General features: G+C 40.8%; 3 protein-coding genes across 5 annotated transcripts; 2 read left to right on the plus strand and 1 right to left on the minus strand.

Moving 5' to 3' along the window:
• The first annotated feature begins 1585 nt into the window (after positions 1–1585).
• rab11fip5a (RAB11 family interacting protein 5a (class I)) lies at positions 1586–31932 on the plus strand. 2 transcript variants are annotated; one of them, XM_069661930.1, is made up of 6 exons: positions 1586–2219; positions 18107–18618; positions 20229–20829; positions 22973–25690; positions 27362–27518; positions 28483–31932. In XM_069661930.1, exons 1-6 carry the CDS (start codon positions 1843–1845, stop codon positions 28741–28743), a joined length of 4626 nt encoding a protein of 1541 aa, XP_069518031.1. In that variant the 5' UTR covers positions 1586–1842; the 3' UTR covers positions 28744–31932. The 2 variants fall into 2 exon arrangements, with proteins under 2 accessions (XP_069518031.1, XP_069518032.1); XM_069661931.1 differs by lacking the exon at positions 22973–25690.
• A 1213-nt stretch (positions 31933–33145) lies between these two features.
• sfxn5a (sideroflexin 5a) lies at positions 33146–51719 on the plus strand. Of its 2 annotated transcripts, XM_069661905.1 has the most exons (15): positions 33146–33193; positions 35222–35290; positions 37934–38011; positions 38452–38478; positions 39294–39348; positions 39861–39886; positions 40082–40135; positions 40889–40945; positions 41082–41147; positions 42836–42926; positions 46190–46305; positions 46521–46606; positions 47353–47355; positions 49399–49516; positions 51567–51719. In XM_069661905.1, exons 1-15 carry the CDS (start codon positions 33146–33148, stop codon positions 51642–51644), a joined length of 972 nt encoding a protein of 323 aa, XP_069518006.1. In that variant the 3' UTR covers positions 51645–51719. The 2 variants fall into 2 exon arrangements, with proteins under 2 accessions (XP_069518006.1, XP_069518005.1); XM_069661904.1 differs by lacking the exon at positions 47353–47355.
• Positions 51720–56579: 4860 nt separating this feature from the next.
• On the minus strand, positions 56580–62455 carry emx1 (empty spiracles homeobox 1). The gene is made up of 3 exons (XM_069662315.1): positions 62107–62455; positions 59832–60016; positions 56580–56860 (listed from the first exon to the last, which is right to left on the minus strand). The coding sequence occupies exons 1-3, from the start codon at positions 62453–62455 to the stop codon at positions 56693–56695; spliced, it is 702 nt and encodes a 233-aa protein (XP_069518416.1). The 3' UTR covers positions 56580–56692.
• Between the last annotated feature and the right edge of the window lie 9406 nt (positions 62456–71861).

A 71861-nucleotide genomic window follows, 5' to 3' on the forward strand; every position in this document is an offset into this window, starting at 1 on the left:
ATATAAGACACAGTCTGTTTTGGGTATCCAAGAGGGAAAAAAGTTTTCTCAAGTTATTTCAACACTATTTCAATTTGTTTTCATTTAAAACACATTCAAAACACACACAAATTACAGCCTACCATCTGTTTTTGCCATGTCGGTGCTGTAGCTAGCAGTAGCTGGCAACCTACGGTAACGTTTATTGTTGTAAGGGTGGCGGCTGCACTGGCGATCATGGCGGTGCATGTCCTAAAAATGTTACATAAAAATATTAATATAAAGCAGCAATATCAACCAATGGAATGAGGTGTGTCTTATGTGTGACACTGGGTCACATGACATTAAAGCTAAACTTAAAGCTTAAAACACATTTTACATAAATATTAATATAAAATATTATCATCAATTAAATCCGATCCATTTGATGACACTGGGTCACATGACATGGAAGCTATTGAAAAAAACAATTTTTCTAGAAAGAGATTAAAAAATGTTAAAAGTGCGTCTTATACACCGAATTTTACGGTATTTGTTTTGTGTTAGTGCATCTTAAAAGGTTTAAGGTAATCGGTTTCGTCAATTAAAATATAGCAGACACAGGAGAGTGTATGGTAAAATCCAAGCCAAGGTAGATCAATGAGACACCATTAGGGAAAAGTTTCAGAGGTCAAATTAATTTTCCACCCAACACAAGGTGGATGAAGTTAAAAAACATAATGGTGAGATGAGAGAGAGGGGAAGAGATAAATCTGTTCAATCTGAGCAAAGGATTTAATATATCTATTATGTAGACAAGACTGATTTCAGGGAAGGAATCTGAATTTTTCTAATGTATTGTGAAATGTTTTCGTTGCCAGAGAACCTTTGAGCAAAGCACTGATGTGTACTTGTTATCTGATAATCATATGTGGATTCTCAAAACTCCAAAATGGCTGCCAAATGCGCTTTGGGACATGTGGCCCAGTGGAGTAGCTTCATGAACCTCTACATTAAAAAGTTGAGTTCAAGTCGATCATTTGCTGCTTTCAGTGCTTTAACATGATAAGAAATTGAATATCCTTTGGCTTTAGGCTGTTTGTTGGATAAAACAAGGCACTTTATATCACCTTGGTCTGTTTCCTTTTGTTTTAATGCTTTGTTTTTTTGATAAATCAAATATATAACTTGGTTGATAATGAAAACCTTCATTTCTGTCAGCCTAATGTCAGATATTATTACTTGGGGAGATATAAATGTTACTTTTAGTACATGGGGAGAACCTCATAGTTCTTTCATGTTGCTTTTAAAAGACTGTTTTTGTAGCTTGTAGTGGTACAGAGGCCTTCACCAGGGTATCTGCAGTGTGGACGGTCATCACAGCCAAAACAGACGAGTTTCACATTCCTTTAGAGGAGTGGAGATATTTGGTTGAATAATACAGCAGGCAGAAATATCACACCCTACATTCCTGCACATACTTGTGTTGTAGTGTTTGTACAGACAGCCCATGTGTTGTGTCGGTTCTGAACTTCCTCGTCCTGCAGAAGAAGGAGGATAGAGGCGTGACGTCGCTGCCCGCAGAGAGGCCCGTACCACGGCGGGAGGAGAGAGGCAGGGACGGACGCTGCTGCAGCCGCAGAGCAGACCGCTGCGAAACACGGGAGCAGCCAGGGCGACAAACAACCGGCAAACACGGAAACTTTGCAGAGACGGTACACACAGCCATAATGCGGCACCGCCCGCCGACCCCGGAGCTGATGTGACTGTGCACACCCAGAGCAGGGAGGAAGCGGCGGACAACAGCACCACCTCTCCCCGGTTGCCTCGCCTCGCCGCGGCAGGTCGGACGGTTGGTCGGTCTGTCTGTCTGGAGGGGGGGACATGTCCTCGCTAACCGTGGAGGAGGACCAGAAATGGGTACCGACACACGTCCAGGTGACGGTGCTGAGAGGCAGGGGCTTACGGGGCAAGGGCAAACACGGCACCAGCGACGTGTATACTATTATCCAGCTGGGGAAGGAGAAATACTCGACCTGCGTTGTGGAGAAGACCACCGAACCGGAGTGGAGGGAAGAGTGCTCGTTCGAGCTGCAGCCCGGCGTACTGGAGAGCGGCGGGCGGAGCGGCTACTCGGCCGGGAGCAACGAGCTGGTCCTCATCGTCATGCACCGGGCGCTCATCGGGCTGGACGTGTTCCTCGGACAGGCGGTGATCCAGCTGGACAGGGTGTTTCATGAGACCAGATACGTGAAAAACGAGTAAGTTCAGCTGTGTATACATGTAATAGTTGTGTGTGTGTGTGTGTGTGTTTGTGTGAGTGTGGCGTCAGCATGCAGAAGAGGTGTCCAAAATCTGCCTGCAAATGCCTCATCTGCAATCACTTTATCAGTTTTCCCATGTTCATTGAACTCATCAGGGTGTTTCTCCTCTTTGCAGCCTGTTTTTGTCTTGTTTTAGCTTGTTGTCAGATATAAACAGAGCTGTCAAATCTGTGGTGCTGCATCAGGGCCCTGCAGACACACCCTCCCTCCTCCCACAGACACCAAACTAACTCTGAGCCCATCTGACCACTATACACCTCATGGAGGCTGAAGGCTTCCCCCAAACACAGACCTTCTAGAAACTTCTTCATTCACCTCCTACAGGGTGTCCACATTAGGTGCTTGTTGTGTTTGTTTTGCTGTAGGTGTTTGAAATGTTGTTTCCCACTATCTGAGGCATGACGTATGGGCGAGGGGGGATTAATGCCTGTCCCAATTCCAGGGATTATCTAACGGATTCATGATCCCAGAGCTCTAAGGTATTTTTAGCATAACATGTTGTTTTACAAGAGCCCACCCTCAGGAGCACAGGCTCAGATGTATAGAAGTGATAGGAGGTTTGATGTCTATATTAAACAACACAAACATTAGCCAGATTTTAAAGGGAATTCTCACTCTCCAGTAGCACTTATTTATAATCAATATGCCATTTTGCTGGTGTCATGAGAGGATATTTTGATGCACCAACTTTCCCTAATGGTTTATAGTTCTGCTCATGATGTCCTACATTCCCTGTAATAACTTTTAACACCTCTCAAAGAACAAGTCTGAACTTCTTGCATTGTTAGCTTAATAAATGAGCAAGGAAAATAACGAGATTGGCACCCTTTACTCAAAAATTTCTCTTGACAGCAATGCATTATGGTCCTGCCAGTGGAGATACTAGACTTAATGTCTATATGCCTGCTTCTGCAATTTATTTCCCCTTCTTTTATTGTAGGTTGCTGCAAATGTACGGCATAAAATAGTTTTGGATTTGTGTCCACACAAACAGAAAGTTAAAACATCTTCTATCAAACCATGATGATTGTAATGCCGCTTTGTTTACCTCCTCTCAGACAGAGTCTTGCCTCGACAGTTGGTAATTGCATCAACATCACAAGTGTCATCATATTTGTCTTAAACCTGATAAAAGGAACCGTAAGACCTTAGTGTGTGGTCATTCTCTGCCATTTATGTGCAAGTAGCTAGCTAGGATTAGCTTGTTTAGGGCTCATGATCAATGAGTGCACAGGCAGAGTGCATACAGGCAGGTAGGCCACTAATCAATGTGCTTATTACAGGCATGCAGCAGCCACAGCTACAGGATTTTCTTCTATTTTGTCAGAGAGTTTGATTTATTGATTGCTGTTGGCTGTTAGGGCATCACTCTTCAGTCTGTCACCCTGTTGACTGAGCAAAGACTGAATATTTTTGGCTTGATGATGAACACAAATGTCTCTCACACCCTTTTTTAGTTTCCTTTTTTGGCAGTTTGATTGAAAAGACTAGCTGACCTGACTGTATCTCTACATCAGGCAGACCTGTGAATGTGAGATGAAAGAGGAACCAGTCTCCTCCAGTTGGAGCTGGTCACTTGAAGGTTAGAGTCAGCCTGTGATGTTGACGTGTCAGCAGTTTGGCGTCTTGGTACATTCAGCATCTCCATGTGGTATTTGGTGAATCCGGGCTGGTCAAAAGCAACATATCCCACAGTCAACACGGCTCATCTATGTATACATACATGTTGAGTTTGACACAAAACATTCACCAAAATAGCAGCCACATTTAAAGACAAACTATGTTTTCTGTGCTGCTTGATGTCAATGCAGCAATATAAAATGTCGAAGTTGTTTTTCAACCTCAGTCCTATCATGCTATTATGGGGAGCTAATGCCGTTATGGTGGAGAAAAAAATGCAATTTGGCTCCGTGCCTTTGGAGGACTCTATCTGCTTCTCCAATGGGCCCTGGAAAACCTCCACTAGACTACGTGAAACGCGTCATCTTGCGGAGGTGAGGGAGTTTGCTAAACTACACTTCCTCAATCTAGGACTCCCGCCTCCGATGTCATGTCTTGTTCAAAATTGTCAGCTTTGAAATGTAGACTGCAGACGTGAAGATTGTTGAATGTTGAATGTTGGATTCTGAACCGCTCTGAGCCGTTGCCTGCAGGGAAAACTGTCGTATTTCACTCCTGCGTCTCTCGCTGGGCCGCTCCTTTCAGAGTGATTGACGCAATGCACGCTGGGTGTTGAAGGAATGTAGAATGGACGAAACCACAAGCTGTTTGTACAACTTTCTCCACAGCTATGGCGCCAATTTCAAATATTATTGCGTCTATCGATTACAGAGAACACCAGCTTTGACTGACAGCGGCTTTTTCCAGGGGCAAACTGCTCCTTTAAAGACTTGCAGCAGAACCTGATTTGTTATGCTAGTAGTGGCTAATGTAGCAGGAAGAGAACAACTGCTTGCAGGATCGCTAATGATAACAGTTTTTGCACTGATATGAGAAATACACAAATTAAGATAAGAAAGAGTAGAAAGCAGTATACAGGCAAAGAAAAATGAGTAAGAAGCAGCTACAGATTTGTGCCTAATCCTGCCCTACTGTACTGTTATTAGCGCCCACTCATTGCTTCAAAGTTTGCCTACAGGGCTTTTTGCCAGGAAGCTATTAAACCCAGGAGTACAGGAGATTACTATAAATGTCCCGTCCCATGTGACCTTTAACAGTTCAACCATGTACTTGGTGAGGTTAAGGCACCAAAACATGATTAGGTTTAGCTGCTAAAAGTACTTAAAAGGAAAGAAATCCTGGTTTGGGTTTTAAATATGACATCAATATTGACATTGTTTTGTACTTGGGAGCTTGCAGGGTGAAGTAAGTTCGTCATCTGGTCCAAGTATTTGCGTTCTCACTTCTAGTTCCTCAGAATAATGTCTTGACAAGTTCAGGGTTCAATGCATTTGTGAAAGGGACTTTTTGTTTCACCTCAGTACGGCTTGTGGTTTTGGGCTTTTCCTGGCAACACCCTTTAGTGTGAAGCTGTTCTTCCAAGGTTGTGGTTTTGTTTAAGTTGAGCTTTATTTACATCAAGTTTAAAACCTAGAAGAAGAGTTGTACGGTGGCAATTACATTTGACTGTAAGGGACCTCAGGGAGGAAAGAAAATCAGGTGCTTTTAAAAACAACACAACTAAATGAGATGACCACAATATTTAAAATCAATTCACCAAAAATTCCCTCAGAGGGTTTTTGTTTAGTGATTGTAGTCTTACATTTACTATTTAAGAGGTTGAGGACGAGGCCTGTGCTGAGACTGCTTCACTTTACAATGTCCAATATTTATGAAGCCCTGAAGAGGAGGCGATACAGTGATAAAGTGCACTGGGTCGTATACTACAGCAAAAAGAGATACGGCAGGTAGAAATGGTTCTTTTCTTCTGGACCTCTGACTTATTTTGTTCTCTCTTGGAGTCATCAGTCCCCATACAGTGTACGCCTGAATCAGCGTGTTCCAGTCACAGTCTGTGGAAATAAAGGATGAGGTTTAAATTTGGATGTGGTTATGTTGGAGAAGATGAGTTTATTCTGCACGTGAGATGAAGAGGTAAAGTGATGATTACACAAAAAACGTAGTGTCAGAGGTGTGGACTCGAGTCACAACACTTTGACGCACGTTCTCAGTGATGTTAGACGTGACAAAATCAAAAAAGACTTGCACTCGACTCAACACTCACGACTTCACTTACTTTACAAATACTTCTTTAGCCATCTGAATCCAAAAACATGACCCCAAAAGGGTTAGGGAAGATTAAACAGTGTGTTTATCTGCTCTAAAAAAAGCTGCAAACTATTGCATGTATGGCGAACTAGCTTACTACCTACATGAGTAACTGGAGTGTTACTTTAAAGTTGTAATCTTGTAGGTTTCAGTTTCGTTCTCTTTGGCGGCACCTATGGCGATAAACAGTAATTGCAGGAGCACACTTCCCAGATATCCAGACAGTGCTGCATGTGTGACGTCCACGGTTGGCTCCGGTTGTAACTCTTGATTTTCCTGGCTGACGGTCGCTTTCCTTTTTAGACTGTTTGCTTCATCTGAGCGTCGAGTTTGTTTCTTTTTCTTTGGATTTTCACTTATTGTTGAAGTTGTATCTGTAGTCATCCATCTTTTCTTTCTTTGTTCAGCCATAGTAGATTACTGTTTACTCGCAATACTTGCAGAGACCGGAAAAGCAGCCGCTTAGCTCCGCCTATCCTCTCTGGCAGACCAAACACTGCTGGCTGATGGAAAACGCGTCACTAACTGGGCGCCGCTTTTTCTGCGAAATTCGCACCAGACAGCCAGTCTGTAATTCGGGAAATGCAAAGGCTTTCATCAGAGTGCCATAGGCTCAATCACCATTGTGTCACCTCATTTGGTGATAGATAGTGACTTAACAGACATTTATATAAATGAAAATCTTCGAGATTATTACTTTAAAGAAGTCTTTAACTAACTACATAATTTGCGGGGTTACTGGTTAGTTTAGAAAAGGAAATAGTACATCTGCTGTGTCGCATTTCCTAACTGTGGACGCTGGCCCTGGATGCTATCAAAGTTTTAGCTAACATTAGCTCCTTTGTCTTCTCTTTAATGAATTTAGGGGAAATTACACTCCAACAACCCCGTCATATCAAAAGGAGTTGGCTTGAAACCTATTAAAGTCAGCTGGAGACAATGTTTTCACCTTAATAATGGAGCTAAAGTTTCAGCGTTATTAGCTAGCTAGCTACAGCTAAAAATCTGCTAGCAGCTGATTAAGTGATTATATGTTTGGGAGGTCAAAGGCTATTTCAAGTTATCACCTTTATTATACAGAAAACTTTTACCTGTTGTCTGACATTTTAAAAACCTTTTGAATACAGTAACAAAGATAGCCCTTCTAATGATTTGGCCAAAGCTTTCTTTTACAAATTGCGCATGAATGCATCATTTCAACACTGTCTGTAATCTTAATTTAGCAATGTTACTATTACATGAAGGCAGAACAGCTGCCCTCGCGTTGGGTGGCATGATAGTGTATTTGCATGGTGAACTATCAGTGTAGAACAGATTCCTGGAAAGGTGGGCGTTGGTGAATTCCCCTGCAGGGTCTGTCAGGCGGAAGTTACAAAAACCCTGCCAGAGCAACACACGGGACAAAAAAATAGCAAGCAACCCACGTTATTGACAAAAAAAATTAATTTGTGATGCTCTTGCTGAATATTGAGCTTGTCAAACACATTTTTTCCTTCATAATCGAGTTTCCTCCCTGGAGGGTAATTTAAAATCTCAGCTCTTTTTTTCTGCAGATCAGGGATTCTTCACGGTGTTTGTTGTTTTTGCAAAGCCGATTTTATGATTCAGATGTTACATTTGGTATTTTACAACCGCTGCTTTCTATTCCATCGCGGTGTCAGAAATTACTCCTCCTGTCATGTTGTGTATCTGTAGGAGGCAAAACTCCGACGCTGTTTCAGACCGGAGTGTTACTGAAGCAGGCCTGAGAACTGAGCCTCCATCTGCTGAGTGAGGCAGAAAGACTGTGTGTGTGTGCGTGTGTGTGATGCACATCCAGAAAAATCCTCTGCTAAGAGCCGACAGACTTTCAGGAGCTGCTGCAGACAGAGCATATAGTCTAATGGACATTTGATGTTACATAACACAGAGACCTTATACGTCATCCTAGATAATATGACTTAACCCAGCTGGTTGAAACATTTCCTGTGCAGATTTTTCCGGATTAACTTCAGTCAAACAATCTTGCTATATGAAGCAGGATATACAGCAGCCTACATTTTACTCAACTTGCAACGACTTATATCCCTGTATCTGTGGCATCATAAATCTCCCATCAGCCTGTCTGACTGGTTATGAAGCTAGCTACAGCGAAGCAAAGACAAGAAGATACATGAAAATAACATTTGTGTTAAAGGTAAAGGAAATTTAAGAGTTCTTAGTAGCAGACAAGAAGAGCCAGAGGAGGCAGAGTTGTTTGCAGATCTAGGTCACTGTGACACAGCAGCCTAAACTGTCTTTTGTTCTTGTTGGTACTTAGTTCAGTTCAGGTCAAATCACTCTGAGCTCGGTAAATAGCAAGCACGCTAATGTAAACAGAGCAGACAAGGCTAAGGGATGCTAATAGCTGTCAGTGGAGGACTGTAACAAAGTGTTTTTTATTTGGTTTCTTTTTATTTCTATAGCATAACATTTTACATTTATCTGAGAGCATTAAGTAGTAGTTACTTTATAGATTCAGATTATAGAGCTTAGTATCAGTGAGGAATTGATCAGTGTCCACTCAATATTGTTATTAAATAGAATGCTTTAAATTGTGTCAAATGGGCGAAGTTGCCTGCTATCAAATAGCTCAAGACCTCCAGTATGATTCTGAAAGCCTGTGTTGTCTGTTTTAGGCTGAGGCTTTAAATATTAGATTGTTAGCTCTTATTTAATAAATTTAGCACTCGATGCAGCACAGCACAATCTCCTAAAAGCACATTAGTTAAAGACATAATCTCGAAGATTTTGCCTTCATCTGAGCGTCGAGTTTGTTTCTTTTTCTTTGGATTTTCACTTATTTTTGAAGTTGAATCTGTAGTCATCCATCTTTTCTTTGTTTGTCCAGCCATAGTAGATTACTGTTTACTTGCAACACTTGCAGGGACCGGAAAAGCAACCACTGCTTTTTTTCTGCGAATGTCGCCACACACACCCAGTCTGTCATACTGCAAATGCAAAGGCTTTCATCAGTGGGCCGTAGGCTCAATCACCATTGTGGCGATAGATAGTGACTTATAGTATGTGGATAAAAGTTAACAGGAATCTTTCTCAGTGCAGAGATTGACCTCGACCTTCACATATTATAACACAGTGTAATGTAACTCATTTGAATCTCGCGTACATTGTTGCAGCCTTTGTAAGGAAAGAGACATCAGTCGCTTCATTGTCAAGATGTGTTTGTAGCTGCGGCACCTGCTTCTGTTTGTGGTGATCTTTACCTTATTGACTCATCTGAACCATTTAATAGTTGGGTAAACAACTCCCACTTATTAAGTTTAATCGCTCAGTCCTGCTTCAGTGGCACAGGGGATTTTTTTCATAGGTGGTAAGTCAGACATTTTAGAGAGAATATGCAGCATTTATTTGATCCTAACTGTTTACCTCGTTATGTTTTTGGCTATGTGTTTATTCTGGATTTTGGATATATTTTAAGTGATATTTTTATACTTTTTGGAGAATTGCAGTCTCAATAGTTTTATTCTTTCCTGCTTTGTACTGCCTGCAACTGCTGCGCTTCCTTGGGGATGAATACAGTTCAATAGTTTCTTTCCTTATTATTTTTATTTAGGCTATGTGTTGTTCTCTTGTGATCGCAACTTATTTATTTTATAATTTTGACATAAGAAGCTTAGTTTTCTTCTGTGACATAGCTGTTCTGTGACCATGAGGAATGATTGATAATAATAGAGTCATTTAATTGAGTTGACACAATTATTATCCTGTGATCACATTGTATTAGGATCACAAACATTTCATCCATGTTGACATAATGATTTGGTGATCCCAAGAAATGTACTGTGAAGACTGAAGAACAAGAACAAAACTCCAGCACTCACAAATGAAGTACTCCTCTTATTTACTGTAGTTGAAAGAAACAAGATGCATTCATCATTTTTCCCACCTTTAGAAAAGTACTTTCTTTGTGCATGCCAGTTTTGTTTTTTCTTACAGCTATGACAATTCCTTTCACAAAAACGGGACTATTTTCTTGGTTTTCTGTCACTAACACAACGTAGACCTCGGGTGTTGTCTAAGATACAGTACTCGGCTGTGTGAAAGTATCCGGAGTGGAGTTGGTGGTGAAGTTAGAGCTCATCACGTCCAGATGTGGAATGTGGTCTGAGTCTCACAGCCGGTCGGCTACTTCTGCTGATGAGGCAGGAATCCAGGCCACATTAGCAGCACAGCCCACGAAGCTCCTGGAGGCTTTATTGGCCTGTATCGATGAAAGAGATGAAATGGAAAGTTTTGTACTTGATATGTCAAATGAAGTTGAATCACTTACCTACGTGCATCCTCTCAAAGGGGCTTGGGTCATCATAGAGCGCTGTCAGCTGACCATGGATTGTATTTTTGGCTGACCGCCGGGGTCAGCCCTACAAATGGGTCTGTATGTGACTGACTGAGTGAGTAACTGACTGACTGACTGACTGACTGACTGACTGACTGAGTGATGGAACTTTCACAGCCGTAGAGAGAGAGAGTTGCCACATCGCAATGGCCGATCATTGAGCATATTGGACCTCCACTGACGCGACTCTCTGTCTATAAGGCTCTGGATACTTTGTTTGGGGAGTAGGCGGGCCTGCTCCTCCGCTGTCCTCACCTACGTCCGCAGCGCGCACCTGCTTTCAAACACGTTGTCATCGGCCTCATGAGGACAGTCCTTGTAACACATTGCTCACAAAAGCGCACATTGACCTGATGCGGTCGGACACATACTAGGTTTTGACCTAGTCGTGTTTTGTTGTGTGCCACGCAGCAATGGCCCTAATTGGGCATTTCTGGTGACTGTTGAACCAGAGCTCATTGAAGCAGAGCACACATCAAATTGGTGGTGACTGAATCAGCATGTTCTCTCTCTGATTTTTGATATCTCTTCATTTTTATGAAGATTTTCACACTCAAAGAGAACATATAGCTGTCCAAAATCTAGAAACAGAAAGCAGACCTGCTGTTTTTTGGGATACAGGTTGTATTTTGCTGTCAGACAATTGGCACCAATATCCACAGTTAAACTTATTTTTATGTTAGCTGAGATAGGGTGCATTAATTATGGTTGAAAAGATAGTGTTCTTTCAAAGACAAACCTTGGCTGATGCAGCACCTGTTAATTGGTTTAGCAGTGGGTCAGGCTGTTGTAGTTGTTTGCTCAACTTTAAGGTCAATGATTCAGTCCTTGAAAAACAAATTAGTGCTCAACATTGGAAAATAAATTAACTATTTTTGTTTTGTATAAGAGTCTTTGTATTTGGGTTTATAAGGGCTCGTCTAGTTTTACAGTTTTTCTTGATTGCTTTGATGCAGCAGTCAACTCAAACTCCACATTTTCAAAACAGTGGACACACAGGCTGAAACAGTGCCACTCATGGTCCAAATGACTCATTTTGTTTGCAGAAGGCTCTAACCGTGCCAAAACATTTAAAATATGCAACAATTTTGCCTTCAAACAACACAACTTTGCAAACAAGTGTATGAGCTCTTACAATCAACCATTACACAGAGGAGAACAAAATACAAAATACAGCACTCAGTGCGAATCAGTGCACCATTGCTTGTCATCGTAGCCTATTACTGTACGTAGCTGTCATGCCAGTGACATTTGTTGTCAAATTTGCCTTCTTGCAAAGAATTGGATCCAGAATCAGAAATGCTTTGATGCACATTTTATTGATTCCATTGATTCTTTTTTTCAAACTGTGGCTGAAAACTGAAACACTGTAAATATTACACAAAATACATGTAAACCAAAATAAAATCTATTAGAGTATAAGAAATGAAGAACATAAAAATAAAATCTATTACAGTAAAGTATAAAAATCGATTACTGCAGAGTATGGGTCTCCAACAGGTAGCTTGGGAGCTACTGGTAGCCTGCGGCCTGGATTTTAGTAGCTCGCCAAGAGGTTCACAGACTCTGTACAAGAAATCTGACGACAATAAATGCACCTTGAAAGCCTCTTCCCACTTCAGTTCAATCAAATACACAGATGTCTCACCCCCTCCAATACAAAATAATAGGACAGGCCTATCAGCTGTCAACAAAAAACCGTGATGCTCCTGGCAAGTTTGTCAACGTCTGAAACTAACCAATCACAGCAATGTAGCAGCAACCTCCATCGACAGGTCGGGTCAGTTATGCTGTAAGATAGTTGAGCTAAAGTGAGGAGTTCGGTGCTGTTAGCACGTCGGTTAGCCAGATTCATGATGAACAATCAAGGTGGCCACGCCAGGAAAAAGCCGAAAACATACTATTTCCCCGGGTAGTGGGAAAACAAGTTTTTATTAATGACTATGAAGGACAAGTGTGTGTGCCTCATCTGTGGTAACAACGTTTCAGTCGACAAAAGAATCAACATGAGGCGCCACCAGCAATTACAGCGATGTAATGCAAGTGGCTCTTGGCCACCTTAATTTTTTCAGAGTAGCTCTCAGATGAAAAAAGGTTGGAGACCCCGGCTGTAGAGTATAAGAAATAGCCAGTATTGATACTCACTCTCATCTGCCTTAGACCTCTTCCATCCATGTTGGCAAAGCACAACACAGACGCTGCTCCTTTGAAGGCCTGCAGACTGATTGCTAATTGAAGATTTGTGTGAAGGAGTGTCAAACAGGTGCTTCACTGATTTCATACTGATGTAGGTAGTTTCTAATAGTTAGGAACAGATGGTTTCTGTTTGGTTAGCATAGCTAAAACAATGGAGTTTGGACTGCTTGAATGACATCTGTGTTAACTGTTCTGCAAAAGGGTGGGGAAAATGTGTCAATCCAATGAGAAAGGGTTAACACATTTGCAAGAGGTGTCTTGTGCTCTGCTGAGACAGTGATGATGAAAACCGAGTGGATCCCAGTTTCTTTAAGCAGGTCAAAGCAATCAAGAAAAACTGTAATATTCAAACTGCACGATGGCAATACAGAGATGTTAGCATTTAGCTAGCTTACGCTTTTACGTTTTTAGCTTACACTAGTGTGTTCTCTTGTCCCATTATAACTCTAGAAAATGTGTTTCTATATTTTGCTTGCCCTGTGCGTTGTTCAAACATGTTTGTGTTACTAAATTAGTGATTTTGTTTCTCAACTGTTAGCTCGTGAACTTTCATTTGTCGGATGTGACGGTCTGTAGGTTGGACCACCACTTTGATCCAGACTGAAACTAGTTAGCAGGATGTTGTTAGCATTTAGGTTTCAAACACTGCTCCTTATATAGCCTCAGAGAGCTCAGCATGGCTGTATTAGTTTTGTTTCTATTGAGCGTTGAAGATGTGTTAAAGTTATAGCTCTTTAAGCTCTCTCCGCCCCTGTGGAGTACTTTGAGCCTCACAACCAGGTTCGACTCCTCTGGTAGCATGAGGGAAATATCTTAGAGCGATTTAACCTTAAATACTATAGCATGTTTGATGAATCGAGTGCACTGCTAAGTCCCACAGTTGACACAGATCCTGTGCCCTCGGCAGCAGTTTTATTTCAGAGTCTCTTCTGTCTGCTTCTCATACCACCCGAGCACACGGAGCTCCACAGAGACTGAGAAAATGCTGGATAAAATAGGCTGATAGCCTACTTGTCTTGTAATTTCATCCTGGTCCCGCCTTAAAGGGAGATTTTGAGGGACCGACTTGTTCCACTGAAGACTTTGTAAGCCGAAGCCTGGAGTAAGACGACGGCTCCTGGAAGAGAATCTTTCTTTTCCTCAGTGGATCTGGGAGGGCGGTAGATGAGGACATGGTGTCATGCTGGGACGGGTGGAGTGTTGTGATTTCCTGTTTTTGCTAGATGGGGAAGCAGATATGTTCGGTGTTATGCTCTGCAGCTCTGGAATGGGACTGTTTACAAAAAAAAGACCCCTACAAAATCCAAAAAGCAGGCAGAACATTTGGTTATGAGGATTGTTGTTGTACTGGCATGTACAGAAGCTTTTTAGTTATTTATAACCAAAAAATGCTCCACAATACCAGCACAGTGGCCTTGTTGAACTATACAGGCGTCTGTGTGGGATGATGCTTTTGGGAAACTGGGTCCTCCTCTGTAACAGACTGTGCTCTGCCTGAGAACGTGGACTTCAAAATGTAGGCTGCTGTGTTGCAGTTTCTGTATTTAGGCCTCACGTCCGTTAACTTACGTTTACATTTTGTTCTTGTCAGGCTTTTCAAGGAGTCACATGACCCACCGACACAGGTGCAGCCACGTGAACCGTCCTTGAACTTTTTTTGCATCGTCTTCAAAAACATAAAACAGATTGTGCATCACAACAATAGCTTTGGAAATGTTTCTAGTCAGCAGAAGTTTATTTAATTCCCCTAATCTTTTGGTATTAAGAGACAACAACATACTATAAGCTTCACACGCATGTAAATAAATCTCAAATTTGAACGTTTTTGCAACATGATCTGCTCAAAAAAACAAAAAACTACAGCCTTGGAAGGAGACTTATAAAACAACCCTTCCATAATAACAATCCCTGCATGGTCCAAGCTATGATGATGGTAGCAGTAGCTATATGTTCCGCAAAAGAAAACCCCCACATAGCTCTCTGGCCCTGTGTTGGAATGTGAACCCCACCTTGGCTGCAGGGAGTTGGCTGCATAATCAGGAGGATACTATTGTTGGAGCATCGCTGTGAAACTTGAGTCTACACCTAACAGGCATTTAACGCAGCGGCACTGACATACAATTTTAGACACTTGAACCAGAGCCAGCTTAAAAATCTCAGCTCCAAGCATAAAAGGGAAGACACGACTGAGTCAGAGCTCAGGCATTTACATTAAGCTTGATTTTCTGGTATTAGGGTGTGTTTTAATTCAGCGCAAAGTAAATCTGGATTAGAAAAGTTCAGCCTCTGTCAAGTTGATTTTTATGCAAATACAGAAAGCTAAAACCACAGCTTATATTTGTACTTGTCTCATGGGAGTGTCACTCATTCCAAAGTCTTTGTAAGTGTGTGAATGAAATCTGGATTCGTTAATGAAAACAGCTTGTGCGCATGTGGCACATTTCCATTGTTGTCTATGTATTATGTATTTATGTAATGTTTGTTGTTCTTGTGGAGCTATAAAAAGCAGCAGCATTCCTCTCTCCTCCGTGCGCTGGGCTCCACCTGCTTGCTGCTGGATGGTATTTGTCTGCTTATTGTTTTCACTGGCATTCTTCTTGGGTGTTGCCACGTTTTCAGGGCTGAGCTTGAGGTAAGCGTCAGGACGATGATGATGATTACATAACAGCCTGTAATGTGAATTATACGGCTTGTGTTTTCTTTCCTGCAGCCTACAATTAGGCCAGTGTTTTTGCTCGAGCAGAGAAAGTTCCTGTGTCTTTTCCTATGTAAACCAACAGCTTCATGTTAGAACACAGCGGGGTCAGTCACTGGGTTCAGATGACTGTAAGGCTGTTGGCCTTTTGTCAGGTATTACGCAGCCTGTCCTGTTCTGTTGTCACCAGTGAAAGGATTGTTTTCTCAGGCTGCAGTTAATTAAAGATATGACGTCTTTTATTTATTTATGCAATTCTTCCATTGTTTTGTAACAATGGTAGTTATATTTTTTATCATGCTAGCAGCCTGGCTGTCCTGTGGTTATAAGTATAGGGGATTAGCAGTGGTTTATCAATGCAATTTTGGCTCAGGCAAAAATATCTTCTTATCTTTTAGATAAAAATAATTGTCTCAGACCTTCATTATCCCTATGTGATGAATCTTAATCATTTTGGTTTTGCTTTTGCTTTATTCATTCGACATCTGAAGAGAGACAGGAAATATGGGAAGGAGAGAGTAGGGGATGACATGCACCAAATGATCGGCAGAAAGTAAGTCGAGCCTGCGATCAGTGCATCGAGGGCTGTCGTCTCTGTACATGGGGCGCCTGCTCTACCAACTGAGCCAAACCAGTGCCCCATTTCTTCTACCACCTGTGCCATGGATAGGTTTTCATCTTGTCCAACACTTTTTTGTTGCAGGATGATCTCTAAAAATGAATTACTAAATACTCAACCTAGCATGTAATAACATTGTGTTGTTGGCAGCAAGTTAACCAAAACATGTTACGATGCTTTCTTAAGCACGTGTTCAAACCTTTATTTATTTAAGCGTCAAAAATCTTGAAAAATGACCCAATTAAAACAACCCAAAACACAATACTCAGTAAAACTATTGCACGCTGCGGTGAAGTGGTTTGACACCATTGCCTATATTCTAAACATTTGATGCTAACTGTACATGTGCTAACATGCTTATTTTAGCTAAGGTATGTATTATAGCTAAGCTATGAGGTTATTATCATGAATATTTTAATTAAAATATTTTTTATAGATATGATCCGATCGTGTTTCTAAAGATATGTTTTCTGAAAGAAGTTGTTTTTTTAGCAAGTCGGTTATTTAAGTTTTTTATATGACACAAAGGCTATTTCTTTCACGACTTGTGCTTTCAACCGTTTAATTATTTTATGTGGTGAAAACTTATCAAACAGAATATTGATATGAACAGAAAAAAAGGAATACAAAAAAGTATAAGTATCATGCTACTGGTGGTTCCATATGGCCTGGCCCCACACTCATACCAGACATCTAGCATACTAGCATGCTAACATGCTAATCTTAGTCACAAAAAATCCTAAGATTAGCATTAACATAAAAATCAATACTTGTTAAAAGAAGTGCAAATCAAGAGATAGCGTTTCATTAGTTTGGGTTTTTTACTTTATCCATGTTGTTCCTATTAGCTGTACACTGTGAGAACCCATTGCCGAACATGCTGTTAAACATACCGGCTGCAAAGCAACAAGTGTTTGGGTTGTGCATTGTCATGCTGTAGGTTTGGTTTGTCTGGTTTCTCAGACAGCTGTGCAGTAACTGTGTGAAGTCCTTTTTCAGATCATACATATCTGTGTTTGCTGTTTTCTTTCATGTAGCAGCTTTCGTGTCTCGTCTTTGATGTCTAAACCTCTGCTCTTGTGACTTTCTTTCCTTTGAACAACCGACTTTCCACAGCATGACATTTAGATTTTCTTTTGACTCAGCAGAACGGGACATTTTCGTTGTTTATGAAACAGCATTTAGGTTACGCTTCCTCAACCCCTCTGACATCCTGTTTTACATTTCTGCAATAAGACTTTTTCATAATCCAATTGAGATGATTGCATTTGCACATTAGTGACGCTCAAGTGGGATTAAAGTAACAGTTGCACTGGCACATGCATGTTAAAAGTGCAGTGAAGGTAGTGGAGAACAAAAAGCAACCAAGTGGTACAAAGAAAGAATTAGAATACCAACTATACCTTCATGTTAATCTACAGCTACATCATCACTCAACAAGATGGTTAAACAATAGAGAAAGGCAGTGTGGTCGAGGTGTGAGGTGAAAATAGCCCAGTAGCACAGGAAGTCAAACAATAAAGATAGGTCTTTGTTTCAGGCTCAGTTTCAGTCTTCCTCCATTGGCAGCACCATGTTTTAGAAACACATGCTAACCTGGGGTTTTTTCTCTCAGTCATTTAAGGCGTTTAAACCGGACACGACAGACCAGATGAGAGTTTCCCATGAGTCACTGTGTGGTATCTTGTTGGTGCTGTTACACCCACTGGCACACAGCGTTTCTAAGAACTGCAGCTTTGTTCCTGCTCAGTGAAGGAATCTACAGTTAGGTCAATGTGTATGTTCTATTTATGTAGGCTGCACACTATTAAATGAGAGGGTAGCTTTGTTTTACTTTATTGTTCTTGCTTGCTGGGCCGAAAACAAGAGGCCTTAAGGTGTTGTCTGGCCACACATACATTGTGTCATTAGTAGGACACAGACACAAAACATTACCCTGGGTGTGGACAGATTAGTGCCAGTCAGAAAAACAATTCAGGCATTTACATTATTTAATGAACCCACTCAATGCTGAACTATATAATGCCTCAGTGAAGTGTATTGGGGAGGGGATCCTTTCCTAAGTAGGTCTAATATGTGTTATGTATATATGGAGGGCAATGTTATATATAATAAAATCAATCAACTGAGTGTCTGTTTTTCTCATAGCATTGGGTTGTTGTGTGTTGCAGGTGGTACAGGCTCAACTCTAAGACGGGAAAGAAGGAGAAGGAACGAGGAGACATTCAAGTCACCGTCCAGTTTACGCGAAACAACCTGACAGCCAGCATGTACGACCTCGTCATGAAGGACAAGAGTGCCTCCACCTTTGGCAAGCTGAAGGAGCGCATGAAAGGGAAGAGGAGATCCAGCGAAGAGGACTCCTCCTCGGCCGTGCTTCCAGGGGGTTACGGTTCACTTTACAAGATGAGACAACGACTGCCCAGCGACGGAGGCGGGGAGGAGGACTACGAGGACGATGAAGGGGGGGAGGCCCGGCGGAGCAAGATGAGGACCTTCTTCTTAAGAGGGAAGCTGAGGAAGTCTTCGGACACTCGTTCCAGCACGTCGCTGGGCTCAGAGAGCAGTGAGTCGTCATCAAGAGGTGGGAGTCTCAGCCCGACTGCTGGCATCAGCGTGGTGGTCTCTGACCTCTCCAACTCGCCCAGTAACAGCAGCAACCTGACAGTCGACAACAGCCCAGGTGAGAAGGAGCAGAGGAGAGGCCATGTTGATATTTTTTTGATTAAAAGAAGAGTTCATTTTCGCAATTGTTAATTTTTTCCCTGAGGGAGGGCTGCAATGCATGCTGGGTGTTGTAGGAATGTAGACTGGGCCAGACCACGAGCTGTTTGTACAACTTTCTCCACAGCTATGGCGCCAATTTCAAATATTATTGCTTCTATCGATTACAGAGATCACCAGCTTTGACTGACAGTGGCTCTTTTCAGCGGAGAATTGTTCCTTCAATAATCATAAGGTAGCTTTGCACTAATATGGTGTGTGTATACCTACCCTCCTTCTGATCTATAACATCTTCCTCGAGTCCAAGCTTATACATAAAAATTCTCTGATCTATACAGCTCTGAGCTAATCCACTCCTACCACAACAAATGTCTTGTGCAGAACTTGCAGGAGGGTGTGAGTTTCAGGGTGATTTGCGTATAATTTATGTAAAATATTTCTAAATAAACCACTTCCTCTAAATTCTTTTCAGACATCCGCCAGCTCACTTGTTGACTCACATCCACTCAGTGTGTGAGAGCTGCATAAGTAGTTTGAGATGTTTTATTTCTGCTCTCGTTTAAGAAGTTTCCTGTATTTAAATATGAGAAGGAAGCCTCACTTATGAGAAAATGGATGGATGACTGATAGTAAAATGTGTGAGCTCGTAAAACAGGAAGATGCCACAAATACGCCAACTTCTTTTCATGTTATCTTAAAAAGGGTTAATTGGGTTTCTTTTCACCGTGATTGTAAGCAGATTATTTGAAAGAGATAGTAATGCATTTGCACAAAATATAAAGGAATAGATTAACAGTTATTATCTTTGTAGCTTAGAGTTAGAAAAGGAGTTTAATTCCACTTTTCTGTCAGTGCACTGATTATGAAGCTTCATCCAGCAGCCGGTTATCTTAGAATAAACACTTGCAAAAGGGGGAAACTATTTTTTAATATTGTGGACAAGTAAAACAAAAATATGCTTCTTTTTCTGTTTGGTTTTTGAACACATTAAACAAACATGTTAATAAGCTAGGCTAGCTGTTTCCCTTTATCAAGGCTTTGTGCTAAGCTTAGCTAACTGGATATTGTCACGTTAGCTTGCTGTTTTGGTCCATATCATTCATGCCTCTATCAACATCGTTAATGCACTAAAAAGCTGTTAGCATTCAAACATAATGTCATTCGATGTGTGCGTCTCCTTTATGAAATGTGCCTACAGAGGATTGTAAAACGTTACATGAAATTACCACCAAGGACATGTTACATTTTGACAGTTTAAGAAGCTTTAAGAAGGCATGTGCTCCCCTGAGGTCTATCTTCGGTACATTGTTAAACCACCTGATTAGAGAGATGTTGCACATCAACAACAACACTTCCCTTTATACCAGAAAGATTCAGTAATCCCAATGAATCAATTTTCTCATCATTCTTGCACCTTTGATTGCCTGTGATGCTGACTCGCCGTGATGTGAAAAATATTGTCAGCTAAAGCCATTACAAGGTTTTATCGGCCAATTAAGCCGCCTCCAAATTTACAGTCATTGATTATCTGCATCCCTTTACCCCCACTTTCCTTTTTTTTTTTTGCAGAGCACACGGCAAACACATCCCCCAAGTCGTCCTCTCTTATATGTGAGTTTGGTGATGAGGCCGGAGAGATCACCATCGCAGTGCCTCAGCCCACTGTGTGCGTTAACGGAAGCCATGCTTATGACGTCCAGCCCCTGGACCCAGGCTCAGGAAAACCTGTGGATTCTTTAGGCCTGGGACTGTTGCAGAAGTCTTTGCCTCTCTCCATGTCTCTGCAGAACCTCAGCCCGCGGCCGTCTACAGCCCTCCCCAAAAGCCCTGTGGGGGACGGGCGCCGCTGGTCTTTCGACAAGCCTGGCGAGGAGGAGAAAGCAGCCATAGCAGCGGCTTTGGAGCAAAGCGGCCCCATGCTGGGTGACGAAGAGGAGCGGTTGGGACAGGCTGCGCTGCACAAAGAGGCTGCTTCCTCCTCCTCCTCCTCAACGGCAGAGTTGGAAAGCCAGGGGAAAAAGCAAAGGAGGAACTTGTTCTCCCATGGGAGGGGTGAGTCTGCGGGGAAAGGGCAGAGTCAGTCCAAGGATGAGTCTGAACAGGCCCCCGCTGCCACCGAGGAGAAACACAAGGGATGGTTCGGATCAAAGGACTCGCACAGCAAACCCAGGTGAGATATAACAGAGAATACTCCCCTCACACTGACAGGTTAATTTGTTACAACATCAAACAGGTGATGAATTAACATTTCAGTATGAATATGGATCGAATCAAGGTCAGGAGCCTGCTGAGAGTTTGTACCTGTGCTGTTTAGATTGTCCTGCACAATGGGTCATAGACTCAGATGATATTGTATTGGACTTACTTATTTTGATTTTATTCACAGGCAAAAAATAGGGCATGTTTTGTGGGAGCAACAGTATATCCATCGGCATAGTATTTCTGCAACCCCAATAAGAGTATGCACTTAAAACGTACCCAATCACAAGAGGGTCTGGTTTCAGAATCTGTATTCAGAGATGTAGCATTATGTTAAATAGTTATCAGTGTGTGTTGTTTACTTTTTCACTTCCTGTGTACCAGCATGCTTCCAGCTCTGTACACATCCCTCAGCCTCCATTCTCTCAGTCTCTGGTTACAGCAGGGATCTGCAATGCAGATGGAGGGAGCTGCTCTTGTTAGATTAGCTCTATCAAAGTGAAGCCTTGTGCACACATAATAACATTCGGTTCAGTTGCTAATGTTGATTTTATTGGAAAAATGATGATGAGAGCAGGAACAATCATTTTTCTTTTACAGGTTTTGTGTGTGTGTGTCGGTGTGTGCGTGCAGGTGTGGGTCTCGTGTTTGCATTTGTAATGTGTGTTGGCAGGGATGGAAGGAAACCCCATCTGATTTTATATCCACTTCCAACACAAGCACATTCTTAAGTGGGTAATTTATATGGGGGTGTCACCTGCTGCACTGTACTTTCTCTTGTGCTGCTCACTCTTGCATTGAGTGCGTTGCTTCTTCAGTTTGTATTGGGGAGTTTTATAAAATTAATATTTAATTCAGGTTCAAGAAAAAACCTTGAGGTGCATTTAATTAAATTTTTATCAACTTTTTCCACGAAGACCAAACAACAAGTACAGTATTGCCATATTTCTATACACAGAGTGTAAACAAAATATTGGACCGATAAGCACTTGCTGATTGAAGCGAGGTCAGCTATTCTAGGCCATAGTACACTCAATACCTTTCTGCCAGCTCTGTAACTATACATTTCCACAACCTACACAACCACATGCCTTTTAGATCCTTGGGGAAAAGTGCCAAATTGGCACCAGTAGCACTAAGTAATCACTACAGGCCGCTGCATCAACTTTTGTTGCATAATACAGCCTGGGCCAAAGGAACAGAGAAGATATGACTACATGTATGATTGATTTGATCGTTGTTGTTTACAAAGCAATTATTGTCTAACCCACTATGCATCGTATTTTAAATGGATTTTTAAATGATTGTAGAAATGATTGAGTTTTAAAGGTTGTGTACACAATTCTGGAGCAAGCTTCTTGATATTTGAACTCATCAACCAAACAAAACATCCCTCTCTCTAGTGGTCTTTTCAGAAGCTCCACCTTCATGCATCGCCATGAGCTTAACGCAATGTAGTGGAATCTGGTGCCTGCTGATGGAGGATAAGTTAGCCTTATTAAGGAGAAGCAAATGCTTTCATGTTGACGCTCTGTTTCCCATGTTCCTTTTCAAATTCTTCACAAAGCGTCTTTAAAGCTGCATTAATCAATACTTTATATTAAAAATGTATACATTTACCAGTGAACATGTCGGAGCATTCTGTAGCTAAGCAGACAGATATCTCCATCAGGAGTTGGTGGAGACCAAAAACAGAACTAAAAGAAGAAACAATATTTGTCTTCGTCAGATGAAGAAAGTATGAAAGGCTTATTTTGCCATCTACTGGATGTGTAATCTGTCAACTCTTTACTTTCATGTTCACTCTAAAATGTCATAGTTTCAGTGTCCCATTACACTGCCCCCAAGTGGCCAAAGTTCTAGCCAGTTTTGCAGTCTTAAAGGAGTTTTCCACACAATGAAGTGACAATTGGAAAATGTTTAATCAGCCATAACCAAATTAAAATAGGACTAAAGGACATATCAAGGATGAGGAAAACAGATTATACAAGAACCAGTGCGAAAAATGTTTGATTAAGATGTGATTTAAGACAGAAAACTTACTGCAGGCCTGTCGTTCAGCTGTGTGAACAATCCTCACTAATCAAGAGGACTGTGTGCCCTTCCTTTCACAGCCTGGTGGTGTCACCTAAACTAGAACCCAGCACTGACCCTCACCCACCACCCCTCCCACCTAGTCGCCACCCCTCGGGTCCCCCTGTAGATCCCTCCTCTCTGGTTTCTCCATTGCATCACACTAACCCCTTCTGCCGCTCACAGTCCACATCACCTCCCATGTCACCCTGCAACCCTTTCTTTTCTCTCGTCCAGCACAATCCTTTTTATGAAGACATGCTAACCGCTCAGCCCCTAAAACCTTCGCTGCCTCCTCTGCCCTATCTTTCCAGTTCCCGGCCCCCCATAAGTCAACTTTTTCCACAGGCAAGTAACCCTAAAAACACCCCGACCGCAGAGGACTCCATCATTGGTACAGATCCAAATAGCAAAGGGATGGCAAAAGTTGAGGGACGACCTCTTCCTCCAGTTCCAACAGAGGTGGAGAAACCTTCAAGCAACACGTCAGCCAACCCTTTTACGACGGCAGGAGAGCTGGAACAAGATTCAGAGTGGGACGAATCCTTTGAAGCGTTTGCAGCTGGCAGGCTCCAGTCTCCTGAGGATCTGACCACAGATTGCAAAACACAGCAAAACACTCCCAGTGACCATCCACTGGAACACTGCAATAATAAAGGAGCATTGCTTCCCATAACGGATGCTGATCAAAACACAAATGTGAACGAAGCACTGCCTCATCAACCTTGCACAGAATTTGTATTCGAAGCGCATAAAGCCGTCGCCCAGGTGGCCAACACTAACTCACATCACTTTGACACATTTGCACAATTTCTTGAGACAATCCCTGAGCACACAAGCTTTGAGAGTGAAAACACTAGTTTAAATACTTCTGCTAACTCACCAAAACTGGCTGCTTGCACTGAAACTAATCAAGCTAACAGTACCACTAACTCAACTGATTTAACCGACACTAGTATGCATCGAACCCCCTGCCACACCTCGTCTGTAAAGCTCAACAGCAGCTCCCCAGATCCTGGTTCTTCAGGGCTCGGTAGTTCAGCAGAAGAGGATTTCCTCTCCTGCCTCTCTTCTTATTCGGACAAATTCTCTGCATCCTCCTCCGAGGAGGCTGAGGCACAGAACTTTGAAAGCAACATCCTCACCTTCGAAAAATCCTCTGAGTCAGCTGTGGTTAAGCATTTAAAGCCCTCAGAATCCGAAGAGGACATCACTGACAGGTCAGTCGATCTGTCGTTAGTTGATGTAGCCCAGCACACTGTTATTCAGCATAGGGATCGTGATGAAAAGGTAGAAATGGACAGTTTGGAGGGGTCATTGGCACCTCAATCCTCAGTGCTCATACAGCCTGTAATTACTGCAAGAGAGACAGGAACTAAAAGTGGAGATACTGAAGTACCAAAACTCCCAGAACAGCCAAAATCCAATGTTTCTTTACAGTCTGGCAGTGGTGATGAAATGGTAGATATAAAAGATTTGGAGGGGATATTGGAACCACAGTTCCCAGTGCTTACACATCAGCAGCCTGTTGTCCCTGCAAGAGAGACAGGAAGTAAAGGTGAAGATACTTCGCAACCAAAACTCTCAGAACTGGAGCCAAAAAACATCTCTTTATACTCTGACAATGAAAATGGAGAGAAAGTTTTAGGTGAATTGAACGGATCTGCAAAAGTCTTGGATAATTCAGCTCTATCTCTAACTGACCCTTACGATTTGATGACTTCTACGACTCCAGAACTCCAAGAACTCTGCTCTACACACCCATCAGTATACATCATAACCTCCTCACCTGATGTGAAGCAGAGTTCTACGGACTCGCAGATTGAGAAGACTTCTACAGGAGGGCAGGATACTTGTCAGGAATGTCCTATACCCTTTGGTCTTCTCGGTGATTTCCTCGACACCAGTCACATTGCGAACAGTCAGAGCCAAGTCTTGGACGACACTCTGTTGCACACTCCGATAAGTCTGTCCGATAAGAGCAACAGCAGCTTTCTCCAAAGTCTTTATGTCAGCACCGACTCGCAGGCTTACCAAAGCTGCGTGTCCGACCCGTCCTCCAAACGCTCCAGTGGGTCCGAGCTAAACGAGACTCTAAACTCTGCGAACTCAACAATCTGTTGTGAGCTGAGTGAAAGTAAAACGACTGTTGATCCTTTTTTGGGTCAAGAAAATTCAACCAATGCATGCAAGGAATCAAACGAGGAAATCAACCAAACTGAACAATTTGAAGAATCCATTTGCGGAGTTGAAGACAAGACAACAACACTCAAGCCAACTTTCGCGACAGGGGATGACTTTTGTTTGGAAGTTCTCCCTGCAGCATCAACAGACTCTAACATGATCTGTAAGCCAAGCCTCACTGAAGAAGGTGTGGAAAGTCAGAATACTGTCATAGGTGATATGTTCTTGAACTGCCTTCAAGGACAAGGTGCAACACTACAACGCTCCCACTCTGAGGGCACCCTGATTCCTGCTTTTGAAGAACTCCTCCTCCCCTCCTTTGGGAGTGATCCTGGTGCTATACAGGAGTCCTCTTCTGCTCAGCCCGGGCCTGACCTCCCCTCTTTGACCTCCCCTTCTCCCTCTCTTACTCCTGAACGTAGTAGCTCCCCTGTAGCGCTCTGTTCCCTCCCTCCTCTCTCCAACACTACGGAAAGGTCGCCAACCAGCACAGCACGAGCTGCGGCACCAATGCCAATGCCACTGCTTCCGGAGGCCAGTCAGCAGCAGCAGCAGGCGGTTGATCAAGAGAACAGGTGAGGTTGCACATGCTCAGTACGTGGTGAAAAGGTGGAGAGGAAACACTTTTTCCCACTTCCAGAAATTTCTATCCTTTCGTCTCTTCAGTCTCCCTCTTCCGCTTTGCTTCCGCCTGCTTTTCTTCAGTGGCACCGACTCTCGAGGGGTTTCTCCTTTTGTGGTGTGACCTACTCTTTTTCATCACTTTGTTATGACAGACACACACACTCATGGACAAGCACACACACACACACACACACACACACTGGTGTTAACAGGACTCCTCTGCAGGTGTCTTGTGTGTGTCCTGGCTCTGTGGTAGCAGGAGGGGAAACAGAGCCTCAGGCCAATTAGCAGTTATTATTTTGCCCTGATTCCTACCACACACCCCCTCCCTCCCAACACACACACATATACACACATACACCTCCCCCCATCCCCACAGGGCGAGCTAGTGTTCTCACACAGACACACTCATTTGCCAAAATCCCAACCAGTTACCAGCCCATGTACGAGGCTGAAAAGGTGTTGTTGTGTCATTTCCTTTTCACCTCGAGGTAATAACACATTTAACACAATTCTTCATGTTTGATTGCACCCACGCATGCAATTAAGTCTTTCACTTTTGAACTAATTTAATTTCAATTTTCGCCAGTATTTCCTTTAATGAGGACTCTTAACACATGTTTAACATCATCTTCTTTTGATCACTAACTGAAATGATTCTGGGATCATAAATGGTTGATCTTTAGCATCCATGTCTGGTGTCATCCTGGAGGCCTTGAAGACAATCTGTTGTAATTGGCTCAAGACAGATATATGTGACAAATATTGTGATTGTGTGAATGCAAGTCACTGCTGTAAGTAGTGAGTAAGTGAGTGATCTGATAGGATAGATTTGCTTTAAATATAGGCCCCGGAAACAGGAAACTGTCTTTCCTGTGTTGTTTTAGAGTTTCATTTAGAGAAAGTCATTAAGGTTGACCTGAACAAAGAGCTGGTTTTAGTCGTGTCTGGATTAAAGACCAGCAACTAATGGACAAAGCAAAAGGCAAGCCAGCAGCATCTTTTATTCCAGATGGTTCTTTGTAAAGCATATTTTAATATAGTGATTCTTTCATATTTACGTAGTCTTTACGTTCACAAACTAGGCTTGTATTACATGTGATTTTCAGAATAAAAGCTCAGTTGTAGCCGTATTAGCTTGTTACCCCTGTTAAAGGGTTTAGTGGTTAACTGCAGAAGATACTCCGTGTTTTTTGTAATAACTTTAGATGCACATATGCAATGATTATCAGTAACAATAAAATAATTAAAACATTAAATACTACATTAGTTATTGTTACCCTCGAGTATCGCCCACAGGCACAAGCGTATTTAGTTTTATTCAGGCTAATAATGTGCAACGATTTTACTGCAAATCACATGTTGCGCAAACCGTCCCCCAACTTCCTCTCAGGTGCTTTCAAATAAAAACAGAGGAAAGTAAAATAGATGTAAATTCAAGTCCTCTTAGTCAAATGCATTAAGTATGGCACTTTCAGACACGTTCGGACCTCCAGTATGGCAGCCAAACTAAGTTCTATACATCACCTGAAAGGTTTCTATCAAAACAAAAGAAGCCACAAGAGGTGTGTACATGAAGAGGGATATCTGATCATATGTGTGTGTGCTGTTGTGCTGTCCAGCCCCCACCCAGTGAAGCCTCTGACCACTGCCACACTGGCTGAGGAGAAGCGGACTGAGGGCCGGTCAGTGCTGGCCACCGGCCTGGAGAAGCTCAAGTCCACCATCCACCCGGGAAGAAGCAGCCAGATCAGCGAGCAGGAGACGGAGAGGAAGAAGGTACAGTATGTTTGAACAGTTATAACACAGCAATGCTGCCCTTCAGAGGCAAAATACAGTAACTATGAGTTTGTGATTTGAGGTTTATATTTATTTGACATTTTAATCTGCTAATACTCATTTATAATAATCAAACTAATCATTTTAAAAGTTGTTGTGTCTTTAGCTTGTTTACTTTAATAAACAAATGTTGCTCAAATTAGTTTCTGACGACATTCATTCGAGAGAAATGGTAACATTCACCTTGTAAAAACAATAAGGTCAGAAAGTTATAGAAATATATAATCCCTCATCTTCTTTATTTAAGTTTTACAGACTTTAGGCAGGTTAAATGTTTGGCTTCTATCAGTTTGATATCAGATTTTTTAATTCATTAACTGACGAAGACTGATTAGATTTTGTTAATGATTATGAATTCTTTAAAAGCAGCAGTAAGCGCCTTGGAAAACAAGGGGGAAAATACAATACTGCATGTTTGGCAGAATAACAACAGTCTTTACATCATTTACTTACACATTCTTACACAAATAAACTAACAATTGAGGCAGTAGTAGACAAGCAACTGCTTTGCTCTGTAGGGTAGAACGGCTGTTTTTGTCACTGCAGTCTGGTGGCTTTGAAGAAAGAGATGTAACTGTTGCTTCTGTTTAAAAAGGATCTTACCATATCAAAAAATAATCTGCACTTTTGTAAGATATTTAGAATAACAATCTGAGCCTGCAAAAATAAGAACTTTTTAGTTAATGTCCTTTTGATTAGGCGCAGTTGCCCCCAAAAGTTATGTTGCAACCATCGCAGCCTGTTTCATGGCTGTCGGCTGAAGCAATCTACTGGAGCATTGCCACACTTTTTGTACCTAGTTTCAGTTTGATCCAAAATATGTCCTGGTATAAAAAAATGACATGACTACCCTTTAATCATTTTCCAATAAAAATATATCACCCCTTCTTCTGTCTGTGTTCAGTCTCTGACGGAAGGAGCGGGCTCGTACTACCACCTGACCCACAGCGAACTGGTCTCCCTGCTGGTGCAGCGGGAGGCGGAGCTGGAGCGGCAGAAGACGGAGTTTCAGCGGCAGAAATTTTTGCTGGCCAAACGGGAGGTGGAGCTGAAGAAGTTGAAGCCGCAGGTCAAAGATCTGGAGGACTACATTGACACGCTGCTGGTGCGAATCATGGAGCAGAAGCCCACTCTCCTGCAAGTGCGGTCATCAAAGTTAAAGTGACGAAAGCGGGGGGAAGGGTTTGCAGTTCAGTCCGCATCTGTTCACTCTAACCTCCACAACAGCTCTTTAGTCTTTTCACTGCTATGCTGTCCTTTTTGATACAAATATCTAGGCACTGAGAGATGTCGAGGCGATGTTTTTCAGCCGGCATGCTTTACTGTGCTGAGACGCGTCCTTGTCGAAGGGTTCTGGTCCGAGTTTTTCTGAATGTAGCGGGTCCTCAGGTTGTTTTCAGGTTCACACAGAGGGTTGGTTTTAAGTTCACAGAGGAGTGAAACCCAGATGCTTCACATTCTGGATCCTGATTGTAGAGACGTTGATTCCTCCTTTTCACCTCACCGTTCACTTCTATCACCTTATCACAAAATAAGACAGAATGGTAGAGTTTCAGTCCAAAACACTGTATACCCACCTAAATAACTACATTTTTCATAAATATACACTTCTCCAAAGCTTTTGTAGTTCTGTAGAGAGAGGAGAGCCAACAACATGAAGGCCCACTCTCACGTTTTAGCTCATTGGCTACAAATTGAATTGACTTAAAATCAATGTCCACCGTTTCCGTAGAGTACCATCGTGTTTAGATTGATCTTATACCTTCAAGGCAGCCCGAGGTTTCAGTTCATTTCACTGCAGAATGAAAATCAAATTGCAGAGACTTGAAACCTGCTCAAGTGAGCATTTTTACGCCTTTCTTTTTATTCTATTGTTTTGTTATGAAGGGAGTCATGCAGCTGAGGCTTCTGGGACCTTTTCAAAACACGACTAAATGAGACAAGTAGACATCTGTAAGAGTTAAATCCAAATATCAGAGATATTCACTTTGCTGAAATGTTTAAAATATTTGGGAGGCTGGACAACTGGTTTAAACATTTAATAGATTATCAAAACAGTTGACTAATTGAATGAGGTATTGTTTTAACTCAGCTGTGCTTTCAGTTAAATTAACAGACAGCTGTAAATCTTCTCGTACTTGGCAGCAGGTTTTGGATTTCAGGGCATTGTAGATCTGCCCAAAAAGGAGCAGTCCCTGCTTACTGTATTACACGACAGTAACACATCCCTGACAATATTAGAAACAAACAAATGCTGTTCACTGCAGTGGATCTCATGTGTATCTCAGGTTTCTGCAAGTTTATTTTTATGGTTCAAGGAGCAGGTCGACATTTTTGGAAGTGCCTTTATTTGTTAAACTTTCAGCGTTGTATAAGAAGATCGAAATCATTTTAATGGCTGTAATATAAATATTGAGTTGGAGCCAGGAAACAATTAGCATAGTTTAAGTTTGGAAGCAGGAAGCAAACCGCTAGCTCTCGTCAAGGTAATGTACAACCAGAAAAATAAAAAAAAAGATGTGGTTTTATAGTTAGGTATCACATTCGGGTCGTGTGCAGGGACTTCCTGGAGTTTTGTTTGGCTAAAGGGGAAAATGAAGGTAACAACAAGACAAAAGAACTCCAGGAAGTGACTGCACCTGGCCACCGTTATCAAGAAAGAGTTACAGCCCATAAAGACATTAGACAGAGCCAGGCTGTTCCACCTGTTACCAGTCTTAATGCTAAGCTAAGCTAATCACAATATCAATCTTCTCCTCTATCTTTTGTGAAGTAAAAAAAAGCCATAGTTTTGTTTCCCAAAAATGTTGAGCTTTTCTTTAACTGTAATTAACTGAAACCAGCGGCTGCTTAGAAGACAGAAAATTGATTTAATATCTTTCAGTATGTTTTGGAAAATATATTCTGCATTTATTTTAAAGTAAACCCTATACAATAATTATCGGTAATCACACGGTGTGTATGTTGTTCTGGATTGACTCTCTACAAATGTTCCCCAATGAATATCGAGTGCTCCGACTAGTTATCGAAACCACAAACCAAATGAGCGGTGTGAGAGCTCGGCCTCGTCACGTGCACATCACTGGGAACTGATCGTAGCTGCTGAATGTTCAAAAGTGTTCTTAGCCAGCAAGTGAATGGTTTAATTTTCTACGCGCGATGACTGCTGTTTATCTTGTGCTGATTCCTCTTTATTTTTCTCCCCCCTCCCTTCTTTACTCTTGTTTCTGTTCAATGGGCATGTCTTGAAAATAACCCATAATGCTCAGCCTAATAAGCTAACTGATTCTTGTATGGGTCACAGTGTTATCAGGTGAAGACAGTTATCACTCAGTATCAAGATCAGTGCATCACGGCTTCTCTGATCTCATGCTTCTGCCTTCCCCAGTGTGTGTTATCAACACGGCTCCTCTGTGGAGAAAAATGCCTGCGACATGCTGGTACTTGACTCCCCCTCCCTCAGTGTTGGTGTGTCACATCCGCTTCTGCTCGAGCACGCTATATCGCTACTGCTTTCAGGTGTTACAAAGGGATATATACCGCTTTTTACAGCATATATGCCGTATTGAAATGCCAAATGCTGCCTTATTTTTGTTTTGGTTTGACGTTCATTAAAAATCTAGCACTTCATTTTCCTTGTCAAGGCTCGGGGCAGGTTTTGAGAAAGAAAAGCCATCCGTTCACTTTTTCTTCAATTTCTTTTCATGCTTTCTTACGATACTGTTTAGATCACTGCACAAGAATAAATTGTATGCATACCAATAAAAATGAGCAGTCATGCCAAAAAAAAAGAAGCCTTGAAACTGAATCAATGGAGTAGATTGATACACCATAAAGTATTCTGATATGATGCCACTTTTAACAGCATTCGTGGATGTTCTTGCACTACTTAATCGTCAGAACATAGCCCTGCTGTACCTGTCTGTTGATAGCGGTATAGTTAGATCTACTTTACACCGTACTGCACTTTCTAATCGCTCTGTGATTTAAGCACTCGGCCTACACTGACACCACAACGATTATTTGCCAGTGAGCTTGAAGCATACGGAAACATCCCAAAACAGTCTTTTGTCATCTCAGTTCTGCTGTGCGATCGCAATACAAAGTGCATAGACGACTGTAGAGACATATTTACATGTGACTCGGCACTTACCAAGAATAAACGTCCTTTTTCCATGTCTTCCATTTTGAAAATTTTTATTTAAACTGATTGTATTTTGTCCTCGATTGTGTAGCCGGTGGAATGTGCTTAAGGTAGTATGTAAGATTGGAAAGTTTACAATTCGTGATGCAATTCTGTTTCACAAATTTTGTATATTTAATAAAGAATATTTTGTGTTTCTTGCTCACCGTATGTTTGGCTGTAAATCTTTCTTTGGTGTGTGTTTTTGTGTGTTTATAAGGTTTTTAATGACTGCATTTTCCATTTTGGTATCTGGTTCAAAGTTTGTAGAATACCTGGATTTGTACTAAAACAATATTAATGAAAAAATTCAAGCATTTACACTTAATCAAATGTAGACCTTTTCCTATTAGGCACGGCAGCTTTGTTTATACAGCTCATCCAAATGCAAAGGCATTTTCAAGTAGGCTAAGAAAACATTAGAATCAAATTTTTAAAAAATAAATGCAAAACTGAATAAATATGAGACGGAACAAAAAGAAATGCATACAAAATACAGTTACAGTGCAGGAGAGAAAACAGAATCTTCTACTGATACTGTCTGACGGATGAAATGTCTGAAAAACCTCATACCTGTACACCTGCATGTGACGCTGAATCCCCTGTGAAGTCGTGTTTCACATGTAATAACTTGAAATGTGCCTGTATGTGATTAGATCACACATAGAATGTCCCATGTGAAATATCTGAGAAACTGTCAATATGTGATATTTGCACCTGCTTAAGTGTGCTCCACTTGTAATCAACATGAAATATGCTTGGCATGACAGGATTATGTAACATCCTGTTTTTAAAGTCTAAATAATATACAATGTTATGTTTAGGAAATACTGTAATCGACCCATATAATTCCCACCCTGACAACTGAAAGCCACTGAATCTGGCAAGAAAATTCATAGAACAGTGTCCATCAAAAACAGACCACCATACTACTGTTTTCCAGGTAGAATGACACAACAACAACAACAACAACAACCTAATTTCATAATATTTTGTCAATCCTCTGCACATTTTTACTACTACTGACTGTTATTCAAAGCCACCACAAGGGGGCTATGTTTTACTCTTCAGTGCTTCAACCAACAACATTGTGACTCAAAGTGTTTTTCTCAATCTGGTGAACTGCAGACTCAAAATCATGCATAACATTTTCCCTCCCTTACCTTCCCTCTTAAAAACGTAAAAACAAAGCAAGTTATCCTGGGAAGTGTAGTCTGCTACCAAGGGTTCATTCATTTCTTGAACCCGGAAGAACTACATTACCCGTGACGCTGGGCCACTGAACAGCTCTGCTGCTGCTGTTTCATGAAGAGTTTGTGAACACAGTTGTTTTATTACATTAGAAAGGGAAAAGTGGTGTACTTTTGTGTACCTTTGCAGCAGCATGTCTGAATATCCGACATTCCAGCATGGCAAGTCTCGTTTCGATCAGGTACTGTTATTTTTCACTACACTAAAATCTGATCCAGTTGCACTTCAAGCACCAGGCAGCTGTTGACATGGGATCTGTTCAAGTCCATATATGTGAGATATAAGATCGTATGTTTTTATCCCACATAGGATTTTTCAGTCATATTATTTATTCAGTGGTAGTTTGCCTCTACTTTAACTTGCAAACAAATACACTAATTGTGTCCTCAGTGCGTCATCATAACAACACTAGCATTAATGTTTACTGATTTATTGTGTGACAGGTGTTTTGTTAAATTTATGACAGACATGAAATATTATTTTTTAAATTATAAAGTGTTATAACGCTGAAAACGTCTGCTTTAACCGTGTTTAATCGTCTTGCATAGTATTCTTTCTCAATTTTAACACAAGAGTTCGGCGGCGGTCAAAGTTCACGTAATTTGACGTTCGAACTTTACGCACAGTTACGCAAGTTACGTAACAATCCCAACGGCCATCTCTTTGTGGTACCAACTGCTCAAACTGTTTAAGTTGAAACTCAACGTCACAGATATCGGTGCATATAACTTAATGTATTGTTTTTAACATGCCTAAAAAAGCATACTATGCTGAATTAGTTGACCTAATTTACGGGTGAGTAGTTCTATAGATTTCACCTAGCTTGACAGCTACACTCTTAGCTAACGGTTTTGCTAGCTGAAGTCACTGCTAAAACCGTCCACTTTGGTGACTTGTCGAAATGGAGTAAGTTTTTTTTAACAAACTTAAAACACATTTAGAGTCAGAATCATCTTTCATGGCTAACTTGCAAATAATTAGACTCAGAAACATTAGTTTTAATAATGTAAATGAACTTGGGAAAGTAAAAGACTTAAACTAAAGAACCGTAAGTTACCCTAAGTACAAATTCAAGATAATTTACTTGAATGTTTCATTTTCAGCCCCTGTATCAGAGATACTTACAGGACAGCGACATTACATAGGAAACAAAGCCAACCTAAGGCTTATTAAATGGCAATGAGTTGCATTATGGGAGCTGTAGGAGCCATTGGTTTTGGTGCTTAACCTACTAATGATTATAAGATATGATAACTTTACCGTGATCTTTTGTCAGTTTATTGTGCTTCCCCAGCCTTTGTTGAAATTAAAATAGTACATTTCTGAAGGGTTATGTAAAAGAGGATGAAAGTTAAATGAAGAGTTACTAAGTAAAAACATTTGCAATTGTCAGATCAGGTCCAAATCAAGTCACAGAATCAGAGGTGACAGAATATTGTGTAGCACCAAAGAAGCTTATTTTAACCTTGAAGTACAGGTAAGATTATTCCCCTCTCTACACACCAGTCTCAGTTGAATTGAACCAACTAAAAACTATTCCCCCATGCCATGTTTGTACCACCATCCATATGTTCAGGAAGTCACAAGGCTTAGCAGTGAGTCAGATACCAGATTTTCGTCCAAATTAGCAGTTAGAGTAATTAAACTGATGTTAGGAAGGGAATGGTGCCACTCAAAGCTGCATGGTTTGTAGCTGTATCTACGAAATCATTCCTTATGCTCAGTGTAGAATAAATTATTGAAAGGTATTTTTGGCACGGCCATTATGGAAAGTAATTGCAAATGGTGTGAGTGGTTTCGGGTCCCTAAAATATGCAGATAGGAAACAGTTTGTCAGCCGTATTAATGAGGAGGCTCCACCTGGTGTGTTACAACAGCTGGCATGCTGTAATGTGACTGTTTACAGGCTAACAGCTGGAGTCTCTCTTCCTCTCTCTGCTCAGAGAAATAACCCAGAATCTGATTTGGCCGCCTATATTTGAGTAAAAGTTAGTTTCTTGCCTGTATATGAATTGTAAAAGTAAGATTTTCAGGTATTTCAGTTATTAGACAACGAAAACAGATATTTAAAGCTTTCAGTTGTCTTATATTAAATTATTTATTCTATTAATGACCATGTTAACCGAATTTATGTTTTAATTGACTCTTTTTTCAATAAATGTGGCATTTAAGATCATGCTTGTGTTTTTTGATTCTCTCTTTCCCCTAGAACACATTTTCTGGTCGATTCAGGCACTTCCTGGATGTGATTGACCCCAGCACCCTCTTCGTGACAGAGGTACACACATTACGATTAATAACAGTGATCTGTTGTAATAAATGCTATATTTAACAATCCTCTAAATTGTGTTAAGCTTGCACATTTTCCATTGAGCTGACAGTCACAATAGCAGTCACCTAGGGCAGGGGTTCTCAAACTTTTTCGGGCCAGGGACATTTTCCAAGGACCCCCTCATAATCGTAACACAGATTAAGCATGTTTGCACTGTTAGATGCCATTGGAACTATTTGTATTGTAAAACTTATCAACCTAAATACTTCAAACCTGTTTCATAGTGATGAAAAGGTAAAAAATATGAATCATGTTAATGCCGCTTACAGACTTTAAAACAGAGGTTCATTTTATTCTAATTGCTTGTGGACTCAACTTGACTTGACTTGTTTATACTGTTCAAGTTATTGATCTTAAAAGCTTTTAGAACATTAACAGTAGCAAGACAGCCGCAGGAACGGGTCGTTGGGACTTGAGTGAGTTGATTGATTTGTGACAGATTGACTTGATGTGTCTAAATCATATCAGTTTCTATTGGTCCAACGCTAACCTAATGTGGGTGGGATTAACGGACACAATATGCTTATTTCATTGGCGCAAATGGTCCTCATCTGTAGACATACAGTCTTTAATGACACAGCACAATTTTATAATTTCTTAAACATTTATTATGATTATTTTGCGGACCCCCAGGCTATGGTTCGTGGATCCCCAGGGGTCCCAGGACCACTGACCTAGGGCACCACGTTCTTGGGATGGGCTTCAGCCTCAAACATTCTGAATGAGTGTCCAGCTCCATGTGTAAAAACCACAACTCAGTACATTTGAATGTTTTCATATGAGAAGGAAGGGTAAAAAGTTAGCAACTGAAGTAACTTCTCAAGAATTGTGGATTTATGATCTGTTGTACAGTTCTCTTCATCATGATTGTAGGTGCTGTTGTTTGGTTAGCGTGCCATAGTCAGTCAGATGGACGAAGAAAGAGGCAGGCTAAAGGGATAGACAGGTGTATGATGGAGAAAAAGGCGAGAGAGAGGGAAAAAAACAGCCGCAGATGATGAGAGGTGAACGGTGCAGGCACTACAATGCATAATCTGTGTGTCAAAGTGTGTGTGATTGAATGAACCCCCTTTTAATCACAGCACTAATACAGAGAGAAAAGAGACAAAGAGATTGTGGGCAAAAAGACACAGCAAGGCAAGATATGACGATGAAGACACTGATCAGAGACGTGCTGATAAATCCTTCCTGTATTACATGTAAAACAAAACTGTTCATGAAAAGAAACCCCATTTGTTATGAAGGGAAGTTATGAAGTGTGGCATTGCGTGGCAGTGAAGTCTCACTTTCAGTTTTTACTTGACCTTTGTTTCACCCAGATTTGAGCGAGTCTCTTGAGGTCAACATGTCTTCTGTTTTTTGGAGAATTTGGGCCAAAGGGGCAGCACAATAACGTCTGAATGAACACAGAGGCAATGTTTACTGAAGGAGAAGGAGAAGTGCAAGAAAAAAAACACATATTAAACTAAATTTGACTTAGTAATGTCAGGTCTTGAGATTTCCTTGACAACTGATGCATGAAAATACTTAAGGATTCTCCTTAACTGCGAACAAATCTTTGAACTTCTGGGTTACAGGCCATTCTCGGGGCTGCCCTGCCCGTCCTAATGTTTCCTCAGGTCTTGATTGTGTTGTGGTAATATGTTCATGGAGTCATCAGAGCTCTGGTGCTCTGGGTAATGAAGCTGTTAGCGGGCTCTTTGGTGACAGTAATAGCGGCACTAGCTCCTGGGATGTGATGAGGTGTGGACATGTGGGGTAGCTGTGATGGGTGGGAGTGTGTGCGTGCTCTCTCACACACACACACACACACACAAGCACACCTTGCATCCTGCTGGGCCAGGCATAGCCTCAACTTGCCCTTAATGACAAGAGTGGAACTGGGACGGCCATGATTTTGCGTAATACACGGTCTCATGCACACACACCTAACACTATCACACACATGTACACACACATGGCAAGCTCATTAAGACAAATTGGGCCACATGACCTGGTATTTTGCTCAGCATTAGACGATGATCACACCACAGAAAGCTGCTCATTACCTTTTAGGAAACTCATTTGTCAACTGAAAATCAGCATGAAAGTTTTAGTGAAGCACAATTATCACACATCGAACAGTGTGCCTTACAGAGTGGAGGAGAATAAAACATCTTGAAGTAACGCACAGCAAGACTGTCCTGATTTACATTCATTTATTCTATTTTTGTTTTATGTTTGTTTTTATTTAATTATTTCTTTTTTATTTATGCTTGGAAAACTTTTTAGTTTATGATCACCTTATCAAAGATTGTAAGATGTTTGTTTTTTACTTTCAAAGGGCTACTCTAAAAAATATGTTAATCTGTGATGCAACAAAAATATTAGTTTATCATGAAAACATCAGGTAAATTGATCCCAGTTTGTGTTGGCTCCATTTAAAAATTGTATGCATGCTTTCATGATTATTTGGATATTGGTCGCAATTTTTTTTAGCCAGGATAACCGTATGAAATTTACATATCATGCAATGCCTACATGCAACTAAAGCTGCTGTCTTGAATCAAACTGTCAACGCTGTGACTTGTATCTATTTTGTGAAATCAGAAACGGCTGCAGGAATGCGTGGAGCTGATCGATCGTTTCAAACAAGGAACTCTGCCTCCAGGAGTGACGGATGCTCAGGTAAAGTCACAAACATTTAGGATTAAGTCAGTTCTTTCTGCTGATAGGGAAAATGTTTTCCTTTGAAGAGTGTTGTAAAAGCCCACACTCTCTTTCTTCTTGATGTTTAAGACAGCAAGTAGGTTCAGGGAGTGTGTTGGTTGGTCCACAGAAGGGTCAAAGAACGAGGTGTTTGTGAAGCACTTAGAAGCAAGAATAACTAGCTGTTGATGTGTTTAAAAGCAACATTTAAATGCTGCCAGTTTTTAACTGAAAAAATATATATACCCAGAGCAGTTTACACCTGAGCTCTCCCTGTTACACATACTAAAGGCTAACATATAAACGTTACTTATGTGAAAAAATAGACCTCAACTGAGCTGTAGAAATACTTGACGCACAGTTCAGTACCTACAAATGAATGTTTCTCTAATTAAATATATTGTGTTTTGTCTCTACAGCTTTGGCAAGCGCAAAAAATAAAGCAGGTAATATGTTTTCACACTCTTGCAGATATTTCTACAAACTATCTCAATCTTTTGTTATCTGCTTGTTCTGTTGTGGGTCAGTGGACTGGCAAACAACACATACACCAGTCTTTACGTCTAAGCATTACACTTGTTTACACAGCAGACATCTGGTAAAGTGTGGCTTCAAACAGGAACATGCAACATTATAAACTCCATTCAAATGATAAAGATAGTGAAGCAGGCTTAACGCCGCAGTGAGTGCCAGCTTCCAAAAATGTCTGACAGTCAGTGGACTGCAGGTGCAGCTGGTCAAACCAACAGCAAATGGAAATCAGCCACGGCAACAGCTCTGCTTTGGAGTTCTATAAAGGTGTTAATGACTAAATGGCTAAATGAAACTTTATATTTCATAAATGATTTAGTTTGTTCATGAATTTAGTTTGGTTTTTTTTACATTTAAAAAAAAGTAAAAATGTTGTTAAATCAAATGTTTACTTCAAACTGTACTTCATAAGTGCCATGAGTATCGGGAAGAAAACGAATGCCTTCCACGCCTCTTCAGTCAGCTGATCTCATCAGCAGTAAAGCAGGATAAGAACGAGATCTCCAGCTGTCTTAGAGGATGCTGCACTAACAAAGCACTGTCGTTTATCTTTGGTGTGTACCTATGGGAAGATTTTCAAAGCTTCGACACACAAAAAGAACTCTGACAACATTATATCATTTGTTTCTAACAGCGCTCAAACTTTCTTCCTGACTCATTTGAACTGAATTAACTCAAATCATTCGGTACTCATTATCATCTGATCCTGATCATTACGCTCTTATTACAGGCCATCATCCACCCTGACACGGGGGAGAAGATCCTCATGCCCTTTCGGATGTCAGGTACGGTAGCTCAGTGTGGAAGCCTTGGGGGAAGTGGGATCTGGGGGCTTGTTATGTGGTCCAACATGGAGGCGTCGTGCACCCCGGGAACTGTCACGGCTCAACGGGGCTCTTCGGGTTGTCTGGAAAAGGTCACACTCAGCTGGGCGCTGATTAAAACCTCTCTCCCACGGTGACCGAGGAGTTCTCGAGGCTTTGAAGAAGCAAACACAAGTATTCCGGTCCGGTCTCAAAGCACCTTTTCTTTTTTGTAAAGCTACTTTGAAGTGTCCGAGAGAGAAGAAACGAGGGCGGAGATAGAAACACCAGCCATTAATATGTTTGACAAACATTTTGTACTTTGCCCTAGGGTCCTACTGTTTTGTCATCCTGTACAGATCAACGCTTTAATACAAGAAACGGATGTGTTGTTAAAGAACGATTTGAATAATTGTAAAGAAAAACTTCTTCAAAGCAAATAATTTTGAGTTTGAAACGGTAATAGTGATGATACTGACTCTGTCTTTGAACAGGTTTTATCCCGTTTGGCACACCAGTGGTAAGACTTTTTCACATACTTTTTAAAAAAGAAGAAGTAGTCCAAGACAGCAAGTCGTTTATCCACATTTACATTTAAATCATGCGCTAACTTCAACACTTTGTTGGTAACAAAGATTGGTCCTCGAACATATTGCTCAATCCTACAAAAGTACGTTTGTAGTTTCCTCGCTCATATGTTTTTTATCTTGTGAAGGTTGTTGGCCTCCTTCTTCCAAATCAAACATTGGCTTCAACTATCTTCTGGCAGGTGAATACCAACTGCAATTTCATGTTCTTATATTATCAATAATATAACAAACGCACAATTATCAACATCACAGTTCTCAACTGCGGTCCTGGAAATGTGTTGTAAAAACAATGAAGTGACAGGTTGAGAAATATGAATGCTTGACAGTAAGATGCTGAAGTGACAGCAATAGCAACCAAAGGCTGATGTAATTATTATATTATAATAAAACGTGTGTGCTCATTTTGTGTGTCTGCAATAACATGAACACAATACAACTTCAGGATCACCTACAGCCTGCTTTTTCCAGATCTTTTGGCCGCCTAAGTTCAAGCTAGTAAATGAAAGTTGAGCTTTAAATAGTCTGTGAAGGTTCTCAGCTTTAAATTGTTTATTCACTTACGGACTCACGGTGGGATATTTAGGAGACAGATGATGAGCAGGCTGGTGAGCTTGGTGTGAGCCAAACAGACAAATCATAAAACACAGGTAAGATAAGATAGTTCTTTATTGATCCTCAGAGGGGAAATTCAGTGACAACGACAATGAGGAAGAGGCAAGTACAAATAGAAAAAGTAACAGATAGAAATAAATTTAAAATAAGAATAAGAGATGTATACTAAGAGAGACAAAACTTTTGAACTTCATTTGTTGACATTAACCAGTGGATAGGGACATAACATTGTTGAAAAAACTACCACCTGTAATCTCATCAGTTGTATCAGCACATAAACTAACAAGCTCGTCTTCTTTTGACTTCCTCTTCTTTTGCAGTGGTTAAACCAGAGTCACAATGCCTGTGTTAACTACAGCAACCGCAACGCCTCCAAGGTACTGTATCAGCAGTGAAGTGACCCAGGCTCATTAACACAGACACAATGCACTCTAATGTGTGTTGACAGATGTGCATGAGCTGCATGAAATGCTTTACGATTGTGATGTCGCTTACTTTTCATTTTCACTGTAGCCGGCTCCAGTTTCCAAATTCGTTCAGGGATACCTCGGAGCGGTGACCAGCGCAGTCTCCATTGCTGTGAGTTCCCATCATGCCTCTCTGAACAGGCTCTGTGGCTCCAATGGCTTGAGGCCTTCACACACTAATAGCTGAGTCACCAGTTTACAGGGTTCCCACGGCTCCTTAAAAAGTCTTAAAAGGGTTTAAATTAAAATCAGGGAAATGAAGGTCATAAAGTGTCTTAAATTTACCGTAAATCTGCAGAAGGTATCACATTTGTGGGTGGTGTGCTTAAGGCTCACGCAGTGGGCTAACATTACCGTAACAAATAGAATAGAAGCAGTTGTTTGACAGTAATGTCTCAGAGACTCTACAAGCTTTACGTGCTTACGTTGTGTTGGTCAGCTACAGTCACGTCTGGCTGCGTGACATCGTTTTGTTGTTTTCAGTCGGGATTTGTGGTTAGATAATTAAGCTAAGATTGGGAGATGCAGGTTTAGCAGAAAATGGTTGGAAGAAGAGAGGTTTTGGAGATGGTTGGCACTGCAAGAAACGACGACGCAAAGTGCAATTTAAGCCGAAAGACATTCTCATCAGGGACCATGGGATGGGAAAGTTGTTGGATCCCACAGAAGATCTCGAAAGCACCAGCGCTATGCAGCAGCTAGTGGTAGTGGCGCCATGCCTTAAATTGTATTTGTTGAGGTCTTAAAAAGGTCTTAAAAAGTATTAAATGGTGCAAGAAACCTGATTGATCCATTAATTTATTTGAATCCAGGGGCAGAGCAACATATTAGCATGATAACGTAATGAAAACGTGCAATCAAAATGGGTTTTCCAAGCAGTCTTGTTTGTCTAGTTGTAAGATATTTAAAAGGACCCTAATAAACGAATAAAATGTGATTAGTTTGGGCTCTGCGGCTGCAACCCACCCCGACATGTGACACACCCCAATGCATTCAGGGTGTGAGGGCCTGTTCAATGCTTCTTGCAGCACTAGTATTAATATTTTTATAGAAAATATCTTTTTCATGTCATGTGACCAGGTGTCCCCGGGCTTCAGGACAGAGTTTAAAGGTTGTGATGTTTCGAATAATTTGTAATATTTAGTAAAAACGCTGCATGTTTTGCATAGTTTTGATAGGAAAACTGCCAAATTCACAGAAGTTGAATTTCAGCATAAACCTTTGAATGAATCTTTTCACAAAACCTTTAATCAGTTGGCCCTTTTTCTTACCTTTATGTCATCCAAAACCCAAATGTCAAAAGGCTATAATACACGTTCACACACCGGCCTGACACGGCTCTTAGTGTAGACACTGGGCTCAAACGGAGCCAATTACTGGTCCTGCTGGGCGACCATCCGGCTGCTGCCCTCAGGCTTGACAGCGGCAACAAGCACAGAAAAAAATCACGGGGTGCCTGGAGGGTGGAAATAGGGGGCGGGGAGGGGGGCAGGAGCTCTCCAATTAAACGTCTGCTCTGGGGAAGACCCCCTGCCGAGCCTGGGAGAGCCGGAGGGAGAAGTGGTGGTGCTGGTGTGCTATGTTAGAGCTCATAGCCTTTTGACTACAGCCTTCTAGTGTGTAAAAATATAGTAGTTTTTAATTGTTTGCGCAAAGAGCCAGGAATTTCATTTTTCTCCCAAACAAACAACTCCTGACACTGCAAAGTCTGCTTATTTTTTGAATATCCAAATTGAATGTGCTAATAATTAACTTGTTTAGTGTGAGGCTGATCGATTATCACATGCGTCTGATTTGCAGGTTGGGTTGAATGTCTTAATCCAGAAAGCCAGCGGCTTCAGCCCAACTACCAGGCTTTTGGTGCAGAGGTTCATCCCCTTCCCAGCAGTGGGTGAGTTCAAAAAGCTCAGGGAAACACTTCATGGGGTGGACAGGGATTAAGCCCAGTTCTCTGCTAAAATGACCCTTTAAACTATATGAAATTTCCGTCCATGTACAAAAACACACTTTGCTTCTCTGTAAAAGCACAAACTGTATTATCATGTGAAATGTAGTGCTCGTGTTCTCATGATTAGCATGTTAATTTATGTATTTTAACATGCTCATTTTTTGTACGTATTTCTTTTCCTGGTAATGTTGGAGTTACAGCAACAGGCTTACAGATACTGTTAGCATGCGCAAATGACTGTAAAATTTAGTGTCTTGATAAGCATACTTCTTCTGCAAGCATGATAACATTTAAATATGTAAAATTTAGCATGCTGCTATGTTAAGATGTGAATGTTAGCATCTTACGTGCTTGGTGAGTAAAATGTATGAGTTTTTACCTGGTGTTCTACAGACATCATGATGCAATAAGCCTGTTTGTGGAGCATGCTGATGTTTAGCACGCTATGTGTATAGTAATCAAAAGATACATGCAGCTGGTAAGAATTTGGTGATACATTTTTTGAGGTATCTTGTATAGGTTAGTTTGGTTAACTGAAAAGATAGGATATCACAAAGGTTTTAGGGATTACCTTCTGGCGACCATCAATGAGGCCGAAGTCAAGTGTCACAGGGTTTGTCAACAGATGGACCAAAGTGTGATTTTACGAAACCTTAATTATATATTTCATGCCTATTTTTTGTTTTCATAGAATGAAATAAAAGATGTAGAGAGACCTGACATGCGCCTTCATTTTTAGAGCGGATCTGTGGTCCTTTTAACTCCCTGTGTGCGAGCCAAACACAGCTGAGCGATTTGCTTCTCTGGGCTCCTCACCGTCCGTTTCCCTCTGCAGGGTTAGAGACGTGTTGCGAGCTCTCTTTGTCAGACGTGTGTGGAGCCACAAGCTGATTTCATGCCACTCTCCCGCAAACACACAGTCGCACCCAGGGGTATAGACCCGTGTCCCAGAATGCCCCGGGCTGCTGGCTCATAATTAAATTGTTTGCCTGCCCCCCCTCTTACCATGGCGGTTCTTTCAATTAAATCAACAGGTTTCTATAGCGCAGCCTTTGCCTGGTAATTGGCTGCTTGTTAGAACTCTGCTGCCGCAAACAAATTGGATAATTACCCCCAAAGTGGCGTCTATGTCAAGGCCTCATTTACCTGATTTCTGTTTGTTCATTGTTGTTGCTGCTGTTGTTGTGGTAGGCCAATATAAAAGGTAATTAAAATGGCTAATTGAAGCGAGCAAAAGTAAAGTGCTGTTTGAATTTTCACCCGCTTGATTTTGTGCGCTTACTTAAGGCTAGATTTATTTGTAATAACCTAATCAAGAGGCCGCCTGTCATTCAGTTTATGAAGACTCTGACTGGAGGGAAAGCCACGCCGCCAGAAATGTATGGGGATAATTAATTTGTTGTCTTGAAAATATTTGTCATTATTTGTGATATTTAGGAAGTTAATTACTTGAAAAGTTCTTGGATGCATTTCCATGAAGTACGATGAGTTATTAGATGACAATTAGAATGCACAAAAATGTATTTATTTCAAATAATTACAAATTACAGCCACATATTTCATCATTAAGCTGTACAGACTTTGTAATAAAGGCATCAGTGTAATTATAAAACTAAATTCATTATTGCAAACATTTTTTTTAAGTAGATATTCGCTTTATTTTTTGTTATTCCTTGCAGAAACCCCTCTATTGGCCCCTCTGTTAATTGGTCTGGATGAAGCAAAATCCCTTGTAGGTAAAAATGGCTATTTGCTCAGTCAATTGAATTCCCCTCACAAAGCGACCCGTCAGCCCCGCAGCCTTTAGTAAAGATAACTCTGAACGCTGTTGTCTTAAATTAAAAAGGCCCGCGGCGCCACCACTAAACTCTCTAAAATGAGTTTTTCTTATTCCTATTAGAGTCAAGGAGAAAGGTCCATCTATATTAACATACATTTGTGTTCATTTTGGCTCCCGTGAATAAATCATAGCGCTGATTTGGCTGTTGCTTGAGTCAAAGTCACACAGAGGCGAGGCATGCTGTGCAGTTTGGTGGATTATGACACAAATTATAGTGCAGGAGTGATTTAATTCTGGCTGCTTCAGTGGGAAAGGGAAGCAGGGGTTCAGCGTCTTTCAGAAGACAAATACATAGATGTCTTTATATTTCCTTGCAGGAGGTTTACTGTTACAGCAGCTGAGAGCAACACAAGAGTTAAAGACATACATAAAAACTACACTTATCAATAACAAGTTCTTGTATTATTGTATTATTGTTATAGATTGTTATAGATTACTAATACTCATCTTGTAAGAACATTTTACACAAGTTAAAACATCAATACTTCAGTGCAGAAATTCTCTGTTCTCAAACGTATGACTATTGAAACATACATCATGTACCAAGTATAATTTTGCTGGGACATTTTCATGAATGCAGGGGGCACAAAACCTGACATGTTGAGATAAACTCTGAAATAATTCTATTTTTTGGGGACTTTTTTCTTTACTAGGGTGACTAATTGTAAATAACTATACTATTGTAAAAATATTGTAAAATATTTTCTGTTCTGCTTGGAATATAGCTTGTTGGTACCTTTATAGGTGTACTTTAATTTGTGAATTGATAACTGTGTCAAAGAAGTGACACCAGTGCCGTCCCAGGCGGCAGCCTGCTAGAGTCGCTTCTTATCGTCTGTGTCTTTTATTTATTGTGTTTTCTATCTTATCTCTTATCTTATGGATCATTTCATTAACATTATGTTTGCTTATGTTATGTTTACTTTGTCAAGAGGCTGATGTTGGTGATTTAATCATTTGTTTATTAGATTACTTATTGTGATCACACAGCCCCTGTTCACAGACTGTTGCCTGATGAAGGTCCAGCACCGAAACGTTGCAGCAAATTAATTATTTTTCTGCAAGTTGCCGAGTGTGGGAGCTTACTTTAAAAATGATTCTATAGGAAATAAATTACCTGTAAAAACTCTCGATTCTTTAGCAAGAATCCACTTCAATCATCCGATAAAACCACCTTTAAGGGTGTGATTCCTCATCCATGCAGTCTCTACAACAGTACCCACAGGAACAAACAGTGTAACCCTTTCCAGCTCAACAGCACAACACAAGCTGCCTGATATTACCACATACATGAGACGGTAAATTTGCTAAATTGTGAAATATGGTAATTTAAGTCACTTTCAATAACATTCTCACCTCTTTACAGCGAGTGCAAACGTCTGCAACGTGGTGCTCATGAGGCACTCGGAGCTGTCGGAGGGCATCAGCGTGCTCGACGACCACGGCAACGTGGTGGGAACATCGAAAGTAGCTGCCAGGCATGTATGTTACTTTCCCCCGACAGTGATTCATCTCGAAAAGTGCAGATTTGATGGTTTATTATCAATGATGGATTGATTATTTTTAATGCATTATAGTCCTAACTTTATATGACAAATACCTGTCAGTTCGAGCAGAATTTTAAGGGTTAACAAAGAGCAAAACAAATTATTAATGTCTTTGTTTCTTCTGTTATTATTATTATTTTTTTGTGACAGGCACTTTTAGAAACAGCTCTGACCAGAGTGGTCCTACCAATGCCAATTCTGGTGCTCCCTCCCATGATCATGACTGCACTGGAGAAGTAAGAAACTACTTTAATTTATCTTAGATCGGGTGAGAGGGGGGAAGAGGCTGCCGTTGGCGGATCTGACGTTGCAGGTGGGAGTGTATTGGTGAAGGAGGTCAGTGATGTAGGGGGGGGGGCTAGGTTGTGGAGGGCCTTGTAGGTGATGAGGAGGATTTTAAATTGGATTCTTTGGAGGTTCTATGGGACGACGGTGATATGATCTCTGGTGCGGGTATGACAGCGTTAAATCTTTAATCATCTGAGTATTTCCTAGCCTCGGATTGCCTCATTGCCGCTGCAGTCAGTGAACCCTCTCCACCACTGAGATTCAGTGTTGTGGGATAAGACGGTAATGATGTCTTAATGATGCAATGTGTTTATACGGACGTCCTGTGATCGATGGCCTGGCTGTGCCTGCGGTGTGTCGAGGAATGCAGCCATCTTTGTAAATCCTTGACAGCACTTGTCCCGACCGCTCCGAGCAGGCGGGCTCAGGCAGTGAGGCCCGCTGCCCAGGTGTGTTTGGGATTCCTGGCAGCTGGTTGACTGAATGGGGGGGGGGGGGGAGAGAGAGAGAGAGAGAGTGAGAGAGAGTATGTGAGGTGGACTGTGGTTGCAGGTGAGTAGTGCTCAGCTATCCTCTCTGTCAGCTTGCCTTCAGTGGCTCTCAATGGAGCGAGAACAAGGGGACAGAGACGGGCTCCTGAGCGGCCCCTCAGTGATGGATAGCACTGCTGAGAGCAGATTTAGGGCAGTGACAGCAGGTTCTGTCCTTCATGTGCTTCACTCAGTGTGAGAGGCTAAAGACAGAGTAAGTGTATTCAGATTATTTATTTTTCTGTCTTAAGCTCCGTCTACCTGCGGAAGAGTCTCAATTTCAGCCCAGAAACTCAGGTGACTGTAGCAGGTATGGATAGAGGGCAGCAACATCTCTGCGTCAGTTCCAGGCAGTTTGGATTATTTACCAAATACAAAAGGAACATAACGCTATTCCACATAAACACATAACAGCACTTTCCCTCCCTTCAGTTACCGGGGGGTGTTGTTTATTGATGCTTTGGCGAAGGGAACAACACTCCTGCCATAGCGTGCCCTTTCACAGGCCTGTATCTGCCACCTGATGGAAACAGTGTGAAGGATGAAGTGAGGAGGTGTCCGGGCTCATGTGCAATGACAAGTGCTCTGTGTGTGACAAGAGGCAAATGCATATCTATAAACATTATACTATATTTCAACATATTAGCAGACAATTCTACAGGACTTGACAAAGATTGCAGGGCTCCGCAGCGTCTTCGTGGGTTTTCTCATAAGCGGAATTTCTTCCTCGGACTTTATTGCTGATATTAGCTGACATGAAAGAGCTATTAAAACTTTCCAAATCAAAGCAGATTCCCAAGACAACTCTAAATTTTCCTTCCTTAGATGGTTCGATGGCTAAGGCAACTTGTTTTGTGTTCGGTTAGCAAACTCTACTTCCTCCACTCTGTTGATTTACAGGCATTCCTAAACCACAGCCTTTACCGCTAACTTCTGATAAAACTATCCTACTAGTTCTGCAGGTTACCTATTAATGTTGCATAAGGAAATAAGAGATGTTCTGATCTATGAACTATTTAGAAGAACAACTCTCTTGATAACTAAAGTATTCAAAGGTTCTTCCGCTGCTGACAAACAAACACCTTCTGCCTTTTGTTGAATTCTGTCACATTTTCATGCTCATAATCACCCCCACCTCCTGCACGAGGTGTTTGATTGTTCCTGTTGTCATACCTCTCTGTGCACACTGCAGCAGACAAGAGAATGCCGTTACATTAAAGAACTATATCTGTCACTATCATATAGTTATAGTTATTATATAAGTAGAAACACTACAGTCGCTGTTTATCTTGAAATATAGAAAGAGGCGCAGTGTTGTCTGTTTTTGATCCGACTCAAGTCAGCAGGGATTTTATATTAATTGGTCTCCTCATGGCGACTGGGAGGCTCAGTCAGGGTGTCAGAGGTAAACAGTTAAACCTGGCTACGACCTTAATCAGAATGTGGCCACTAGCCAGGATGCATGTTAACACAGCCTGCACTTTATTACATCTATTTTATATAACTTTAAGTTTTTCACCTGATTTTAAGGTGTGGACAAACCTTCCTTCATCACTCACGCGCCTCACAACTTCTCTCCCATTGACTTTTCTCTTTGTGATCCACTTCTTAGCTCGGTATCTGCACGTTTCTGTGTGTGTAGCCTAATTAAACCATGGCAGCCATATGTGTTAATGAGCTCCCTCATTAGGCAGTAGCTCTCCTCGTTAGGGGGAGAGGCGTCGCTGGTTGAGGAGGGATGGAGCGGCTCTTTCTCAAGCTCCCGCTGAGTTCACTGTCCCACACACTGAAGAGGGGATTATCCTACGGAGGGCAGCCAGGCGGGAGGAGAAATATGGGCTGAGATGAGGAAATGTATTTCAGGAGATAGATTCTTTAAAATTTCCTCAAATAGTCTGTGTGCTCAGTCAGAGAAATTACAGTTCTGCAGATGATGGCCGTATATCTGAAAGTGTTTAGATGCATTTTTAAGAGATCTTGCGTTAAAATCTTGGCTTTGATTTTGACAAGGGGCTTTGGAAAATGTTTGACGTTGGTAAACGCATTATAAAGTCCAATATCAGTTGGATTCTAATGCTGTACCCGTACCATGTGATGTGAAAGGGTACAGTGTAACTTTTAACAGGATACATCCACAATGCCATCACAAACTCTTGTAACTGTAAGGTAGATAGAATGACAGTGTTTCTGTCTCCTCTGTGTCCCTCCAGGCTCCCTCTCCTGCAGAGACGCCGGAGGCTCGTCCTGCCCATCCACAGCCTGGTGTGCCTCGCTGCCTTCGGCCTGGCTCTGCCTCTCGCCATCAGTCTCTTCCCACAGATGTCCGAGGTTCGTCATCCCGATAACTCTCTTCCCCATTTGAGTCGGTCTTTCCTCTTAAAGGAGCAGTTCTCCCCCTGGAAAAAGCCGCTGTCAGTCAAAGCTGGTGTTCTCTGTAATCGATAGAAGCAGTGATATTTGAAATTGGCGCCATAGCTGTGGAGAAAGTTGAACAAACAGCTCGTGGTTTCACCCGTTCTACATTCCTTCAACACCCAGCGTGCACTGCGCCCCTCCCTCTGAAAGGAACGGCCCAGCGAGAGACGCTGGAGTGAAATACTACCGTTGTCCTGTCAAGGACATTGATCGCTGCAGGCAATGGCTCAGAGCGGGACAGAATCCATCTAGAAAATCTTCAGGTCTGCAGTCTACATTTCAAACCTAAAGATTTTGAACGAGACATGACATCGGAGGCGGGCGTCCTAGATTGAGGAAGTGTAGTTTAGCAAGCTGCCTGGCCTCCGCCAGATGACACGTTTTACGTGGTCTGGAGGAGGTTTTCCAGGGCCCATTGGAAACCGTAATGGCATTAGCTCCCCGTAATAGCAAAAGTTGTGGGTGGAACCAATACGACCACTCTCTCCGTCCTGTCTTTACCCTGCTGTTGAGGGACCTAGCTCACTGACCGATATTTTAAAGCCTGGTTGACGCGGCTATTACCATCGAGTAACTACCTTGTTTACATACCTTCAGAATACTGTCCAGGAAAAAAGAACAGATCTACAGCTGAAGCACATGTTTCAAGGGCACCAAACGTAATGTGATCAGTTATGAGCTGTAAACAAACCAAATGGCAGCACGACTGCGGCACAGCTCTCTTTGGATTTTCTGTTGCTGAAGTTTCAGTTTCTGTAGGTGGTAATTTTTTCTTCATCAGTCCAGCCCGACTGCCTGTCACTCGTCCTGCTAACTGTCGAGTCTTTCTTTGATTGATTTTCATTTCTTTGGAAGAGATGCTGAACAATTGTATGTGTGAAATATTTCATCAGCTGGAATTAGGTTAAACCAGTTTTGTGTTATATCATTTACAAATAAAAAAGAAGCAAGTTTAGTGAATGTCATAATTAAAATGCCCATGTGATTATGATCATCGCTCAGAGAAACAACATCAGAATCAACAGAAATCCCTCCTTTAACTTCCTGTCTGTGTTGAGTATCTGCCTTACTCATGTCTGCCACGAGTTTCAATGACTGATTAAAATGACCGGAGTCTTTTGACCTCTTTAAAGTTCCCCCATTGAGCTTTACAGAGTCTCTCTCCTAATGAGGCGTAGCCCTCTGAGACGTAACCTGCTCTGTTATGATCTGCCCAGAGCTTCTATTGCCTCCATTCACTGATGCCGTCCAGGCTAACAGACTGAGATCTAACTTTTGCCTTATTAACTCCAGTATGTGTCATTCTACTCATTAAATAACTGTGGCACGATTTTAGTTTTCACTCCACGTCTCTCTTTGTCTTCTCTCTGCCAACTGACTTCCTGACACAAGCCAACCAGCTCTGGCTTTAAAATGTTTAGGATTTAATTACCACTGAAATATCTCAGACAGCCATATGGCAGAAAACTTCAGACATATGTGCCGCCAACAGTCCTGTGAAAAGCAGGCCTGTTTTTCTCTCACAAGTCCTTTTTGCACTTTCGCAAGAATAGCAGACGAAAAAAAAAAAAGATCTCCCCAAAAAGCAACATGAATGCACTGCTCCCCTGGACCCCCCGCCTCCTCAATTTGTCCCACTTCCCCATTTCACACCTACCAAGATGTCTGATTATGATTCTGCCTCCAACTCCAACAGCCATCTGTCTCTGGTTCAAATATTAGGAGATGCAAACCTCAAATTAGACTTTAATCTGCCAAATTGGCTCCTTTTGCCCGTTAGCAGTAAATACAGAACCGTTAAAGCTTTTAAGAATTATTTAGTTACAAATTAAACAGTTTCAGATCTTTAAATAACAGCTAATCTATACGATTATGGATGAATCTACAGCAGACTGTTTACAAACGTGTTTGTGCCAAATATTTCCATTTAGCACGGTTGACCTTTTTGCTTTGATTCCCACAGATCAGCGTGAGTCAGCTCGAGCCGGAGATCGCGATGGCAACTGATTGTAAGATTGTGACGTACAATAAAGGCCTGTGAGTGATCTCTGCTGATAGGACCCTGCCGCTCAGCACGCTGCGGACGCCCTGAAGCTGCTACAGAATGAATCATGGTAAATGTGGCTGTGAGCGTTTAGCATATGCTCACAGAAAAGAGGAGTTAACCATGAGAGTACATTTTGTTTACTTCATTATGATGATACTGTGATGTAGGAAAAGATAGATATATATATACATATATATATATATGTTACTACTGTTATAAAATGGACACATACCAGGGAAGGAGGACCAAATAGATGTATTAATGACTTTGCTTGCTCCATTTTGCTTTTGTGCTAAAGACGGTAACAGCCTGGTTAGACTGGCTGACTAAAGCCATACAGGTGCTACTTTTTCCTACTTAGTTTACCACTGCAGATGGTACCTGCTCACTGGAGACAGGGTTCTGAGCTGAGTGTCAAAGCGACACAGTGACACGTCTGTTTGTCGCCGTGTTTTGTGCCTTTAACACGACACAAAAACCAGCAGAAACTTCATTTTGTACTCGATGTTAAGCTATTTTCACTTAGCTAAACGTATGGAATTATGTTTGGTACCAGGCTGGACGAGTGACTAATCAGGGGTCTGCATTGTTTTCATGTGACCTTTTAGTATCTGCTCTGCTTTGCTGAAAGCCAATGTTACACCAAATAAAGTAGTTGATACTATCAAACTTTTGCAAAACCAAAAAAGAACAATTGCACGTAGCGTGGAGATGTGCCATGAGGTGGAAATGAGTTTGAAATTTGCTATTAAGATAATTAGATTACTTGGTTTAGTCCTTCTTCATTCGCCTCTTTTTCCAACGAACAGGCAATTAACCAACTCTTCTTTTAATTAACATGGAGGGTTTTGATTCAGCAGGATATATATAAATGAATGTAGTTATTGTGCATGTTGTTACTGTGAATCAAATCAGGATAACTGATTTATATGTATATGTGTGAACTTTGAGGGTACTGTTTGCAATTTAATGCAATGCTTCCCCACTTCAATTTGGACCTCTTAAATATGGAGAAACATCTCTGCAGCCAACTGTCACACCTCTTTGTAGGCAATCGCTCACTGTCTGAGTTTACTATTTTAATAATAATACTTTTTAAAGGCCTGAAAGTGTAAAACAAGAGTAACTTTTCTCATTTTGTTTTCTTATTTCCTGTTTGGGCAATCATCTGTTGCACAACTTAAGAGTGTATAAACAAAAACTTGCACTTAATCCAGTAAAATGTCCGTCCCCACATGATGTCATGTAATATAGAAAAACCCTTTAAATGAACAGTGAACTGTAGCCGATCTGTATCTCCTTTGAAATCATGCTTTTACACTATATTTTTTATTTGTTTTTTATCACCACAAAAGCCGCTAAAGTAGCTGTAAGTTCCAGTGTCCGCTTGTATCTTTACCTGGAATCTGGAGGTTGAGTCACTCTTATATTGTAACACATATTTAGTTGATTTGGTGCCAGGTGAAGTGATTCATCTGTTGGATAAGCTTCTACGACAACTACACTTGTAATCAAGTAAGAACTACTGTGTTTACACAAAGATAAAGATCCCAGTCAGGATATTTTCACTACTCTGCCTTTGTGTTTGTATTTGCACCTGATTTATATAAACGTTCTGTCTTCGACTATTATCTTCTGTCATGATCTGTGTCATTAGTATGTTTGTTGCGAGGTTGCCGGGTGAACGCAGCACGGCAGGCAGGTAAATACGACAAGAAGCCACATGCAGGAGAGGAGGAGGATGGTGGAAGTTTCTGCAACACGACCAGGTGGGATAAATACAAACTAAACCTTAAGTCAACAAACAGAATATTTTTTACAGTTGTATCTCACATAATCAGATATGAAGAATTTATTTGCTGATGTTGAGAGTTTTACATAATCGTCACCTGCTGGTCATTTCCTAGGACTGTATTAAAGATGAAGCAGCTTGTCCATTAATCACTAAGTCGTTTGATAGAAACATAATCATCAACTTCTTGAATAATCTATTTAATCTAAGTAAATTTCCAAGGAATAATTCATAACATTTGACACTTTCTGGTGTTAAATTTGTATTAACTGATTATCTTCTGTTTTTTTAACCTTCCAAAGATGTCGCCTTTAACTCTGGGAAATGATTAAGTCTCTTTTACACATTTTATTTCTAGGATTTTATGATTTATTTATTTTATTTTGGCAGATGAAGCACTAATAAAGATGGTTGTTGTTGCCCTACAGAATTTGTTTATAACTTCAGTTAACTGTCATGAGCTCATTACATCAAATACCAATTTTGTGCAGAAGATTTTGGTAATTTGAATTTGTACATTTTGAAATGATTTAAATGTCTCCAACAAACCAAATGTTATGAACCAGAATGTTATAAAACAGAATTTTAGTTAGGAAAAAACCAAACTGAAAAAAATGAAACATCATTGCCCTAATAATAATTTTTTAATGTATTTCTCAAGATATGTAAACGGTAAAATGGACCGCTCTTCCAGTCTTGCGATCACTCAAAGCTGCTTTTACACTACATGTCACATTCGCCCTTTTACACACACATTCACACACTGATGCCAGCGGCTGCTACTTTAAGTGCCTGACTGTCAATCAGTCATCACATTCATACATTGATGGCCACCGGGAGTATTTGGGGTTCAGTGTCATGCCCAAGGACACTTCGATATGTAGACTGAGGGAGCTGGGGATCGAACCACCAACCTTCCGATTGAAAGACAACGGACTCTACCAGAAGTGAGCAGGATGCAACTGTCTGCTGTTATTTTAAGGTGATCTGATACAATGAACTTAAACTTTCAGTAACAAGGTTATTTTTAATTTAGTCTGCTGACTGATGTAAAGTGAGAAGTGTGACTACACCGCATGATTTATCACCCAAAATGCAACATTAAGGAAGCGTAATTTGTTGTGTTGGCAGAAAAAATGGACGGCTTCATTCTAAGAAGCAATAAAACAATGTTTGAGTGTAGTTGTGTTTCAGACTAGTTTTCAAACACCTTCGCCGCAGCAGCAGCAGCTCTGATCTGGCGGCTCCTTCCCCCACCTGGCTGCACTCTGCAGCCAGACTTGTATTTTTCACGGTGGATTCCTGCTCTCACCCTGAACTCTCCTCTCTGCTGACTCAGGCGGCAGGAGACGCGGCGTTCAGGGAGACGGCTGTGATTTTCGCCTTAATTGTTTTCCTAACAGACAAATGAGAAGCGCGGCTCTAGTTAATCACGCTGACCTTTTACCTAACTGAGCTGTGATTTAACCTTAACCACACACTTATGAAGTGTCAGAGTGAGCACTGTAGTTGTTTTAACACACCTTTGATGCTGTTTATTTGAACAAAAAAGGAATGCTGGGATTCTGCATACATGCATTTGCACCTGCAGTGAGTATAGGATATCCTGGGAACTCAAAACAAGGCATGAGGCCCCTTTTGCAACTGCAGATGTCTGACGTATTCTTTGTAAAAAGGTGAGACTACTGCTGTGTATGTCACTTTTCTCACCCCCTCCCTGTTCCTGGCTGTCTCTCTGTGTCTTAGCTTACAAAACAAGACATCAGGGTCAAACGTCAGCGATCATCTCTGAAGCCTCGGGGTCATTAGGAGGAGATCCCTTCCGTTTCTTTTGACAGGTGATTACTGAGGTGCTTTGGTGAAAGAGGCTCCGCACAATAGTGACTACTTTCTGTTTTTTTTTTCAGAGGTTGCACCTTCTGGATGGGAATTATTTCTGTGTCCACCCTTCTGCTTGCATTCAGGGACATACCGGCTGACAGGTAACACACCTGACACCTGTGCAACTGTCCTGCAACATTCCTCACACCACCATTCCTTCCACACTTTCTGGAAGGAGGGGTATTTTTTACTTATTTTAAAGCGTACAACAACCTGAAAGAAGGAAATTCTTCTTCATCTTCTATGGAGGGTTAGCGAGTCTGCAGGTTTTCTAGTAATCTAACACTGCAGCAGCATGTTTCACACTGATTTGCACATGCAGGGAGGAACTAATGAGTGAAATGTGCAGCTGTAATAGCTTCAAAGAAAAACCTTCAGACTCTCCAGCCTGGTCGACATAACGTACAAAGTGAGCACCTGAATCACACAAAAACGTTTGTCGTCGGAGAAATAGCTTTTGTTTTTTATTTCTAAAACATCTTTTGTAATTACATGTTCTGCTTTGAAAGTATGTTCTCATATATGTTCTTTACTACACACAGCTTAATGAAATCTGCAGAAATTCAACAAATGAAGACGTCATCCATCACACATCCCACACCGACAAATGTAGCACAGCAGCAGAAGAAGCACAAAGCTGTGTACTGGCTTTTATTATGTGGCACAACTCGCCCCTGACAGCAGAGGTCTCTGCAGCTTCTCATCTGTCCCAGAGTCACGCACAGCTGCTCGCCAATCGCCTCTCTGTGGAGAATCTTCATTAGGAAGCATGACCGAGCGCTAGAGCGGCTCTGAAAACAAAACCGTGCAGCGAGTGACAAATTAGGATCTTCTGTGACACATGGTTCACTTCCTGCTTTGTTCTTCTGCCCCGATCTCCCGCTCGCTGGGTGGATTAAAAGAGTGCGACATGTTCCCGTCATTGAGGAGAAATTTAAATTAACACAGTACACAGGTGGCGGGGAGGGTGTGGTGAGCAATGAGGTGTTAATGACCAAAGCAGGTGGTAAAAACAGCTCTAATGAAACAAATAGCCTCTTTCAAAAACAAGCTTTTAAAGTGGCCTATGTACAATTTAAAAAAACAAACACTATGAAAGAGGTTGACGTTGTTTCTCTTCATCTTTGGTTTTCACACCAAAGATCTTCAATGATGGGAGGATCTCTCCTCGCTCTGAAGATGGATATTTAAATAAGATGTTTTTTCCAGTGTCTGTGCAGTGATCACATATTCAGTCTTTGAGTCTTCCTCTAATGTGTCTAATTATCTTAATAATAATAATAATACATAATAAATAGTGTTGGTCCTTGATGCGTCTGAAGGGGACGCAGGGTTTAGGGCAGCATTGTCAGAGGTTGGGCCGCGGTTTTTAGTCCTCTGAGGTCACGTCTATGTCCTCGGAGCTGGCCTGCTTGGTGGCGATGCGCCATCTGTTGATGTGGTGGTTCCCCTTCTTCTTCTGCTGGCTGTCTGGTCCCTCCTCCTCCAGCTTCTGCCGCTTGTACTTGGTCCGCCTGTTCTGGAACCACACCTTCACCTGGACAGGATAATAAACAGGTAAATGATGATGGTGAACATTGTTAAAACAGACTGTTATGTCATTCCAGAGAGCCTCAGGAGGTCAAAGCAAAAGACATTTCTCAAGGTGGACATTTTGACTTGTCACATGACCGTGCAGCTAATGATTATTTTCATTATCCCTAAATCTGCTCTCCTGTCAACTGTCCAAATCCTAAAGATATTCAGTGAACAAAATTAACAAAAAACAGATAAATGCAATACCGGCACAAGAAAGTAGCCAATAAATTGATTAATTAATGATCAAACTAGCTGTTTTTGTCGTTTAGCTTCGTCATCTTTTGGCTGATTGTTTCATTTCTACCTGTGACGAGTTAAAATTTCTGCCTGCTGTTATACCAGACACTTAAAGTCAGAATGGAAAATGACTTTCACACTTCATGCCAAGGTTTCTATTCCATTAAAAAAATGAAAGGAATGTATATAGGTCTCCTTTTCTTTCATTGCTTTTACTTCCTGGAAAGTTAGAATGGGCTTTATCTTCATTTTCTACCATTACAGTACATAAAATCTGTAACAAATTTTAAAAAAATCTTTTATTACCCTCCCAATCCACCAATCCCCAAAGCCTGCTATTCTCTCCTTTACTCAAACCCCACTGGTTCATACTTTAATAATTATGTTGTCTCCCCCTGTACCTGTAGCATCCCCTTTGCTAATGATAAAAGAAATAAAACCCCAACACACAACTTGTCTTCGCATTACTGAGCAGTGACATTATTGCACAGGAAAGGTCGACGGCTAAAGAGCCTCCTGCCTGATTGGTGTCGCTGGTATGTCCTTGGAACATCAGCCTGCCCGACATACACATAACCAGGGTACATTTTTTAAATAGCAGCACCTATATTAGCTTCCTGCTCTTCACTCTTGCAAGGCTTAGGGCTTATTCAACATAGAGAAAACAGTTTTCACTAAACTGGATGGAAGTATTTTGGGTCAATGTTGTGAGTGCAGGCGGCTCAGAAAACTTAAACAGCAGAACTAAAATGTTGGCTAGGAACTTGCCAATGTGTGTAAATGGGCTAAATAAGCAGCCACAGAAACTATCCAGCTTTTTACTCCTGTCCCTGATTTTGTCCACACAGTTTGACTATTCCTTCACCATCTGTGGGTGATGAGTGATAATGCCGATAACATGCCGACTTCATCTAACTTCATCTTCATCTTCATCTTCATCTTGCATCGGGTGTTTTAGATGTTTTGTACACACTCAGAAATAAGATCAAACAAAAACTCTCTGTGTTAATTAACATTAATTTGTCACTTTAATTAGCATAATTCAAATTGTGCTTAATTGCAAAACATTTTATTGACTGACATGAACACTAAACTTGCCATCAGCATTTACCCTTATCGCTGAGTCAGGACACCCCTCCTTATGTTGCCTATTAGGCCTAATTGATAAAGAGATATTGTGGACTCATTAAACATAACCGATAATATTTATAACCCTTTACACTATAACATGCATTAATTAAACACCTTTAAGAGGCGCTTAACTGAGTTGTGGACAATTATCATGTGGCTTGGGAAAGTGAGTTATTTAAATTAGATCAGACTGTGTCTCAAACGGTTTGAATATTTTCTGTGTATGATGTACTGTAATCGTACTACATGCATTGGCAGCAATATGTATGTAATGTAATGTAAAATAAAAAAATAAAAAACACTATCACCATAGCCAGTGCGGACTGATTTCTCACTTAATTCATGATCTCTGTTGCAGTGGACTCTCTTTTGCAACATGCTAGCCTATATTTAGATGACTACTTACAATAAATGATGTAACAAGTACACTACCCTGCGATTTAAACTACTGTAGTCTTTGTGACACCTAAATAAAAAATGGCAATAACTGTAGGCCTATACTTACAATAGCTCTATACATAGGAAAACAACAAACAAACGTTTAAAATTTTTACATTAAAAATGTTGCTGCTTTAATTAGAATTGATGTAAATTATTGAGGTAATTTTTTACACCCCAATATCAGGAGTTAACCGCATTAAGGCTATATGAACTAAATGTAATTTTCAGTGATATATCCATCTAGCTTTGCTGTTTTGAGAAAAAAAAAACGTAGCCTAAAGCACCAAAATAGATAATTACTCCACTTTATTTGTGTATATTCAGACTAAGGTAGGGATATCTAAAAAGTAGCGTTTTTCCCCAAAAATATACACTTCCACCCACATTTTTGATTCAGCCAGATACAGTGCTTTTGTTGTTTATTTGGTAACTGCCTCATACTGGAAGCACGTACGCCGTTTTTAGTTTTGTTTTAACCCTTAGATGCATAGGTGGATCAAAAATGTCTTGCGATATCTTAACAATGAAAAGTTAACATTTCATATTCCAGCTATTCCTCAAAAAACGTTTTTGATATTGTGCCACTTAAATTTTGAACTTACCTTTTATACAATTTAAGAAACTGTAGTTTTCGTATTACTTCCCCAAGCTTCCATAAGTGGGTAAAAAAAAATTAAATAATCGTTCAATTATCAAAATTGTCAAAATGTTTTCAAAATGTTTTTTTTATTATTATTATTTATTTCAAAATGAAAGCATTCTTGTGTGGACCAAAATTTATTCAAAATGATTATTCTTAACCAAAATGGCATTAAAACTCATTAATTCTAATACGGGTCGCTTTTGACCCACTTACGGAAGAGTGTGGGGTCCAATCACAGGTGGTTAAAAAGGGTTAAAAAATATCGTTCTATTTTTAAGTTATCGCGACATTTGATTGCAGAACGAACACCAACCGTTTCATTCTGGAATGTGACGGAAAATAATGTTGTAACCATGGAAACGCTGCTCTTAGTCAAACTTATTGAGTTAAGCTAATAGAGAACATTACTCTTTGCGCTTTAGGTGAAATAAAAAACATCCATACAATAAATAAAATAGCTAGCATAACATTAGCTTACCTGTGTTTCAGATAAGCTCAAGCCGTTCGCCAGCTGCTTCCTCTCGGCTCCGACGACATAGTGGTTCTTCTCGAAGGCTCTTTCCAGACGGAGCAGCTGCGAGGGCGAGAAGGCCGTCCGGATGCGTTTGGGTTTTCTGGCAAAAGGACCGTGAAGGAGCAGGCTGTCCTGGGACACGTCATTACCTGACACCGGAATTAAGGAGAGAGACAAGGGCCGTCAGTTTGGGCTGTAAAAGGTAACGTTACTATAACACCTCATTAGGACTGGGCAGAGCGGTTTACTGTCAGTGTGTTAAATCTGTGTCATAGGATTATCATTCAGAAACTGTGTTAATATAGGCCTGCTTTACTGCGTGATGTGACCAAATGATGCTGTGCTTGTCATTATCTTAATGGAAGCAAAGGGCAAGGTAAACATTTTAAAATAAATTATATATAAATAATTATAATAATAACAATAATATCCATACCAATGCTGATAATAATAGATCATATTGCAGTATTGTAATTATTATTATTATGAATCATATTTGTCATTAATAGCATGTTAATACATTTGTGTCGCCAGAATAATACTTTGTCTATAATGAAAGATTTTCTAAGAAATAATAGAATGTTAAAAGCTCCTTTTTTCATATCTTTTATACATTTTTATTTCTGATATGACTCGTTGTCATTAACAAAGCGGCCAGCGTGCTTCCATCAAATGTTCCTCTTCAACTGCTTTTCTTTCAATATCAGGCAAACAGCATTTAATTTGGTTCTTTAACGCACATCAGGCCATTAAATTAATTTGAACGTAACAGATAGAGAAGGACGCCCCTTTCCAGTAGTGTTATTGTGGGCTATTAGAAAGGGTACAGGAGCCTCAACATTTGGGTTTTGTGTTTCCTGTAAATAATATTTGTGTATGTATCGACTACTCCTGGAACGTATGGATAATAACTTATCCAAATATAACAAGACATACATAAACTCATTGCACAACAAGATTGTAGTTTTGTAGTATCATACTTGTGTCAAATTGACTATTGGTTTAAACAATCTTAACCTACTGAATTTACTGAAAAATATATAGGCCTATCGAAGAAATAATGTATGATAGCGTATGATTTCTTTTTACAGTGAATAGTAATAGATGAAAATATTCTCGGAAGGTAAAATATTTATTTTTTGTGAAACTCTCAGATTTTTATATATATATTTTATGAAATGGTAATTATTTTATATATTATATATAATTATTTTTACTATTTCCTTGTTTTTTGTCCTCTTGCATCACATATTAATTCCAACCTCAGGGGTATAAATAATTAATTTAGTATTAATAAGTATTAGTATTAATAATTAGCCTACATTGTCATCAAGATGCATCAAAGTGGAAGTTTGAAAACAGGCTTTTATTGTCAAACCTGAAGGGCATCTTATGGATTTGCATCATTCTGTCTTTATGAATAGAATATATTTTCTGTCTGGAGCTTTAGAAGTGCAATAAAAGCATAGTTAGAATACAAGAACAATTTGTCTCGTGCAGTATAAACAGACAATAATCGGGGAATAGCTCGTGCGCAATTGCGCAGAGGTTTGTGTGGTAAATAAGTCACTGCAGGCTGTGTTCAAATCCTCTGCTGCTGTAAGACCTGAGCAGGATTTTCCTCCCTCTTCCTATTATACTGAAATGATCAGCCTGGATTTTATCACGTTTGTCTCTACAGCCTGGCTGTTGTGCCACATTTATGGAATGAAATGAAAACGCTCTGTAGCCTAACCTAAGGCGAGTATTCTTGTATGGAAACATCGGAGCTTATCTTCTCCTGGCTGTGGCTTTCTGAGAGTGTAGCTGCGGGGCGAATGAGAGTGGAAATATGAGAGCAGCCCCACAGCCTGCTGAACACTCGGTGGCCTTGTGATTTATTCTATCAGTGGCTGCAATTTAGTGTTAAAGAAATGTCTTCAATGTTGCCAGTTTTATCGTGTTAAAAAGTCAGGTGCACGTTTCTGCCCTATTTCACTAAATATGGAAACCTCTCCAAAGCAAACATTTGCGCATGCTTTACAGCCTCCATGAAACACTGATGAATAATGCCATTACAGATTTACACCAAGGCACCTACTCAGCATTTTATGTGCAGAATATACTATTGTTTAGTTCAAATTACAGGCTGATTATTTTGGCAAATGTAATTGCAAAGATCAAAAGAGTTTTCAGACCTTAATGGGAACTAAAAATGTGTTTCACCATCTGCCTTATTTTGCATCATAACTTCACTTACCTTGAAATCTGTGTCCAAAAAACCTGTTCCGTAGCACCCAGGGGTAGAAGTTGAGCGGATCTCGATGTTGCGTCCCGAAGAAGTGCGGATGCTGTAGGTGTGTTCCACCGAGCTGGTGCGGGGCCACGGTGAGGGAGGGGTGGCTGACAGTCTCTGGGAACACCAGGTCCGGGGTCTGGTACAGGGACCTGGCCGGCGGGGCCTGGTAACTGTTCATTAAAGCATCTGTCGTCGGGTTGGAGTAACTTAAAGCCGTCGGACGGATGGGGTCCTCCGTGGTTAGAGGGTTCTCTTTGGCGACCAGAGATTCTATCGTGAAGCAGCGCTTTCCTGCAGAAGAAAACATCATCTTTCGTTTGAAATCGAACCAAACAAACCAAAAGAAAGTGATCAGTCCTTTTCCTTCCGCTTGCTTGAGAAGAAAACCTCCCTCTCACAGAAGCGTCATGACCAAAGATGGAGGTTTTTTTGTGGGGGGGGGTGTTTGCCTTCAGTGGAGATGCTGCTACAAAACTCAACAGTGCTGCAAATTGCTCTGATCCATGGAGTCTGTGCGCACTCGGAGGGTTTCTGTGCACAAGTGCGCACCAAGAAAAAGCACCTCCAAGCTTCAGTGCGCGCGACGCTGCGCAAGGAAAGAGCTGATTGGACCAGAACACCTGCCAATAGGTCTCCTCAAGTACCTGATGCATAGATCACACAGCACCGGAGCAGCTTAGTTACAGAGGCACGCTGAGAAAACATGTGTGCTCCAATTAATGGCTCATTGTGGGTCCTGCTCAGCCGTAATGTCTCGCTTTTCTGTAGGGAAACAATCCGCTGGAGGGGGTGAGAAACTTCCAGCGCAGGTTCAATCATCCAGAAAGTCTGTAGGAGTGACGATACCTTAAATATGGGAGTCTTTATGTCAAGAGATTTAATATTAATCTTTTCAACGCGAAGGGCTTCAGCTGGAAGAAATAAGCGCTGATATCCTAAATAAATACATCCTATGGTTTGTTTAATGGAAAGGTTATTCAGCGTGTCCACTCGGTTATTTTTCTCCCATCATTTGCATGTAAATCTACATTGATGATGGTCGAACACAACATGCTACAGAAACGATATTAAGCAATTAATGTCTGCACTGAGTCAGATTCACATTCCGGTAGATGTGCATGTTATTCTCTCATCCACCAGCGCAACATGCCTCCTGTCGGAGAGCACAGTTAATAATATAAATTTATATATGTAACTATTCATATTTCATAGGCCTAATAGCCTTATTTATGTGCTATAAATTAGCATCAATATTGCAAGAATGTCTGTACATTTTTATTTTTGATTCTATTTATTTTCTTCTTACATTATTTTAAATTATTATTATTGTTTTGAATACGGTGCGTGAAAGACACAAACTTCCCTTTGGACTTTTTTTAATTTATCAATTGAAATACAACAAATGGTGACAGATTACTTGGCTTGTTTCAGATAGAGGTTAAGGATGTAAAACGGACTCAATAAGGCCCATCACTACCCACTGAACACGTGTCCACTGTAAAGAAAATGACGCACAGTTCGTCCTCTAGGATTTCAGAGGAACTGTTAAACAGCATGTAGCCCTGCTGCAGGAGGAAACAGTCTGTAACTGTGTCTGGAGCTCTCCTCGGCGCTCTGCTTCCATGGCGCACTAACCAAGTTAATAATTGTCACCTTAATACACTCGTTTGTGTGAAGGTTGCATTAGAAAATCATTACCGATGGAAATTATGAGGTAAAACAAGTTGTTGATTAGGCGTTTAGAGCTAAAGGCTCCTAAAGACGGCGGCTGAAGGTTCTCTGAAAGAAGTCCATCTTTTCCTTCTCCTCAGTTATTTAAAAATCACTGTACAGGTTGTGTGGAGAGAGATCTGGGTTTATTTAGTGGGTGAGGCCTGAAGTCATTGGAACAGTTCCCTGGAAATGTATTTCCACTGCTTGACTTTTAAGAGCCAATGTTGAATATATAACAGGCCTATAAATCCTTTAAATCCTTGTAAAAGTTCTTGTTTGTGTCGCCGAATTGAAATAAATATAAATAAATAGCTGTTATGTGTTGCTCTTTGGAGTTATGTCACTCCAGGATACACACACTTTTTATTTAATCTACATTTCCTGATTAAAAGAATTACGTTTGGTTAGAAGGTCACGTTGTAAATCCAGGTTGTGAGTACAAAAGGCAGTGTTACAGATATCAAAGAAAGTTATGAAATCCGCTCCAATGTAATTCTTAAACAAGGTTTCAGCCTGTTCACAGTCACATAACTCTTTCTATTCAATCCGTGTTTTTACGCACAGCGCGGCAGCAGGAACTTGAGGTCTGACCGAAAAGCGCTGTTGAGTTTAATGATGAAACCCTGCGGGGCCTTTACGCGCTGACCCTGATCGCGGCTGGTTAATAGATGGCCAAATCGCTTTGCGTGAACAAAAACAAAGCAGGGCAGTCGACCGTTGTTCCGTACCTGCATGTTGATCATGTTGAGACCCTGAGCAAACCGAGCACTGCGATACAGTCTCCAACGGAAATAGCTTTTATTGTGAAATTCCTTTTTTTAAGAGTGTAAAATTCCTGACATATTTTTAGTGTAACATTTGTTTAATCTCCTTGAGCACTGCTGCAAAATAGATCAAATGTAGAGTTAAGATCTTTGTCAGGATTTTAAAATGTCTTCAGATTATGTATTAATAACAATAAAGGAGAAGTGGTTTCGTTTACATATTGGCTATTAAAGTAAACTTCACGAGAGAATAGTTAACAGAGCAGAGGCTGGGTTTGGAGCAACACGGTGCCTTATTTTACCCTTTAAGTTACATTTTAATGAACTTGTTTTTCTGTATTTATTTACCCAGAACTGTTGCATTCACATCTCGTTCATGCCTCAGAAATGCTTCAAATATAGTTGTTATCCAACTTAACTTAAGTATCATTTCACACTGCAATTTCAGGCTGCATTTTCCTTTAAAACTGTTACATTTTAATTAAAGTAAAACAGATGTCCCACAGTACATATTCTGCAATGCAACTTTACACATTAAAATACGTGTGTAGATTTAAATTCTATTACATCTACTTTACTTCACCTGCAGCATTTTGGCTTACATGGAGTCCTGTGTAAACACAAATACAAAAGTACAACAATTAAAACCACCAAACAGTCTAATAAATGATAGGCTTCAGTCACACTAAATGAAAACAAATAGTGCCGTTAATTGTCTGTGTAAAGTATCACAATGTTTGTGTTTTTAAGGTGCAAAGAAAAGGAGGCTCTCAGAGACAGACGCTCAGTTTAATCACGTGCTGCCCTCTAGTGGCCTCTTTCTGAACAACATGGTGTTATTACTGGCGCCATAACTGAAACATTTAGATAAACTGAACACACTTGCTTTAATTAAGAGAATAATAAAAGCATAATTATACAGTAGTTTAAGGGACTTTTTACAACAAGGTTCTTAAAAAATAAAAATGAAATCACACTTAGAGATACACTGGGACTGATGGTTTTGCTTTGGCCTTTTCACAGCAGCTTAATTATGAGTTACTTATTTAACAAACACTAATTCCAGTGCTGGAAGAAACAAGCAGTTTTTCTAAATGTACATAATTTATGACAATTTGGACTATTTGGATTTGTTGTCAAGTACACTCTTAGCTTCAGGAACATTGTTACAAACATGATTACATGATGTGCCAGCAGATGGATCGTTATAATAGTTAAAGGACAGTTTTCATAGTAGATCAGTTTAAGGGTTAAAAACTGCTGTGAATTTAAGATGCTGTGGATGTGAAAATGGTGTTTAGACCAATGCTGCCACCTGGTGGTTGAACCAAAGAAGAGCATGTTTATAGGATTTAAGATTTCCTGTAGAGATCAGCTGCATTCTCTGACCTCAGTACCCACTCCCCATTCTTTCACACAACTAGACATTGAACTGACTGCATAATACAGGTTTTATAGATGAAGATAATGATACATTATTATGTTGCAGAATTCAGCTGTCACCTGTAGTCAGCTATGAAACCAATATTAGTGCTTTTTGCAAGCGTGATGGAGTTAATGGCCTTTAAAACATGCTGAGAATTGTGTTTTCGTGCAGACAAATAGCAGCTATAGTGGTCAAAGAGCAACTGGCATCATCATGTCAATCAAATATTAGAAACATCTCTTGAAAAAAAATAACACTACACCTCTAACTGTTTTTAGAAAAAGAACAAGAAGCCCTCAAAAGCAAGTAATCCAATTTTATTTGAATTTTAAAAACACTTAAACCAAGTGTATGTGTATGTTAAAAATCTATTTCCAAAATCAACAACCGTCTTAACTGAAAGCCTACTTAACTTAATATATAAAAAGTATGTGATAAAGACAGGGATCCGGCTGTAGTGGTATATTACCGGCCTGTAGATCCAGTTCTGGTCTCCTGTTGTTGATTGGAACCATCAGATCCAGTCAGACCCGCAGACCAGCTGCAGCCCCGGGTTTCCCTCTCACCTCCCGCCTTCATTAATAAACTAATTGGCCATTTTGTTTCGCATTAGCGTTGTGTGTTCAGCTAATCTGTCCCACTTAAATACTTGGAAAATTTCACCCCGTTATAACGAGATGGGAAAAGTAGCACGTCGCTGCGTTTGTGCCACCTGCGTGAGAAGTGCTGTCGTTTAGCCACCTGTACTGAGGCTCCGCTCCTCCGCCGGCTCCCCAACTCTGCATAAACAAACACCCCGCGATTAACACGGCCTGGAGAAAAGATACGTGTTCATATCGCGCTTTATCCCGGTCATATAGCTCTGTGCTGTTTTCACACTGTACAGTCGATTTGAACCATTTTATGACAATGGTTTAAAGTTTATTTTAAACCGTCTGCAACCCAATTACAAGCACAGTTACCCATGTGAGTGTTATGGGAATATTTTGTGATGCTATATGGCAGAAAATGTCATCATAAATTTGCTTTAAGACAGCTATTAAAGTGGGCGGATATGACATTTTCAGCTACAGGAAGTGAATTAATACGGGTATCCACTGCGCAGATTTATAAATAGACACTTGTCCTGAATATTTGATCGATATCATCCAACATTTAATAATAGTTTGTTCTGCCTCGTGCGTAAAATCCACACGTTGGCTAAATGACACGTTATTAGGGAACCAGACGCTTTCTGGTTCCAGCCCTCCCAGAGCGTCTTTTATTTCTTAACTGGCCTCACGGTGTTTTCTGCGGCTGGACAGGAACTGCTGTTTCCTGGGAGAGAAAGAGTCTGCTCTCCAAACACCGCTGCTCCTCAGGAGAGCTCTCCTCTCGTCAGTGCCCGTGTCAGAAGCCATTGTGCATCTCAAATGCGGCCCTTTCACCGCGAGACAAAGGGCAGCTTCTACTTCAAACGCTTGTAATGAAAGCTAATGACTATTAGATGGAGTAGAGGGGCCCTCGTCTTTGCAAATAAAATGCAAAGGAGGATTTTTTTTTTTTTTACAATCGCCGACCCTAAAACGCGCCTTGGTCAAATGAAGTGCACTCTCCTATTGGAGCTGCAGGTTATTGCTCTCCATGAGAACTTTCACACCTCAGAGCTGCTCTACAGCCGAGCGGAGTCATGTGACCTACAGTTAAATCCAGGGAGCAGAAAATAAACACTGTTTTAAGTTACAGCTGAGGTATGTTGACAGAAACACAAAATAGTGATAAGAGGAGAAATGTATCAGCACCCAGCAGTCATTAAATCTACGTTTGCTCATCAAAAAGGAGAGTTTGAAAATAAATGTAAAGATAAATAAAAGTTTATTTAAGAAGTTACACATGGTGGTGGTATCATGAAATCATACTGAACATCCAGGCATGAAAAGAATTCGCATGCAAGAACTAAATGATATTTAATGCAACAAATAAGATAGCCCTGAGTTATAACTGATGTTAAATATCCTTATTTAAAGTGGTCCGTTTGTCACTGATAAAAAATACATAACTAATGGTTGCAAAACTGAAATCACATGTAAGATATGTTCCTCATGCACACATGATATATACAACGTTACCCAAGTTCATCATTTCTAATAGAAACCAAATTGAGTCCAAATGATGTCATTTCCATCCGCAGCTTTCCTCACACCTTGTGCCTAAATAACCAGAACGGAAGACTTAATTTAGGGACACACACATGCTTAAGCCGTTAAGAAGTAATGCACAGTTTTTTATCAGCAGATTTCATGCTTTGCATTAATTGGTCAGTTATTTGGCCTGTACCTTTAACTGCACACTTACCTCTGAGCAATGCGTGAACATCATCAAAACTCAGAAATGGTGATGGTGTAGTTTTTTTTATTTTTTAATTTTTATTCTTTTTTTAAAAACAAAACATAACATACATCACCAATACATAACACACATAACACACCAAGTCACATTAAAGTAAAGCACAAACACAAAACATATTTATGCACCAAATATTCTCAGCTCAAACAACCCAAATTAAGTAACAATGTTTAAAAGGAAGTGAGGATAGATAAGGTAAAAAAAAAAACCCTTATTCTAATCATTATAATGATGATGTTTGTTTATGTCATGCATGAGATACGGTTAATTCTTGTACGTTTCTGGCCATGGAGTAACACATTAACACAATGATGCTTTTTCATGTGTGAAGTCGTGTATGATTCATGCACCCTGATTGAGCAGCTTCTCCAGCATGACAGTTTGTTGCTTTCCTTTGTCTGATATGAAACTTTTTCAGGACAAAACAAGCGGGTGGAATATGTTTAAGTTATCTTTAATAATGCATGTATAGCTGCGTTCTTTATCTTTGTATTACAGTCTCTGGGCAGCGTGTTCTATGGTTCTGATAAATATCTCTCGTCAGATCTGTCACAATATGAGTGCCTGCGAGCTCGTGCCGTGTGTGTCAGCATGAAGTAGGATTGTTTTAGGGTTGGAGCAGTTGACCTAACACACATATGACTTAATTAAGCAGGCTGTCAAGTTATTTGTGTTATTAATTTGACTTTCATTTAACCAGGAGGGCGGCCACTTGACATCAGGGTGTTCCTTCATCTTTGACAGAATTGCTGCACAATTTATAGACGATAAAAAAACAAGGAATGTAACTAGAAAATGGTCGATATCCGGTAATCTGTGTAAATCTATAGCTTTTAAAACGTCAGGGAAAACGCTCCTTATGATGTGTACACGACAAAGAAAAGCAGGAAGTCTCAAACAGGCTTTGTTCGTCCCCTCTCTAAGAAAGAAAATTCTTTATGGTTAACTGAGTCTTCAAAGTTGTTGCAGGTAAATTTTGGACCATTTTACTGATGGTGTCCGCTTTAGAAAATACAGCAGAAGCCAGCAAAGAGACAATGTCATGAAATGAGACAGCGTGGAAAAGTCTCTGTAAGCACTCAGAGATGAAGATGTAACAGTTGCTTTCATAAGCAGCTTCTTCAGAGAGTCTTAAGCAGCACAGCCAGCGTTGGCATGTCTCCAGCCGTTAAGGTGCCCTGTGCTAATTGGGACGACGAGCCCGCTGACCCCCGCCCCTCCCCTCTCCAGGACTCTCCAGGTTTTCCCAGGCCTCTGACTGCTTCTTTCTTCCCCTCAATGGGATTACGCCGGGCCGCGGAGAGAAGCTCTGATTCCCGGCTGATCACATCAGAAACGGCTCTCCGGGGTTTTTACAACAAATTCTGCTCCTTCAGCGGCGCTGCAGCTCTAATCAGAGCGAGCAGAGACACCAGGAGAGAGAGCAGGCGGGGGGCGGCGGACAGGAGACACAAGAAGAGATCAACTCTGTTACTGTTTATTAAACCTCTCTCTTTGATACTGTTACCTGCCGTCTGAGAGCACCTCTGCTGTCTGCAGCTCTGGGCTGTCACAGTTTCAGGAGTTAAACTGAGCAGCAGTGGAAGGAAAATGTGAATTCATATGTGTTTAATGTATTTACAAACTAAGTGCAAGAACCTCGTCTCTGTGCTTGGTGTCTTTCCTGATTCTGTTTGAATTGAATGTTGCATTCGGAGAAAAAAGACCCTGATTCTGCAAGATTTTCTGTCACAGGAAATACATGTGATAAAGCTGAGTAGGGTGGACAGATGGAGCTGCTCTGTGGCAGCGTAACTAAACTCTGTGGGTCAGTAACCTGTGCATAACAAAGTATAGTAAGACAGCTCTTTGTCATACTGTTAAACTTTTTAAGCTGATTATAAATAAGATGTTTAATCTGCACTGATTCTAACTCACGTCACAAACATTTTTAAGACAAAAAAGTGTCTAAATGCACATTGCATGCTAAATTGTGGACACTTGTCCCAGTTATTAAACTGTGTGCTGCAGATTTATTCTCTTTGACTGAAGCTGAGTGTCTTAAACGGGAGCCATCCGGATGTTTTGCATGTGAAAAATACTTTAGGGACACTTGCATGAATCGATTTTATGTAGAGCTAAAACAATTAATTAATTAGTTGTAAACTGTTTGATGTATTGCCAACTACTTCTAATTCTTTAATTCCAGTTCTTCGGTTTGAGTCACTTTTTTTTTTAAAGAAAAGGATTCAGATTCTCTAAATCCAGCTTCTTACATGTCTTTATTTTGTGGTTTGTTTAAAGAATATGACACTTCAGTGAATTTCTTTGAGCTGTGGACAGAACAGGACACTTTCCTGCATTTTATTGACCAAACAACTAAACAAGAGTCAAAGCAACAGATTAATTTACAGTGAAAATAATCATTATTAAAGCCCTATCATTGTGCAGAGACACGTGGCATTAAAGTACCAGAAGCATAAAGTAAGTACAGACGTCCATTAAACCGACACATCAGAAACTGACATTCAGAACTACAGAAAGGAAGCAACACATCTTCTTTTAGCGATACTTTCTTTATATAAATCTTGTACAAATAACATTTAATGGAAACAAAAAGTATGTGACAGTACATTTATTACCACTATATATTTAGAGTGATAATCTTGAAGATTTTCATGTAAATAAATGTCTGTTAAGTCTCTATGTGTCACTGAATGAGGTAACACGATGGTGATGGAGCCTATGGCCCACTGATGAAAGCCTTTGCATTTGCAGTATTACAGACTGACTGTCTGTGGCGACATTTGCAGAAAAAAAATCACAAGCGGCGCCCAGTTAGTGACGCGTTTTCCATCAGCCAGCAGTGGTTGGTCTGCCAGAGAGGGTAGGCGGAGCTAAGCGGCAGCTTTTTCGGTCTGTGTGAATAAACAGTAATCTACTATGGCTGAACAAACAAACAAAAGATGGATGACTACAGATACAACTTCAACAATAAGTGAAAATCCAAAGAAAAAGAAACAAACTCGACGCTCAGATGAAGCAAACAGTCTGAAAAGGAAAGCGACCGTCAGCCAGGAAAATCAAGAGTTACAACCGGAGCCAACCGTGGACGTCACACATGCGACACGGTCCGGGTATCTGGGATGTGTGCTCCCGCAGTTACCGTTTATCGCAATAGGTGTCGCCAAAGAGAACGAAACAGATGACCACTTTAACGTAATAACCTATTACAATTTTAACAAAGACGAGTTATCCACAGGACGGCACCTTCAGGTCGACCACCCCAATTAGCTGCTCTGATGGACTCATTTGCTACATCCCAATCCTTTCTGCACGCTGTCCTCTCTCCCGTTTTATCCCTCATGTCTGCCAGGCAGGCTTCAGCAGACAGCATGAGCCCCGTCCCACCTGGGAGGAGAGACGCTGAGTGTGAATGGAGCAGAGAC

Source organism: Semicossyphus pulcher, unplaced genomic scaffold, assembly GCF_022749685.1.
Source record: "Semicossyphus pulcher isolate SPU_LCO1_2020_fin unplaced genomic scaffold, fSemPul1.0.p SCAF_14, whole genome shotgun sequence".
In the NCBI taxonomy this organism is placed as follows: domain Eukaryota; kingdom Metazoa; phylum Chordata; class Actinopteri; order Labriformes; family Labridae; genus Semicossyphus; species Semicossyphus pulcher.

Coding starts and splice junctions, on each gene's coding strand:
- sfxn5a (XM_069661905.1), top strand. CDS start 33,146: ATGTCTGAATATCCGACATTCCAGCATGGCAAGTCTCGTTTCGATCAG. Junction 38,012..38,451: donor CAGGAGTGACGGATGCTCAG/GTAAAGTCACAA, acceptor TTGTCTCTACAG/CTTTGGCAAGCGCAAAAAAT. Junction 46,306..46,520: donor CGAAAGTAGCTGCCAGGCAT/GTATGTTACTTT, acceptor TTTTTGTGACAG/GCACTTTTAGAAACAGCTCT.
- rab11fip5a (XM_069661930.1), top strand. CDS start 1,843: ATGTCCTCGCTAACCGTGGAGGAGGACCAGAAATGGGTACCGACACAC. Junction 20,830..22,972: donor GACTCGCACAGCAAACCCAG/GTGAGATATAAC, acceptor TTCCTTTCACAG/CCTGGTGGTGTCACCTAAAC. Junction 27,519..28,482: donor AGGAGACGGAGAGGAAGAAG/GTACAGTATGTT, acceptor GTCTGTGTTCAG/TCTCTGACGGAAGGAGCGGG.
- emx1 (XM_069662315.1), bottom strand. CDS start 62,455: ATGATGTTTTCTTCTGCAGGAAAGCGCTGCTTCACGATAGAATCTCTG. Junction 60,017..62,106: donor TTTTGGACACAGATTTCAAG/GTAAGTGAAGTT, acceptor TTCCGGTGTCAG/GTAATGACGTGTCCCAGGAC. Junction 56,861..59,831: donor TGAGCTTATCTGAAACACAG/GTAAGCTAATGT, acceptor TATCCTGTCCAG/GTGAAGGTGTGGTTCCAGAA.